Here is a 72,089-nt window from a genome sequence, read left to right on the forward strand (position 1 = left end):
TCGCACATACCGTTTGAACCTTTACCTCCAAAACCCGAACGATTCCGAATGCTATTTTCCGCACGGTCGTTTCCGAGTGATACACGCAATGAGTAAACAGTCGCTGAAAATAGCGTTTTTGTCAATATTCAAGGATGGTATCTTGCGAAAATATAAGCAACTAGTAACCATGTCATTAGAAACCCATAAGCGTATATACTACAGGTCAAATATATGTGTTTTATGCGGATTTTCTTTTGTTGATAGATCAGTGTCAGTGACCGGGGAAGAGAAAATTGAAAAACCGTTTTGTAAGTTCCACCGAACCCTAACAAGTAGTCGTTGTCTGATTGGTTAAATCCATTAGGCCGTCTCGCGTTTGATTGACGGACTCTCGGTCGCCCAAAAGGTTAGCTGACGCGACCTTCTACTGTATTGTCTAGGTTTTGTTAGACTCAATATAGCAGTGTAACGAATAATACTGCCTAAGTTTACTTAGACTGATCTTCAACGGTGCCATCTGCTGCACACCTGTCTTCAGACTACGTGTATTGTCTGACGGCTACAGCCAAGGGCCAGGCAACTGCTGCAGAGGATTGTTTAAACCTACCCATTGCTAACGTAACGATTTGTGAGTCGTGGTATGCTCGCTGTCTGTGTTCACTCTTTTACTACATTTTTTCATCTACCAACACCAAAATAAAAAGATTTTGCAATACACCAGTTCCTTAACATTGCAGTTCTTTCTTGACTGATTGGAATTTATGGAAGAATATTTGAAACCAATTTTTATGTGTTACCATATTAACTGAAGACATTTTAAAGGAGAACACATTATCGAATTAACATAACAAGTTCCTTTTCCCAGCAAACAAGGTAGCTTAAATAAATAGCGAAACACCTGAGTACAGTTAATAAAAATATTTTGAAAATGGTGTCTTAAGGGTCAATTTAATAGACACATTCCTGAAAATGGCTGTATTGATGCTGATGAATAACAGTAAGAATTTTCAGGGGATGCAGGGTGAAATTATGTTGGGTGCAATATTTGTATGTTGATAGAGGTGTCCACTGGGATTGGTCTGTGGCAACAATTACAATGAGATCAATGCGCCGTTTATCATGGTTTCCTCCATACCCATTATCATAATCTCTTACCTATGAATGATGTCTGATTCACCGATTAACTGCTCTTTTCAAAACAAGGATGAAATACCATTCTTTTTTCGCAATTATTAATTAAATAACAGCAGAAATAGGTTGAAATCACCTACTTTATGCCATTGTGAAGACCTTTCTATTATTCAATTCGAATCCATCCGTCTGTATGTATTAACTTCTAAATATTTTTTATAGACATATGGGTGTACATCCAGTTTCCTTGTATTGCATTTATGTGAGGTAACATCCATCCACTTCGTTTATAATTCATTCACCAAGTATTTATCATCAGCGGCAAATTGAATATGTACATCATTATTCATTTAATACAAATCCATATATTACCGTTTAAATGTAAATGTAACGTTTGCCATCTCTGTAAAGCATGTGACACAATCTCTGCATAAGTGAAAACATGATTCAGTCTGGGTTGCCAAGAGTTTTTTGTAGCATATTTACAGCCACATTGGACTTGGAAACAAAACATATGAGTACAGTGGCAGGGGTTTTGACCAGCATTCTGTAGAGGCCAGCTTCCTACACACCTGTGTCGTTATCTATCCAGATGGTTCAGCTCTCGAAGGTCGAGCACCGTCAGTTATACCCTGTTTTCAATTAGCCAATGTCAAATCACTTGACCATGCCAGCTAAACAGTGGTAGTTTGCTGCTGTTCCATAAACAAGGTAGCTGGCCTCCTTCCGCCATTGGGGCGGTGGGGTAGCCTAGTGGTTAAAGCGTTCAATCGTCACGCGAAATGGGTTCGATTCCCCACATGGGCACAGTATGTGAAACCCTTCCAGGTGTCCCTCGCCTTGTTATTGCTGGAATATTGCTTAGAGCGGTGTAAAGCAATGCTCACTCACTTACTCCTTACGCCATTGTCCATGTATCGGGGGTGGCCTGTGACTTGTAATTTGAAATGTATGTCAGCCACCCGAATCTTTCATGCAGCACTGAATAATGTTTCAAGGAGAACCAAAATGAAAGCATTTTGTGAGTCCCGTGTAATTTCGAAAGCTAAATATCACTAATATAGTCATGGTATATATTTTTATATACCACAAATTACAACAAGCTCTTCCGTCATTCGAAACTGCGCACCACCCACGTGTAATCCATATTTTAGCCATCCAGGTCCCACGTCCAGAGCCTCACTGAACTATAAATGTGTGTCACTTCCCGCGCTGTTGTGAAGATTGTTCTTGACATCGCGAGGTAATAGTTTGGGAGGGGACATGGAGACAAGTGCAGCTGCTGGGTCGCTGGCTTCGGAAGAAGAGTTGGACCACACTCGTCGACGATGGACAAACAAGCTGAGGTCCAGAGATTACAGGAAGAAGTTTCTATACACGGCATGCCTTTTGTTCGGCAACTTCATGGTGGTGAGTGAAGCTGTTGCACACAAGTTCAAATTACACACACAAGTTGATTTTAGAAACTTAAAACCTTTTCAATAACCCGGTATAGGCAAAATGTACGACTGCTGGTAATGCCGTGATCACATCTGACGCGAACTGGAAGGACATACCACCTAAATCTGATGTTGATGGAATCAATTAAATACTACTGCAAATCCATAAACATCCATATTGAAGAGAAAATCCAAGCTCCGATCTTTCCCTATCTTTTACGAAATATAGTAGGAAACCCAAAAGGATGTAGAGATATCTATGACATACTCATAAATGGTGAATCTAGAAAACCTTTAACATATCGAAACAAGTGGCAAAAAGAACTGAATGAGTTTATTGACGATAACATATGGGAAACGATAGAAAAAACAACCTTTAAATCGTATAATAGTGTAAAACACTCGTGGTTTCAATACAGCATACTGCATAGGTTTCTGCCAACAAATGATTTGCTAACAAAAATGAAATATAAAGATTCCAACACACGCACATTTTGCAAATCCGAGAAAGAATCAATTCTACATCTATTTTGTGACTGTAAAGACATAAAAACTATTTGGAAGAAAATAGAAGAATGGATATTCGAAAAAACAGGGTCAAATATTATCTTTTCAAAGAAAAATATTATTTTAGGATATCGTGAAAAGAGAAACCATGTTCTGAATTTGATAATAACAGTAGTGAAATATAATACATACAAAATGAAGCAAAGAGATAAAACACTAAATTTGAACTACATTATAGAAGACGTAAAGACAACATATTATGCTGAACGTTTTAATGCCTATTCAAATTATAAATATGACAGCTTCACAAAATTCTGGTCACTATGTCACAATCTGTTCTGTTAACCTAGCGCTATATATAATGTACTGCTATTATATTTTCAAGTACCTATTCATTTCCACCTGGAAGCACATTTGCCTGTAAATCGACTTAGTATATATTTGCGAATCGGGTCTATACCAACCCGTTATGTAATGAACTGTATGACCTGGATGTATGGAGAATCAAAAATAATAAATTATACAAAAATAAAATATAAATCTGATGTTGATATTTGCCGATATGACAGGGCGTTCATGTATCATAATTAAGAGGTAAATTTTACATTTTCAATTTCAAATCATGAAAATATATAAAGCTGGATACCTTAACTGGACCTTGGCTGTCTGTAATGGTCATTCTGGGTCATGGTGTACGTAGTCTCGTCATGTTTAAACGAGGCAACTGACAGTGCCTTCCGCGGCCACATGGCCCGGAGACAGTTATTGATCCACATCAGTCGTGATTGTTCAACTAGTGAAATTGTGTACATGCAAAATACTTGTATTGTTTCATGGTAAAGGAGCAATGGCCTTTTGTTATTTTGTGCTCTACATATACTCCAAAACTCGATAGACCAAGGTATGTTTAAGCATGTATTACAATTGTAATCGGTGGGACAGGAGAGATACGGCTGTAGTCTTGCAGCTTGATATATACTAGGTGAGGGAGTGAGTTAAAATTTAACTTCACGTTGGCAATATTTCAGCCATATAGTGACGAGAAAGGTTTTGCATACACAATAAATATAAGTTGTTAAATATTCAGTCATCGGAGGACTATAAAATAACTAGAGTATCACAGATGGTATGTAAAACTAGCATGGAAATCTAAACTTATTTTATTTACGAAGACAATACAACATAAAAGAAGGCTATAGGTCACCAACAACTGAAGGTAGATCACCATACTAGTGGCCATGGGAAATATACTAGGGCTCCAAGTCGGAATGCTGAAAGCTACGTAGTAATAATAGGAATTATTTTTGTTTTTTCTGCCGGTTCTGGTAAAAAACATGTCTCAATAATCAGAGGCCTGACTAATTTCAAATAGTTCTATGTTTGCCCAGGAGCAGATAATTAAAACTTACCTCATTTGTTTTAATTTTAGGGGCAATAGTCTGATGACTTCGGAATTCCAATATTGGTGTACGACATAAATACCCATCAATTTAGTCGAAGGTTCCATGGCGCTAAATGGCAATGTTTGGCAGTCATATAGGATTGAAGGTTTGGGCCATGCCTTTTTGGAGTTTGGGAATACCCTGTCAATAACATATTTTCTGAAAACATAGAAGCAAATGCATCAATATTTCGCATCACTCTCTCTCCATGCACCACACCATGAAAATGTAAACGAAATTGAAAAAAATTCTCATGTCAGCCGCCACATTCTCAGTTTTCATACACCGCGTTGCATCATGGCTTCTTGCATGGAGAAGAATGATCAGAGTTTGCTTCGTTAATGGTTTGGGAAAACGTTTTCTTCCTGATAATATGGAAGGATACCTTGCCTTGGACCATGGCGCCAAAGACTACAGTAAGCAAACATTCAATTTTGGTGAATGAGACAAGCCGTACTGTTATTTTGTGACACATTTCGGAACATTAGTTCTAGTAGTGTCCTCCGGGCACTCAATAAATGATGCGCCATTATCCCAGTACCTTTAATGGACATTTCAGTCACTGACAAGAATCATTATTATTCCAGCTTAAGGTATGGAGGACTCGAGGAAAACTCTTTCTATTAAGTGAAGCCAGACTCAGCTAGAATGCAAGTATATATGCGGCATGAACTTGAAATATCATTAAATTATTAAAAGTAGACTTATGTGCCATAGTTTAGCAGAATTAAATTCATTGGCATCATTCGTTTGAACAGGATCATAGATGAGTTTGAAGGCGAACCTGCACTCCGGTAACTGTGATCTAGCCAGAGAGTGTGAGTTAAAAGTTTAGGTCACATCGGCAATATTTCAGCCAATTCGTGACGACGGAAAGTCATCAATAAGAATAGATATATGTATACTATATAAAGCTGTCTTCGAAAGACAGTATAACTACTCGACTATTACATATAGTATTAAAACTAGTTTGAGAACATTAAAATATTTAACTATTTATTGACAAATACATGATAGAAGTGAGCTAGAGATTAGCAACTAACGTGAGGCCACCAGACTAGGGATCGTTGGGACTTTTGCTTCCAGCACGGCTACTCAGCAGGATTTATACCACCCCTTCAGTGCCTCGCGATTGCATGCAATGTTAGTCATGAATCTAAAATGTACAAATATATTACAATTAAAACGGTGATATATATGAATATTGTTTGAATGATGTGGGCTTATATGCCCTCTCAGGGGAACTATCTAGCTAGATTCTAAAGATTCATGGCCATTTTCCATTTTCTTAGTTCGCAAACGTTTACAATTTCCCAGTCACGATTAACTAACGTCATCTGATAGAGAAAATATGTTGGGTTTTTTAAAATGATGCATCAGTGACAAAAATGATGTCCAATTTAATTATTTCGTTTGACTAGTACCATACGTTCCGCAGTTTTTTAGATGAATAAACTACCAGCATTTGCATCTGTTTATGAGTGTTACAACAGGAGGGGCAAGATACGCTCACCTTGCCGCACACACCTGGTATCATCAACACGTAATAGTCATTCATAAACACATTCTCTGTCGTCAGAACTCATGTAGCTAATGAGTGGATCAACTACATTATGTATTATTTATTATTATTAATTGAACGGCGTAGCACAGCTGAAATATTGTTGAGTACGTATTTAAACAAACAAAAGCACAAGCTCATGATCTAGTCGGAATTGTGTAATCCATATCTTTTAGCAGAGATAGGTTAAAGATGTAGAAAAGATTTTATCGATCTCATTTAATTATGAAATCTTTTTCAAAACCTCGTTTACAGCAAGTTGTATGTGAAGGACATGTTACTAGACTGACCGGTGAGTTTATATCTACCTTAATGTATACGTCTGGGACACAGTTGACTATAGGGGCGGTGGGGTAGCCTAGTAGTTAAAGTGTTCGCCCGCCAGGCCAAAGACCCGGGTTCGATTCCCCACATGGGTACAATATGTGAAGCCCATTTGATATTGCTGGAATGTTGTTAAAAGTGGCGTAAAACTAAACTCACTCACAGTTGACTGTGGAAGTCTGGAAGAGATATTTTCACAATTTATCATTGTCACACGAGGTAAAAACCGAAAATAACTTTCATAACTCAAAAATTGGTCAAGTGTCGCATTGTCACTTTGTCATAAGGAATGAATGAATGAATAAATAAATGAATGAATGAACAGACTTCTGGTATTGTTAAATAAGTGCGACAACACCGATATTTCCCTCTTGGGATTCCATAGTCACTATGTCAAGTGGTGGCAGTGTGCCGGATACAGAAGGAATGCGACAGGTATCAGCTAGCAGTCAGGCTGAGTCTCATACAATGCACTCCGTTGTTACTCTTGTAAGATCAGCGTGTTGTCGGAGCAAGAGTGATATACCGGCAAGATGGTTACGTTAATTACCCTATTTCACTGTTACTGTGGAGGTCGTCGTATCTGGCCCCGTGATCATGACTCAAAAGTTACACCTTGTCTGAACTCGTGTGATTCACGTAGCTCAGTAGCGTCCATAACAACCTATACTTGGTGGCCGTAAATAACGACCACATGAGTGAGTGAGTTGGGTTTTACGCCGCTTTTAGCAATATTCCAGCAATACCATGGCGGGGGACACCAGAAATGAGCTTTGCACATTGTACCCATGTGGGGAATCGAACCCGGGACTTCGGTGTGACGAGCGAACGCTTTAACCACTAGGCTACCCCACCGCCTCTAGCGACCACATGAATGTATATTCTGATGACCTGACAGATCGTGTGACAACGTGCCATTAATCAGCGGATTGTCTGGTTCTGAGTCAATATTTATGCGCCAACAGTTTATGTGTTTAATTTACGCTTGTCTCATGTGTACAAAATTACTGAAAACAAATAAGAGAGAGAAAGACACGAAACTTTTTGAAATCCAAATCCAACAAGATGTATGTATAAATGTATATGCGTGTGTGCGTGCGTGCGTGTATTGTGAATGCCATTGTCTGTACACTCCAAAAGGACGAGGTTTACGACTTAGCAGTCCAAACTAAAATCAACATGATTCAATCCGTTCTCATTACGTATGCCTTAAATGTATTCCATCAAAAGCTTGGAAGTGAGATAATTGGTCAATTCAAATACTTATATTGATGTGTAAAGGAGACGGGAATACTATAGCTTCCATAGTTGAAAGAAGGAAACATCACTTTTTTACAGCAAAACTACATTATCATTAAATTGTAGGTGAAAATTATGAAAACATGATATACTTCGATTTAAGTAATATCCAATGGCCTCAGTTTTCTCCCTATTTGGTTTAGACTTCGACATAGAGATGAGTGAGTGAGTGAATTTAGTTTTACGCCGCACTCAGCAGTATTCCAGCTGTATTAAATAATCGAGTCTGGACCAGACAATTCAGTGATAAATAGAATGATCATCGATCTACGAAATTGGGATACGATGTGTCAACCACCCTGACCACCCGATCCCATTACTCGCCTCTTACAACAAGCATGGGTCACTGAAGATCAGTTCTAACCCGGATCTTCACGGGTTGACATAAAGATCCATATGTAGGCAAATATATTGTCTAAAACTCCATCTGGCTAACACAGAATTGCATGACTTAGCTTCTCTTTGGCAAGATTTAGTTTTTGAAATTCTCATTTGTACTGGTATTGATCCAGTATTTTGTAATTAACTCTAATATTCATATAATCAAACAGGAAAGGTGTATTTTAAAAATTGTTTAGAAAATAATTCGAAATCATATATCAGATACTGCATGGTAAAATATAGATATGAATAATTTTCAAAACATCAAAACAAAATCATCCGAGTGGTACCTCCACATGACAAATGTTCATTCATTCAGAAAAACTCATTTATGAAACTTTCATTGAACTATTTCATATTAATTTGATGAACTATACTCATTACATAGGTAGGAGATATTCGATAATAATTTCATTACAGGAATACAAACTGCACAGAATGATGTGAATACATGAATTCGAAACAGGAAAGACAAGATGTACCATGATAACCAACAGGTCATATTAACGATGAAAAGAACTAAAGCCCCTTTTAGCAATACCAACATAAGTGAGGTCTCACCGCTTGAACGGCAACAGGAAGCGGGTACGTCACAGCAGCCAGCACTCTCCTACCCAGAGCTCCATGCGGCAAGCCAGCATAGTATCTCTGCCACAGGCCAGAAAAATGTGACGATTCGTCACATCTTGCACCGTTCATTCAATATAAAGTACATATTTCTTAACGCTTTTCCTTTTGACCAGTCTACATATCTAATTAAACATCTTGGATAGAATGGTTTAGTTTCACTGAGAAAATATCCTAAAACATGTAACACTATTTCGATTTGCGTAGGTTGTACGGCTCCACGTGCTGTCATCGAAGCGGACGGAGAGCAAACGATGCAGCCAGTTTGGTATCTAAAATATGTACTGTCATAAATCTTACTGTCGCAGTTGTGGAAGAATATGCATGTAACATTGTAAAACATCTTGAAGAACGCGCCGAAAAGCTTGCATAAGGCCAGTCTCTTCTTATTATGAACATGCGCGTTTGTTTACAAACAAGAGAAAAATCCGGTCACGTGATATGCAAATTAGCCAGTGGCAGTGATGTTATGATAGTCATCACTGCGCCGGAGTGTGAGCAGCCAGTAGGGAACAGGTTCCGGTCACGTGTTGGTAGTGGACACTTCCGCATCCGGTGTAATGGTGGCGCAGAGACGAACATCCTGGTGGTGCCATTCCACGGTGTTCACATAATGGACAACGTCCAGAAATTCGGCGGTACTGAGACCCAAAAGTGACGTAATCTGAAGCTCCCACATGCCTCAGAAGGGAACATATATCCTAGATTTAATATCCGCAGTATTTCTCGTACAAGGCTCCAAGAGGGTAGATGGGTATATGGAATGAAGCTGTGTGCATCTGCGCTGGAGTTACTAGTAACCCAAGTGTGCTGGGGTCCTTATGTTCATAAGCCAAGGAGCAAACAAAAGCGTAATATATATATATATATATATATATCTACTGGCAGAATTGAGCAAAACAAAAACATTGCAAAAGGAAAAGCTGAAAAATAATCAATACCACATTAGTTTACAGGGCAAACTTATTTATGCACCAGCAACAACTAAAGACCCTGCAGACTTGGGTGAATAGCTATACGATTCAGTGAATTATCTATTTAGAATTAAAAAATAATACAAACCCAAGCGATTGCGATGAAACATTGAACACCTCCAAGCATCGCCTCTACACACGGGGAGTTCCGGCTCAGTGAAACCTAGTCAAGTCTGCAAGTTTACATGATGATTAAAGAGACGTCAAGGGACACGTGGAAAAAGAGAGTATTGCTTAACGCCGCACCATCAAGTTCATGCTCGTCGTAAGAGGCGACTAAGGGGATCGGGTGGTCAGGCTCACCGACTTAGTTGACACATGTCATCGGTTCCCAATTGCACCGATCGATGCTCATGCAGTTGATCACTAGATTGTCTGGTCCAAACTCGATTATTTACGGAACGCCGCCATATAGCTGGAATATTGCTGAGTGCGATGTAAAACTAAACTCACTCACTCACAGCTATTACCGGCGAACTTGTATCGCATCTCATATATCTCTCAAGACAAAAGACTTACTTTTGTTTGATGACTAAAATATATGCTTACTTATTTTCCCTTCATGAGTAAACGTTTTTTTCAGAATTTTTTTAACTGTGTCAGACATAGCGCTCGCATGTTATTAACATTCACACAGTCCGTGTATAAACTTAAGTATCTCGTTTCCGAATGAACATTGAAAAACGCTGGCGGAATTTGACGAAATACTTTAAAATGGATCTTGAGGTGTTTTATAGTTGGTCATATCGCCATCCTTATATCGGGATTCGTATCGTATCGCAGCTTCAGTGAACAATACTTGGGAATATATCGCCGTGTCTAAAATGTTAGTATCGCGATGTATCGTATCATCGTCGTTAGCACCACGTCAAGTTGAACATCAGTGTAAGGAAGTTACATGTATAAGGATTGATCGTATCCTCATGTGTAAAGAGAGAGAGAGAGAGAGAGAGAGAGAGAGAGAGAGAGAGAGAGAGAGAGGAGAGAGAGAAGAGAGAGAGAGAGAGAGAGAGAGAGAGAGAGAGACGAGAGAGAGAGAGAGAAGAGGAGAGAAAGAGAGAGAGAGAGAGAGAGAGAGAGAGATGAGAGAGAGAGAGAGAGAGAGAGAGAGAGAGAGAGAGAGAGAGAGAGAGAGAGAGAGAGAGAGAGAGAGAGAGAGAGAGGAGAGAGAGAGAGAGGGAGAGAGAGAGACGAGAGAGAGGGAGAGAGAAGCGAGTGAGAGAGAGAGAGAGAGAGGGAGACAAGAGAGAGAGAAGAGAGAAAGAGAGAGAGAGGAGAGAGAGAGAGAAAGAGAGAGAGAGAGAAAGAGAGAGAGAGGGAGAGAGAGGAGAGAGAGAGAGAGAGAGAGGAGAGAGAGAGAGAGAGAGAGGAGAGAGAGAGGAGAGAGACAAGAGAGAGAGAGAGAGGAGAGAGAGAGAAGAGAGAGAGAGAGAGAGAAAGAGAGAGAGAGAGAGAAGAGAGAGAGAGGAGAGAGACAAGAGAGAGAGAGAGAGAAAGAGAGAGAAGAGAGAGAGAGAGACAGAGAGAGAGAGAGGGGAGAGAGAGAGAGAGAGAAAGAGAGAGAGAGAGAAGAGAGAGAGAGGGGAGAGAGAGAGACGAGAGAGAGGGAGAGAAAGAGAGGAGAGAGAGAAAGAGAGAGAGAAGAGAGAGAGAGAGGGGAGAGAGACAAGAGAGAGAGAGGACAGTAACAACAAATATCTCGGTGTTATTTTAGATTCAAAATTTTCGTTTTCAAAACACATCGATCACATTTGAGAAAAGGCCACCATCGACCTTATTTTCTTCGCCGCTTAAGAACGTTTTCTATTAACAAAACCATATTGACCGTTTTTATCAAACCTAACCCGGATCTTCGCGGGTTGACATCTGAATAAACACAGAATTGCATGACTCAGCTTGTCGTTGGCAAGGTTTAGTTATGAAATTCGCATTTATACAAGTATTCATCCACTACTTTGCATTTAACTCGATTGTTCTTGTAAACACTGAAGTCCTACTGTCTGTGTCTGTGCTTTCTTTATTCCATCTTAATATATATGATTAATTATGAAAACATCAATTCGAAATCACCGAGTGGTACAACCACATGACAAATGTTCATTTATTCAAGAAGCTCAATTTAAAAATATCATTGAACTGTTTCATATTAATTTGATGAACTATACTCTGTACAATAGGTAGGAGATAATCGATAATAATTTCATTACAGGAATACAACCTGCACAGAATGATGTTAGTACATGAATTCGAAACAGGAAAGACAAGATGTAACATGATAACCAACAGGTCATATTGGCGATGTTGGGGAATGAGCAAGCATTTACGGTTCTTCAGTCCCCTTGACAGAGCCTTCAATAATCTTATTTGATAATCATCACGTCAGTTTCAAAAGCAAGCGGTTATATATATTTACATGCACATTCTATGATGAGTGAGTGAGGGATTTAAAGTTTAACGTCACATCGGCAATATTTCAGCCATATAGTGACGAGACACAAAAAATGGTTTAACTATATGACATACGTCACAAAAGACAGTAAAACATTAGATAGTTATCTCAATTTGAGTCTAAAAACTAACCATTTCAAATGATGAAAGACTTTATTCAACACAAAGAGTAATATTACATATAATGCCATTAAAATACGATCTATAGACCACTAGTGACCAAAAATGGACAACCATGCTGGAGATCATAGAGATTCTATTAGGAGAGATCTTAATATACATGATGTACCGTGTTATAATCACTATACGGTGTTCCGTACACTCTTAACATGGCAAGAGGCGACTAACGGGATCGCGTGGTCAGGCTCGCTGACTTGGTTGACACATGTCATCGGTTCCCAAGTGCGCCGATCGATGCTCATGCTGTTGATCACTAGATTATCTGGTCCAGACTCGATTATTTACAGACCGCCGCAATATAGCTGGAATATTGCTGAGTGCGGCGTAAAACTAAACTCACTCATTCACTCACTCTTAACATGCGTACGCCTGTGGTAGTCACCCATATTACAATCGCCATGTGATGTGTGTTCTGTGCTGACCATTTTCTATATAATCAGTACGGATTGAATCATGTGTTTTTATCATGTGTTCAGCAGAGCATGACGTGCAGAACATGCTCCATTCCTTTGCCGCAAGTTAATCTACACACATCGAACTTAATTAAGCGCCCCGATTTTCCATATTGCCATGAAATTGAGCAACCATTACCACGAGTATGTATACTGGAAAGCTTAAACGGCAATTGTTTCCTGAAAGTTGTCATTACTTATAATTCCGACTGTAAATACTCCAGTGTAAATATACTGTAGCGCTTTGAACATGCCTTAGGGCGTGGGATAGGCGCATTATAAATATATATTTATTATTAATAATAGCATATAAAGCGCAGTTGCATTTTAATTTTATTGTGAAAGCCAAAGGCATTGACGCTGATGCATTGACATGTTGCAACCATGTATTTCTTTAAATCATGTTTACGTACAGCAACGTTTATGTCGGGACAGATTAAGCTATTAGTCAACTGAATGTTTTAATTAACTTTAAGCGGTGTTCCAGTTTAGTGACCCATACTTGAGGCGACTAACGGAATCGGGTGGTCAGGCTCACTGACTTGGCTGACATATCATGGTTTCCGAATTGCGTAGAGCGATGCTCATGCTGTGGATCACGGGATTGTCTGGTCCAGATACGATTATTTAGAGACCTCCGCCATACAGCTGGAATATTGCTGAGTAAAACTAAACTCACTCACTCCAATGACAGCGGTGTTTTAGTTTAACTTAGTGAATCGTTTTGACGTATTGTCTCTGTAATCTTTCCTGCTGATTTGGTTCAAGCATTCCATGAGATGCTTCAAACTATGAGCATGCATTATTTCAGTCTAACCCTAATAGCTGGAGTCAAGGTTCATTTCTCTGTTATAATGCCGTTGAATGTATTAGTACAATGATTAGGTTTACCTTTTGATTTCAGGGTTGGGTCACTCGTGATGATACAGCTCATCGTATTCCTACGGCTCACAAGAAGCTTTACAACGATCGCAATTATGTCCATGATGATGCATTTCGTACACTGTCTAAAACCTCTTTCGATTTCAGGTTTGGACCCAGGATCAGAGACTGCTATCACTGCTTTCAGCGTTGAATCTAGGGGGCATTTGACATCACTGTAGGACCTCCAGCTCCACCACAGTACATCAGCAGAATTCTATCAGGCTTTTCAAGGCCTTGTATAAGGATGCATTTCGTACACTGTCTAAAACCTCTTCCGATTTCAGGGTTGGATCCAGGGTCAGAGAGGGCAATCATTGATGCCAATTTGATGGTGGACTCCCTTACTCATGTCCCATCAAACTATTGATCCCCTGTACAACAGGATGATCACCTGTCTTTATCACGATGTATTGCGGTTATTGTATGAACCATCTACTGATGTCAGCCCTGGACTTAGAAGCATAATAGGTATTATACTGGGACTCTCTATTATCGCGGCACGCGAAAACATCGGGAAAGCAGAAACACCACGCCCCGCATCGGCTAGTTCACATGCAAATTACGTAACATATATTCATCGCTCTTGAAAAAGTCATTTATTTCATTGGAATGTCATGTTTAATCGTAGAAATATTGAAGCATTCATCTTTTCAGCAAGTTCTAGAACATTTCGAAACTAGTATGACCCCTACTGCCATTACATCTAGCATGAATCAAAACTTACTTCGTCAAGAGTAATCCTGCGACAACTATACGGTCATTTGCATATTTTCCGTGCTAAAAATATAACAGGATGTGACGTATTATGCAACTTCACTCTACACACAGCAGCAACTTGTATGGTACGTTTTAAGGCGGAAAAACAACATTTTGTAACGTTATTGTTACCTTCTATCCAAGTGAATAGAAATTTCAGATGTTTGGGTTAAAAACATGATGATATTACTAATGTGAAAGAAATTCCTAAATATTTTTTAATGATCAAACTATTTAGATTCGTTACTTGTCTTAGTAAACGTTTCACAGTGTCATCTGCTTGTACCAGCCCACCCACAGTACATCAGCCTTTTAAAGGATCCATTTCAATCACTGTGTAAAATATCTGATTTCAGCGTTGGATTTAGGGGCATTATCACTTATTGGGCATTAGCAGATTCCTATCAGCCCTTTGAAGGATCCATTTCGATTACTGTATGAACCATCTTCTGATGTCAGAGTTGGATCTCGGGACATAGTTGGCATCACTGTAGGACCTCCAGCTCACCCCCGTACCTCAGCAGATTCCTATCAGCCTTCTGAAGGCCTTGTATAAGGATCCATTTCAATCACTGAATAAAATCTCTTCTAATTTCAGGGTTGGGTCAACGGTCAGAGAGGGCCATCACTACTGGACTTATTGATCATCACGGGGACGGACTTGTCTCAAGGCTCCGCCTTTTTCACAGCTGCTGCCACTGGATCCGTGGTTGGAGCCGTTGCTGGTGGAGCCATCTATGACCGGTTCAATAAATACCTGTCGCTGTTTATCTCGCTGGCCGGGCACGGACTGACTGTAGCTGTGATGCCACTGTGTTCACCCTACTGGCTCATGATCGCCATGTTTGTAGCACACGAGTTCTTCCTCGGCATATTTAAAACAGGTGTGTCTCCACTTATTTGGAACTTTATTACACCACTTTAGTCTGTTTTTGTCTCTGGTCAAACATATTGGTCTCCGGAAAATATGGCACAGTTATCGCAGGAAAAATAGTTCATTTGTCTGAGTATCATATGGTGTAGTGGTCTCAGGTACAGCTGGGTCAATGGGGTCGGGATCAGATGGTTTAGTTATCTCAGGATCAAACGGTTAAGTTGTAGGTACACATGGATATCACGTTGACGTAACCCTGTTGCCTGAATACTGGTTTCGGGATCAGATGGTTCAGTGGTCTCAGGATCAGGTGGTTAAGTAGTTTCGGGATCAGATGGATAAGTAGTTTCGGGATCAGATAGTTATGTGGTCCCAGGATCAGATGGTCAAGGTGAGGTGAAATTGGGTTCAACGTCGTACTTGAGAATATTTCGCTCATATGACGACAGGAAAGTTCAGTGGTCTCAGGATCAGACGCTTAAGAGGTTTCATGATCAGATGGTTCAGTGGTCTCATGATCAGGTGGTTCGGTGGTGTAGGGATAAGGTGCTTTACTGGTGTCGGGATCAGGTGTTTCAGTGGTCTCATGATCAGGTGGTTCGGTGGTGTAGGGATAAGGTGCTTTACTGGTGTCGGGATCAGGTGTTTCAGTGGTCTCATGATCAGGTGGTTCGGTGGTGTAGGGATAAGGTGCTTTACTGGTCTCATGATCAGATGGTTAAGTGGTTTTCTATCAGGTGGTTCAGTGGTTTCAGGTTAAATGTGTTCTTTGCATTTCTACGAATACTTTTACCTATGTCCTAGCCGATTGTTTCACTTTTGGTAGAACTTCGTTTAGTCCTCTTCATTGAGTTGGTTTCTCGTGGGATATCAATCTCCAGCACCGTATATATCATAGTGTCAACCAACGAATAGACACAATGTGTGCAATTATTGTATTCAATGTTGCATATATTTGGATTTATTGTACTTTTTAAAAGTATATTTGATTTGATGGCGGTATTTAGTAGTGAACAATGACTACAATTCCTTATTTTCTCTTGATTATAACACATTTATAAAATGCAGATATCTACTATACGCAAAGACTTAATTAAACACCTCCTGTATTTTTGCAATGACAGGTTTTCAACACGAACATAAAACTTCTCATGGTGACCACGATGGAAAAACATGGGTTCTTCTGACCCCTATGATCCCTTGACTCATAAAAAACACCAAAATAATTGATATGTCTGTACAAGTATGATCCTGGAATGTTTAATGTTGATGTTTTTGGTGAATCTGAGCATTCAAAATGTGATTTTGCTGGTCTTACACCTTCTTACACCGAGGGCAACCTTCATGTTACTGTATGACAGTCAGCACTCTCCTCCTCATACCCCTGTCTGCATGCCTCCTGATCCTCTGAAGGGGCGGTCTACGCCATTCCTCGTGTAAAGCAGCTTCCAGTTCGGCTAGGTTCTGTACAGGAGGACCCCTTTTTTGCACACGACGACCAATCATGTCCCAGATATCCTCTAAAGGGTTAAGATCCGGGCTCATTCAACCGTGAGATATGTCAAGGGGTGCTTAACTAAGTTCTTTGTGTGTATAGATAAATATATACATGCATTAATACATATAAACTTATGTTTGCAGGCTGTAATGTGGAACTTGTTCGTGTGTGGGGAGTGGAGAGCAAACCTTACATGCAGGCTTTACATTTCTCATTCTCGTTAGGGGGAATTATCTCCCCTTTTGTCCTTGAACCGTTTTTAGCCGTCAGAAAATATGACGATAATAACGCAACACGGTCTTCTGTCATGGAAAGCCAAAACAGTTCATACGAGGTACAGGAGTACGTAAATGCATCATCGGAGCATCATCTACAGACAAGAATCATTTGGCCATTTTTGATGACTGGGCTGTTAACCATACTGTCGTCTTTACCGTTCTTAATAGTGTTTCTATTTGCAAGACAGGAAAAGCATAAGGACGCTACTAAGGCTTTAGAAGGAAAGAGACAGGGTAAAATGTTGTCCCGGAAATTACTCGTCCTAACACTTGGCCTTCTAGGTATATTCTATTTCTTCATGGACGAGGTTGATGACTCTTCGGTGTCTTTCCTGACATCATATGTGGTCAAGCAGTTCAAATGGACAAAGGTCACGGGAGCCAGAATCACATCAGCGTTTTGGGCAGCATTCGCCTTTGGTCGTCTAGCTGCCATCGTCTTCATCGGCTATGTATCGCATGTAAAGATCTGTGGTGTGTTCTTTTTCCTTACTAATCCTCGCTCAGGTTGGAATGATATTTGCTGGAATGTACCTATCAAAGGTATTCATGTGGATCACAGCTTGTGCTGTGGGCTTTTCAATATCGATTAGCTTTCCTGCGATGCTGACCTGGATTGAGAAGGACTTTGTGCAACTCTCGGGTAAAATCATGTCCGTCATCTTTATAGCTGTAGGTCTGGGTGGAATGGTCAATCCTCAGATCATTGGTCACCTGATGCAAGTATCCAGTCCTCTCTGGTACAATTATATCCTGACCATTGAGAGTGTTCTGTTGTTCCTCAGTTTCCTAATGTTGGTGTGGCTTGTGAAGAAAGTCCTGAGCAAGCATCACTCATCGTACACAGTCGAGGGAGATCCAACGGTAGAATTAGAAGAACCTCTAAACGAAAAGCCAAGTACACTTTCATAATAAATTATTGATCATAGTTGTGTTTATTTGCAAGTAAATTCCACTTGTATTGTGTTTCTCTTCTGCAAATTTGTTTGAAATAAGATTAGAAAGTAAAATAATATTTGAGCGTGTCTTTGACACATTCGACATGTTTAGAGTGAGTGAGTGAGCTTAGTTTTACGCCGCACTCAGCAATATGGCGGCGGTCTGTAAATAATCGTGTCTGGACCAGACAATTCAGTGATCAACAGCATGAACATCGATCTGCGCAATTGGGAAACTATGACATGTGTCAACCAAGCCACCGAGCCTGACCACCCGATCCCGTTAGTCGCCTCTTACGACAAGCATGAGTTACTGAAGGCTCATTATAACCCGGACCTTCACGGGCGTCAAATAAAGTATAACAAATATCTAAAACATACTATTACAGAAAAGTATATATTTCAGCTATATTGATTATTTACAGACCGCCGCCATATAGGTGGTATACTGCTGAGTGCAGCGTTACACAACAACCAACCAACCTTTATCTGACACTAGGCATGGCAGAAGAGGCAGGATCAGTCAATGTCCTTGAAGGAGGAGTCGTTCACCATCCCGGCATGACTATATAAGGGGAACAAAATGGGCAAATACAAATGTAGGCTTAAGAACATCTGGAGTCCAGATCCTTGAATACTCTGCTTTTGTTGATTGTCCAAAACATAACATTCAATATATTGACTCCTTTGCTGAAGAATCAATTCAGACAAAAGATCCCATCACCCATTAAATTTGGAAGTTGTAATTTGATCAACGTGGAACCTCTAAGTCTTTATGACCAAATTTCACTGTGCACTCTGCAGAATCGATACTTGGCCTGAAAAGAAAAAAAGCAATGCAGAAGGCTTCTTGTTTGCTGCTAAGACCTAGTCACTTCACCCTAGAAACAACAAATCTGTGATTCTGCATCCAAATGTATTTGTTTGTTGTTTTAAGGCCACATCGAACAACATTCCAGCTATATGGCGGTGATCTGTAAATAATCGAGTCTGGACCAGACATGCCAAAATGTAAAATGAACATGAAATGTAGATTAAACAAATACATTATCTTTAACAACATCATGGCATGGCTCGATCATTTTATTACCGTTTTTGTCTTGCATGTGGTTTAAACTCAGAATGATAGACTCTGAAAATGATATTTATGTAATTCTTTGGATTTATAAAAATACAGCCTTACAATAAGTACGTATCTAGGCCAACAAGCCTGACCTTGACCTTTTTGTTAAGTTCAATGAACTCATTAATTTGTCAAAGTTAAAACCAGGTTAAAGCACAGGTGTAAACACATTCCTGAAAGTCTGGTGTTTAAGTGAGTGAATGAGTTAAACTTCACCTCGGCGATTTCATAGTGACGAGAAGAGTTATGTTAAACATATGATGTACATGTATCTGTAAAGACATCACAATATTAGCAAGATATCAGAATTTATATCTAGTAACCATTCCAAATATTACAATATTCTATTTAACACAAATATTACATGTTACAGTTAACACCATTAAAATAGGGGCTGTAGACCACCGGCAACTGAAGGTAGGTCATCATTCAATGGAACATGGGGACATACAGTTCTTTTGCTACCTGCATGAACCCAAGGTGAGTTTGCGCCATCCTTTTATCCGATGGCGATAGTGCTCAATTAAAATCACACAAATACTTCGGTAATGCTGAGCTGCAAAGGTGATTTTGACAGAGAGACTTGAATTTCAGAGGAAGAAATCGTTATGTTACAAGCTGTGTCATGCAAAATCCTTTTGGTCATCAATCATAAAAATATGTTACTACAACTAGTAAGTAGTTTTGATTTTTTAACTTCCGTGAAGTGATATGAACACAAGTAAGATATCGTTCCAGGCTTCCACAACGCTCGCTTCGCAAACACAAACCATTTAGCACGAACTGCGGGGTTCGGTGGAAATCTGTGCATGGTTACACATCACCCGACCCCTGGGAGTAATTGAAGGCAACGCAACGATGAGACGTCGAGAAATCAGCAAAATGACGAGCTTGTTACACATTTTATATACAGCTAACTGAAAATCCTTCCTCACATAACGTCACTTCCGATTCGCAGCAGTGCTCTGGCGACAGAGTTACGTAACCTTTGTGGTTTCTTTGGTGGGCGAGAGTGAAGCAGGCGACATTTTGGCAACTTTTAATCGCTCGGTATTAATTAACCACTAGTTTTTTAAGAATGAATTTGGTGTTCCGTTTAAGACTAACTACACGTCTTTCATGGTTAAAAGAGTACAAAAAACAAAGGTATATTCGTTCATTAAAAAGCACTAAACTACACAAACACACTGTAAAAGGAATGGACACCTAGCTTGTTACTGGTTACTGCACCTACATGTCACAATCAACAGAAATAAATACACTGTCAAAGAGACTCGTTCCATTTGCACAGCAGTCATCCAAATAAAAGTTCAAATAAGTGAAATTTAACTCAAGTATATTTCAACAGACTGAATTCAGCACCATTTTGGTGCACCTGATTGTATAGCCTGTTCCATTGTCTTCTTCAAGTATGCATTACAAAAATATGAATATAAATTTCTGTTGTAGGTTTTCCGGCAAAGTTATTGAATCATTTACCTGTGCTGTGCTGTCTCCATCCTTTCTCGCAAACCTGGCTGTTCCTCTCTTTGCAGCTCTCCCTCGTTACAAATAGTGAACTGAGTCAAAATTTTAACGAGAGTTTGTTAAACAACTTTTTTAATTTTAGGACATAAATTCTGCAAAAAAAATCACGAAGTTGGTCTGATGTTTGGATTATGATCAGTGTTTCATTGAGCATATATGTTTAGTACTTTTCGAGTTAGATTGCAATTCATCGGTCCGATTGAGCCAAACGGACTATACACACCAACGTTTCCGAAACGTTATTGAAACATTTCCCTAAAGTTTGAAACCAAATCACAACCTGGTAAAATTGTTATTGAAACATTTTGAGGCAAACATTTCCTTATAAGCATGTCTCCGTTCACTGCACGAATGCATATTAACTTGTAAATAGTGGTTATGCAATTTAACCTGCACATAGATATTTGTGAGAATTATAAGTTTTTGAAAACTGTTCTCAACGTTCTGCTAAGTGGAATGATGTGTCATGTGTCTCATTACAATGACTGATTTTTGTACTGTACTATTTACTTTAGATCCAACATTTTATTGTAATCACCCATTTACTGCTGTGCATTTAAGTTCAGTCTTCTCTGCGTGGACAACTTGCTGTCTCTTGTATGGGTGTCAACTCTCAGGAATTTTCCCAGATACTTTATAAATCAGGTCAGAGCAGGAAACCGTGCATTTATAATCGGACTCTGTACATAGCAGGCGGGAAGTTCCACTACATGTAGATATAGAGGACTGTCAATTTTATTCTTGTGACAAGATTGCAGTTTTGTCAAAGGAGGTATGTATATTCACATTATTGTTGTAAAAACGTAAATTTGTACAGTCAAATTGATACATCATCACTTAGAATTTTGAGTTAAATTCTATATCTTGCTTTGTGAACGTTCATTCTTTGTTTGTAACAGTACGTATTCCAATGATGTTTTCTCAACATATGTGTGATATATAGAACTTGTGACATAAAGTCATTGTGCCAATTAGTATAAACTTACTCCTAGTGTTAGAATGTGTGTTTTTGTTTACTACATGAGCATCAATGTTCACAAGATCTAAATTAATAGTATAAGCAAATGAGAAAACCCGGTTTTTAAGGTTTGCAGAGTGGTAAATAAGTAAATGCACATTCATATCCAAACTATGTTACAGTATGTCTGTGTTTGCAAATAATATAATGTAGAGTCATGGTGATATCAATTAAATTGCAAACAAACGTCGACTATTAGCTTAACTATGATATACCATTTATAAAATGACCAAAATGTAGACGTGTTTTCAAATGTAGGGATTTTCCCTGTTTCCTCTGTTCCGTATCCAATCTGCCGACACAGATTTAGTTACGTAGACACTTCTTGCGGTGTACAGGAAATCAGGGGAATAATATTACATTCGAGTCTGTGAATCCAGTTCGTTATTTTATAGCGTAAACAATACGTCACTTCCCTAACAACCATGCTATGACACCTCATAAGTAAATATAGTATGCGACTTTTAAACAAGAAATGAAGATGCGTCATGAAGAAATACTTTTACATAAAAGTTTATCCTGCCATGAAAAGGCAACTAATTATTTATAACTTGGGTCAACTGTAACAAATACAGAATATTCAGCCCCGTAAAACTATTGCGGGTAACAAGTTTCTTCTGTAAATGGCGCCCGTATTTTGGGAAAGTATCATATAATATAACCAGATGCACAATTTGACAAATTGGTTGCTAATAAATTTCTTTTGTATAAGATTAATGGTCTAGATTGATTGAACTGTACTTATTTTGTTAGTTTTCGATAAATACTGTTGTGAATTTGTACTCTTCAACATAGTTTCATGACACAGAAACATTATTTAGCAGTAATTTAGCATCATCAAGAGTGAAGGGACAGTAAATATTTATAGAATATATATATATGTTTTTTTTTTCAGAAGCTAACACAGACGTAAGAAAAGCCTGATGAGAAAGATGACTGATTATTTCCCATGTGTATTGATGAAATGAAGTATTCTTTAAAACATAGCATTGTTTTGTTTTCATTTTTACTAAATAATAACGGATAACTTGATTAACAAATTTATTTAGGTGTATGTATTTATTGGTCGAGATTTAAAACACTTCCTGTTGGTAAACTAGCCTTGCAACGATATCAGAAGATGACATTGTTTCTGATATCTCTACAATCGCAAGAAGGTTCAACCCAAACGTTTCTGAAACGTTTTGGAAAACCCCTGAAAAAACGTTTTCAAGGTCCCTTATGTTTCTCGCCAACGTTTCATCAAAGCGTTTCTAAAACATAAAACAAATCCACAAAAAAAGGTTTTAAAAAATAATATTTGAACGTTTTTGAAACGATACGGAAAAGTTTTAAAAACGTTTTCAAAACGTTTCTGTGTTAGCTGGGTAGACCAGACCAAGCGCACAACAATGCTTGGCAGTCACAGGTGTTGACAGTCGTAATAGTTGGCTAATTTTGGGATGGCTAGATTGGGATTATCGGTTCCTTATTATCAACTGACAAACATGAGACCATTCGAAAAGGTGTGAAACGTTGTTTGTCACCGGAAGTACAAAGGTCTCGCAAAGTGCCGTGACCTACTTCCGGGCCCAATCAGTTAACGACTGGGTGACTAAGTGAGTAAGTCCTAGTCAGTTGGATTGATCCACTGTCGCACTCGTCTTCCCATGAATATTTATTAGGTTCAGTCAGGTTCAATTGGGAACGGGAAAGCGAGTCCATGGCATCAACATGGTACTTCTGATTCAGAAATCAGTATACATATATGTATTTCAAAATAGGTAGAAATTTGGATAGTTGTGTCTTCGATTGTGTACTGGACTCTCAGAAGGGCAGATGGACGACCGATAATCTTAGGACCTTAAGTGGGTTGATAACATTGCTTGGTTAAAAAGGGATGAAGTGGCACCACCTAATCCCATATCTTTGGAACTTAACTTGGCTTGGTGAAAAGGTGAGCGTTAAGATTAAGATTTTATGTCACATCGGCAGGATTTCAGCCATATCGTGTGTAAAACAAGTTATAGATTCCTAATACGTAAACTTAAATTATAAAAACCTGTCAACGAAAGACAGTAAAAACAACTAAAATATCACAGATATTAATGTAATACTAGTATGAAAAGCTAAAACATTTTAACCATGGAAGACAATGCAAAATATAAAAACAGACTATAGATTGCTAACAACTAAGGGTAGATCACCATGCTTGGGACCATACTTTTGCTACGGGCATGGACCCTATCTGGACTTACAGCTAATTTTTTTGACAAATCTAGACATTAATTAAAACGAAGATATATTCTACGATTATATCGTTAGATTAATTATACTTTGAAAGACGTGGTCTTACTTACCCTCTCAGGGGGACAACAATTTTACAATGCCTTAATCCCCTTTGAGGATTTCTTTGATGGGCATTTTAGTAGTTGAGTTGATGAAGAATGGTGACAATTTTTATGGATATACAACTTCTTTTATTGTGAAAGGCGACGTTTTGACGTAGATTCTAATGTCATTGTCATTGACAAAGAAAACATAAATATTTTATTCATTAAATTGACTCGGTTTACAAATCAGTTCACGTTAATGCAAGGAGGTGAGGTGAGGTGAAATTGGGTTTAACGTCGTGCTTGAGAATATTTCGCTCATATGACGACGTGCATGCGTGTGTATGGGTATGTGCGGCTGCTTGTACTAGCCCAGACTGAAGCTGGTTTTATAGTGCTAGCCCACTGAGAAACCATGCCGCAGTGAAGCATGAATACCTCACTCAGACAAACTATACTGACTCCGAGCCGACCAGTCCTTGTTGTACCCATTAATGCCGAGCGCCAGGCAGGGACGAACAAGTACCATATTTTAACGTCTTTTGGCATGACGCGGTCGGTGATCGAACCCGCGACCTTCCGCTCACTGGGCGGACGCTCTAACCACTACACCACAGAGGCTGCCGTAAATGCAAGGAACTAATGGTAGTAAAGCCAAATAGTGTAAGTGCAGAATTCAATACTAGTACAATCACGAACAGTGAGCGAGTAAGTGTAGTCTTACACCGCACTCGGCAATATTCTTGCTATATGGCGGCGGTCTGTAAACTGGACCAGACAATCCAGTGATCGATAGCATGAGCAGTGATCTACGCAAGTGCGACAAGGTGACATGTGTCAACCAACCGATCCCATTAGTCGCCTCTTACAACAATCATTCGTTGCTGAAGACCAAATTTTTAAAACTGATCTTCACGACTCTAATCACGAACAGATTAGCAGTGCCAATAAAATAATGTCGGTAGTAACCATATGTTATTTAGCAGCAGCAACAACGATCAAACTACTAGTGCAGACCACACAGCCTCTGCTCGTGTTGTATTATGAGCAGATAGAGGCAAGCACAAGCTCTGATGTAGTGGTCTAAATTCTTACCAGAAAAGACAAAACAGTTCTGGGTTAGTCTATGCTGTTCTAGAATACTCCTTACCCCAAATGTATTCTTATCTGGTAACTTCCATGCCACTGCTCACATTAAAAGGTAACACAATCCTGACATCTCATTATCGTGGCAATTTAGAAGTTGCAAAATATAATATTGACAAACTTTATGTATAACAACTGTCAAGCAAAACAACGGTTCAAGAATATGTAACGAAAGGTCGCACTCACGAAATACAACCAGTGGTTTTCCATAAAGTTCGCCAGTAATGCATTCCTGACAAGAACCTTCTTAAAACACAACTATTTTTGAGATTCTACTGAATTGTAACAGAAACAATGCAAAACAATTACCCAATATAGATAAATCACATTTCCACATAGTGCAAAGTAATCCACTAATTTAGCTGAACAACCCTGACTCCCCTCACTGATCAGATACCTACAGATGATAAACTACTTGCACCCTGCTAATCCTGTGATAAACTCACCGAATTTCCATATGAAACGCTGTATAATGTGGATTCACAAATATCTGTCGTAAACGTTTATAAAGGAAAGACAAAACCCCATATAAAAAAAAGGACCAAAAAAGACACCGGGAAAAAGTATAATTAATTTTCATTTTGGCAAGGGGTGTAGGAAAACTGTAGAAACTGGTGGAATACATACAGGCTAATGATCAGACCACTCCCTTGACAACACTTAGAGTAATCTTTAAATGGTCAAGGGTTACTTTTCTGTTTAAGTAAATGTGGAGAAGAGTAACAAAATGCAAGGGATGTTCCTGTGCAATTAATGTCAGCTGCGATAAAACAATTTCAAAAAGACCTATAACAAATTAAATCTAAATTATTATGAAGCTTGGGTTATATCCTCATCCAGAGGTTCCTCCATTTCTTCCGCTGTGTCTGTTGTGTCAGTGTAGGATAAGTGATGCTTGCTCAGGACTTTCTTCACAAGCCACACCAACATTAGGAAACTGAGGAACAACAGAACACTCTCGATGGTCAGGACATAATTGTACCAGAGAGGACTGTATACTTGCATCAGATGACCAATGATCTGAGGATTGACCATTCCACCCAGACCTACAGCTATAAAGATGACGGACATGATTTTACCCGAGAGTTCCACAAAGTCCTTCTCAATCCAGGTCAGCATCGCAGGAAAGCTGATAGACATTGAAAAGCCCACAGCACAAGCTGTGATCCACATGAATACTGTTGACCGCTACATTCCAGCAAATATATATATATATATGCGTCATAGCATTCATTCATCTGATAAAGAAGTTAGTATATACTCCGAAACGTTGTATTTCTCATAACATAAGTTGACATCCATATTATTCTAACTATGGATATATTTATGCCATCAGAATAACTTGTCGGGCATTAGAAAGTACACACTTGAGATTAAACAAGAAAACACATTTACTGGGCTGTACTATTTACAGTTGTCATGCATTTAATTTGGCCTATAATACCCGTATGAAATGCGTCACCATCGAATGTCTTTTTCTAATATCTATTTTAGCCACTTTCAAACCCTGGTGCACAGTTTATATATATGGCATAAATATGTGCAAAATTCATCCTATGCTGCGGATAGGGGCCTCATGCCATAAAGTTCCGTTTTTTTCTAAATTAGTGGGGTGGTGGGGTAGCCTAGTTGTTAAAGCGATGGCTCGTTACGCCGAAAACCTGGGTTCGATCCCCCACATGGGTACAATATGTGAAGCCCATTTCTGGTGTCCCCAGCCGTGATGTTGCTGAAGTATTGCTATAAGCAGCATAAAACTCTAAATAAATGAAGACACACACACGCCTGTTTTAAATATGCCGAGGAAGAACTCGTGTACTGCAAACATGGTGATCATGAGCCAGTAGGGTGAACACAGTGGAATCACAGCTACAGTCAGTCCGTGCCCGGCCATCGAGATGAACAGCGACAGGTATTTATTGAACCGGTCATAGATGGCTCCACCAGCAACGGCTCCAACCACAGATCCAGTGGCAGCAGCTGTGAAAAAGGCGGAGCCTTGAGACAAGTCCGTCCCCGTGATGATCTGTAAGTCCAGTAGGGACGGCCCTCTCTGACCGTTGACCCAACCCTGAAATCAGAAGAGGTTTTATACAATGATCGAAATGGATCCATAACAAAGCAAGTTCGCATGGACAAAATCCAGAAATTAAATGCTAATCATGTGTAATAATATCGACAACTCCTTCATAGATTCAGATTGAAGTACAAGTTGTAGTACAAACATGAGGAACACATACGAGAAGAGTTGAGGAGAGTGAGTGAGTGAGTATAGTTTAACGCCGCTTTTAGCAATATTCCAGCAAATATCACTGGCTTAGTTTGGTTTTACGCCGCTTTTAGCAATATTCAGCAATATCATAATGGAGCAGACTGACTGACTGACTGACTTAGTTTGGTTTTAAGCTGCTTTTAGCAATATTCCAGCAACATCACGGCGGGGGACACCAGAAATGGGATTCACACATTGTACCCATGTGGGGATTCGAACTCGGGTCTTCGGCGTGACGAGCCAACGCTTTACCACTAGGCTACCCCACCGCCCCAGAGTGGAGCAGAGAGCACGCGATAGAGCACAGAAATAGCAGAAAAACTTTACGATTACTCAGTTAAGAGTAGTGAGTGAGTATGATTTTACGCCGCTTTTAGCAATATTCCAGCAATATCACGGCGGGGTACACCAGAAATGAGCTTCACACATTGTGCCCATGTGGGGAATCGAACCCGGGTCTTCGGCGTGACGAGCCAACGCTTTAACTATTAGGCTACCCGACCGCCCCTCAGTGAAGAGTAAAACTTTTCGATTTTTTGGATGTTTTGTTGAATCTCATGTGAGAATTTATAGTGTAGATGGGAATCTACATGGGGAACTAAACGTGGTTGTTTTAGAATACAGAAAATACTAAATTACTTCCAATGTAGGATAGGTAGGTGTAGTAGCAAGTACACATTTCAGTTATAGTCTGGCAGAAAACATTTCGTGACGGTGTTCAGTCGCTTTACTCAAAAACTACAAGTACAATCGTTTTATAATTTGGCATGATGCATTATAATTGTTTTACCATTTTGAATTTCATGAATTGATTTAATAATTAAAAAAATGTTAAACAACATTCTGTGCTTATAAACCCGCAGGAAACCTGTCTTCATGTTTTGTGACCGTAACGAAAAGTCACCTCCGTTCCTCAATGCCTACTATTATTCCTAAACAGGAAGCCTCTTCAAAACAGCGATATAATACAGTCAAAACATTGTGAAGTTACACAATCACGATCTTGTTAAAAGAATAGACTAGGCATCCCAATACAGAAATGAGGCAACGTGATTGTCACAACAAAGAAGGTGCGTCACGAGAGCACGATCAAATCTTCATCTGTCCACTTCAAAGACACACTGGCACCCTTGAAGAGCAACCTCCTCATGGTGGGTGCTGGGTAACGCTAATAACTCTTTCTCCCGGGTGTACCCGGGGGCATACTAGGTCCACCGCACCCCATTGCTGGTCGTAAAACCGAATTGGGCAAGCTGTTTGCTGTGGGTTGCCCCCTGTGTCGGTGGAGGACGTGAGTCTGGTGGTTGAGGACACAGGAGCCAGGACCAGGTGTTCCTGTTGCCCAACACACCACTTCGCCCCTTACTTCACCTAGACGGGTGGTAGAATTGGCCCGGTTCAGGCCGTGCCCTGCGCATGGAAAATATTCCTGTTACAAGTATTTTGAATATATTTGATTATTAATGACTGTCAGTCATGGAAATTGTCATGTATAAATTGCCTATGTCCTATGCCATAAGGCGGTAGCTGATGGGTCAATCTGGTAATAATAGACCTCTGAAATCTGTGATTCTTGGGAATGATGTCTAAGGCCGAACCAGGCTATTCTTTTAGTTTCTCATAGCTTTTCATGTTTGTATCTCTGGAGTATAACACCCCTGTTATCAGCATCTCGGAGATCCGGTGCAACATGACACCGTCCTTGTTGATATTCCGTGGTAGATGGGGAGCAGGGATGCTGAAACTATTTACATTTATTATGGATCCCAAAACATCTGGTTCATCTAGAAACGAATAGAAAAGACGTTTCATAAATGTCGTAGATACTTCAAGAAATGTTTCATCAAATGATGCTTCCTGGGCTCGTTTCTGGTGACTGAGGCTACTGATTCACATTCAATAAAATTAAACCATTTTGCCATTTCCAAGGCCGTTGCTGGTATTTGTGGGGAAGTATCAAATGTTACCCGTCTTTATGGTGGCTCGCTTCTTGTCGACTATGGACGGAGACAGCAATCTCTAAATCTTTGTCAATTAAATGTCATTTAAAGAATGTCAAGTAAAACAGTTGCAAATACATTGTATTGAGGTTGCTGTGTCTGTGCACAGAACATTAAATTCCTGTCGTGTCATTGTTCGAGACAAAGCTCGTTGTTTGATAGACATGTCTGAAGAAGATATTGCTACAGAATTAAAGGAATCAGTAAAACGTTTTACTGTCAAGAGAGATGGTGTCACCACTACAACGAACACCTATCTCTTGACGTTTGCTCGTTCAACAATTCCACAATCAATTCAAGCGGCTATTTCAATATCAGAGTGGAGGTGTACGTCCCCAGTCCATTCAAATGTCAGAAGTACGGCCACGGCTCACAATCTTGCCGTAACTCTGTGGTGTGTCACCGTTGTGGAGACCACCACGAGGGCACTGACTGTGAAAACGATCTGAAATGTGCAATTGGGATGGCCCACATCCAGCGTCATCTAAATCCTGCCCTGTATGGCAAGACATGTACTACTCTGGGTGTGGATGTTGCTGTAAGTGTGTGTGTGGGTGTGGGTGTGGGTGTGGGTGTTGGTGTGGATGTGGATGTTGGTGTAAGTGTGAGTGTGGGTGTTGGTGTGAGTGTGGGTATGGGTGTGATAGTGGTTGTGGGTGTGGGTGTGGATGTTGGTGTGTTGGTGTGGATGACAGCTATCATGAAGCTCAAATGTGAAAAAAACCCATTTCATACTTCGATGCTAAAATACTGTTCCACAATCAGACCTCAGCTCCAATAAAAAATCACATATTCTGCTCTGGGCACTCGTTCTGTGGCAACGTCCTCTTTCAGCTGCTCCGCGAAAGTCCCCAGTTACTGAACCCATGTCCCCAGTCACACCGTCTACTTCTGCTTCTCAGACTAAGTATCAGCCTGTGATACAGTCAAAAAAAGTTATCAAACAGCCCACCTCAGTCAGTTCATCACAAACAAAAGGAAAAAAAGCCAGGAAACAGCCATCATCTGTCCATTTACCTTCAGAGGTTCTTCTCACGAACCCCTTTGGACCTCTTGACATGGAGGTTACTCTGTCCTCAGAAGACAATCGGAGGAATACCTCCTCCTCCTCCTCACACTCACGAGAGAGATCGCCACCATGACTCAATTGCCGACTTTAATGCAATGGAATTGCAGAGGACTTAAAATAACTTCAATGACATCCAATTAGTAATACAGCATTTTCAGCCGTCAGCATTATGTCTGGAAGATACCTATCTAAAAACTACTCACAACTTAATCTAACACAATACAGTGATTATCATTCTTTTCCTCTTGCAGGAGATAAAACAACTGGAGGTGCTTCTATTTTGGTACGGCAGGATATCACACATAGTCCTGTTCCTCTTAACATCAATCTCCCAACTGTAGCTGTTCGTCTGACTCTGCACATTGCGTTGACGCTGTGCAGTTTATATGTCTCTCCATCTTCTGATATCCGATCTTCAAAATCTCTGTGAATAGCTCCCAAAGCCATGTATTATCATGGGCGATCTAAACGGACACAACCCACTTTGTGGAAGTGACCATACTAACAATAAAGGTAAAAACCTCGAGGAATTCTTTTCGGATAATAATCTCTGTACTTTCAATCATGATTCAACCACCTATTTACATCTAACTACGGAATATACTCTTCCCTGGATCTATCACTTGCTGACTCCAGTTTATATATTGAATTTGAATGGAAGATCCATGATGACCTATGTGGGAGTGATCACTTCCCCACCATTCTCAAAACAATCGCCCCTGGTGATGATCCACCTTTATCAAGTAGGAATTCCGATAGGGGTGATTGGTCATTATAATAAAACACTATGTACTGAACACTTACACACTGAACACACTGAACATGGTGTTTTTGTGAACAGCGAAGATCCTGTACACTTGTTTTCAGATATGCTCAATGGCATTGCTGGCCAAACTATACCCAAGTCCTCTGCAATTCCAACATATTCGTCAACCATGGTTGTAATACTGAATGTAAACAGGCCAGAAATCCAACATCCTACCATCCATAATTTAGACAAAGTCCAAATTTCAAATGCCAAGGTTCGACGCGCTTATAAACAGAATAAGCGTCAGTCTTGGAAAAATTATGTTCCTAAAATCAATTCCTGTACACCTATGTCAAAGGTGTGGAACATATAGTATGACCAGAAATTATTGAGAATTTTTTTGGGAATATGTTTAATTGGATATCTAGTATAAACAACCTTGACCAGCTACCAAGGGCTTGGTTTCATTCAAGAGAGACAACTCCGTTCATCCTTTTTCATTAGTTTGTGAAGAGTTGTCCCCCTTTGTTTACTTGCTATCAGACGACAATTTCAGTGATCGTCAGTATGGATAATTTAGAGAAGGTGAAGTTGATTTTAGAGTATTATAACAAGGACATCAGATCAGCTAAAGTGATTTCAAGTAGAACAGGCATCCCTTTGTCCACTGTTTATCGTGTTCTGAAAAATATTGCAAATGGATATGGCATTGAGCACCAGGGAGGCGCAGGTAGGCCCAGAAAATTGACTGTCGGTGACAGGAGGCGGCTTGGTATTCTTGTTTCTAAAAAGACCCAAAGGAGTTTAGAAAACTTAAGGCTAGATATGATTGATAGAGGAACTGTGGCTGTCTGTAAGGAGACAATTAGAACTGAGCTGCATGCAATGGGTTGGCAGAAAAGTCGAGGAATTCCATCACCAATCATGAAACCTAAACGAAAGGAGCGAAGGTTGAACTGGTGCTTACAGCATAGAAATTTTAATTAGGACAATGTGATTTTCTCAGATGAAAGTTTTGTGTGGCTGTTTCCTAATGCACTGAAATTCTGGACCAGACAAACTGAAAAACCTTTGTATCAGCGCCCAAAGTACAGTCCGAAATTTAACGTGTGGGGTGGCATATCTGTGTTAGGGGCAATGCCCCTCTGTGTATTTGAAGGGAATATGAACAGTGAGCGGTATACAAATATTCTCGAGGGACATTTACTTCCATCTGTTCACGTGTTCTATGGAAATGTTTGGATTTTCCAGCAGGACAACGACCCAAAACATCGTTCAAAGCATTCACAGGCCTGGTTTCGGACCCAAAATATGACATTATTAGATTGGCCAAGCTATAGCCCTGACCTAAATCCAATAGAAAATGTTTGGGGATTTATGAAGGAAAGTGTCAGTAAGAAAAATCTGACAAATATTGCTGAAATGAAAGAAGAGGTGGTCCGATATTGGGACAGCATGGACCACGACTTTCTAACTTCTTTGATCAGTAGTATGCCCCGCCGCATTGAAGCCTACATTGCTGCCCATGGTGACTTGACAATATACTAACTGTTCACCTGTCTTTGAATCTGGAGTTATGTTCTGCTAATATTCACATTTAGTACGTGAGTAATGAGTGAATTTTTTTTTCAAAAATTACAATCTTAAATTCTCAATAAATTCTGGTTGTACTGTAAAAGGCAAAGGTTAAAAAATCTACTGGTAACCCTCTGAAGGACGGTGATAATTTATTAACTAATAAAACAGACATTGCCAATAAACTTGATGAAACACTTGCCAAACATTCTTCATCATCCAATTATGTCCCTGAGTTTTTGAAACAACAGGAGAACAAATAAATAAATTTTAACTCAGACGAATTATTTTCGTAACATGAGCTCCATACCTCTTGAGCAAGCTCATGATACGGCGACAGGGGCTGATGATATCCACTATCAGCTCCTGAAGCATTTGCCTGATTCATGTCTGGAAACTCTTCTAGATATATTTGATAAAATATGGACATCAGGGAATTTTCCACCTTCGTGGCGTATGGCCATTGTGGTCCCTATATCAAAACCTATCCAGGATCATAGCGATCCTTCAAATTACAGACCAGTTGCTTTGATGAGTTGTGTCTGTAAAACCATGGAAACGAATGGTAAACAATAGGTTAATTTGGTATTTGGAAACCAATAAACTAATTTAGTACCATTGGAATCCTATGTTAAGAATACAATTGCAACTTAACAACGCATAGTATCAATTTTCCTTTGATTTGAAGAAAGCATACGACAACTACTTGGAAGCACGACATTCTCAAGGATTTCCATGATTTTGGTTTCAGGGGTCGTTTACCTCTTTTTATCTCATAATTTTTAACAGACAGGCAGTTTCAAGTCCGAGTGTGTTCAACCCTGTCTGATCATTACAATCAGGATCAGGGTGTCCCACAAGGCACCAATTTATCTGTCACACTATTTAGTATTAAAATAAACAGCCTTTTAAGGGTTTTAAATTATTCAGTTGCTGGATTACTTTTCGTGGATGACTTCAATGTTTCTTGTCGTGATAAAAATATGACTACAATAGAGAGAGGCAATTACAACTGTGTCAAATTCTTGGGACCTATTTTTGACTCACATCTCACTTTCTTACCACATATCAAGTACTTAGAAAATAAATGCCTGAAGACACTTGACTTGTTGAAAGTCGTGTCTAATTCAAAGTGGGGAGGGGATCAAGCTACACTCCTACACCTATACTTGATTATGGCCCCATCGTATATGTGGAGCCTGCGAAAGCAACCTTAAAATTCTTGATTCTGTCCACCACCAAGGTCTAAGACTTTGTCCTGGATCCTTTAGAACTTCTCCTGTTAACAGTCTTTACGTCGAGGAAGCTGAACCATCTCTTACACAACGCTGTATAAAAATCATCTTTACAATATATATATATATATATATATAATATATTCTAACAAATCTAACCCTGCATGTAACTGTGTCTTTAATCCTCTTTATGAGGATTTGTACGACAAAAAGTCTTCTTGTTCCACCTCTTGGGCTGAGAGTTAAACAATTCATGTCTGCTGCCTGCATTGAGCTGGAAAATGTATCTCCTCGTCTTCTTTCTTCTCATCCTTGGCAATTAGTGAGGCCACAAATCGACGTAACATTAACCGCATTTAAAAAATCAGAACTAATGAATTACAATTTAGACAAGAAATTCATCAATTAAAAAATAAATATAATGAATACACATCCTAATTTACATATGGGTCCAATGATGGTGGAGCAGTTGCTTGTGCCACTGTCGTTGGATCCAGAACCATATCTTCTAGAATACCAGATAACAGCTCTACTTTCACAGCAGAAACAAACGCCGTATTAACAGCGTTAAAATATATTAATGAACATCCCAAATATAAACAGTATATAATCTTTTCAGAGTTTCTTTCGTGCCTTCGGGCTAATAAAAATACATCTTGTAAACATCCACTTTTAATTGAAATTATTGAATTATATAATGATTTTGCAACTGGCCAATGTGACATCGTCTTTTGTTGGTTACCCAGCCACGCTGGCATTTCTGGGAACACAATGGCCAATCTTGCTGCTGAGGCAGCACTCAACAAATCTGTGGCACCACTTCTCATTCAATATTCCGATTACAAAGTCATTAGATCGTACATCCGTGATCTGATGCAATAGACGCGGGACACCCAAGTAGGTATCAATAAATAACATGCTATAAAACCCTATATTGGTTACACCTACTTGGGTTGCCAGTCCACATTTGAAGAGGTCATCATGCGACGATTTCGTATTGGCCATACAGGATATAATCATGAATACCTGTTAAAGGTGAGGATCCTCCGTTTTGTATCCCGTTTGATGAAAGAATCGCGGTCAACCATGTCCTGCTTGACTGTATTGAGTTTTCCATCACAAGGGATAAATATTTCAATGTCAAAACAGTGAAAGATATTTTTAATAAAAAAATGATTGTCCCCCTGAGAGGATAAGTAAGTCGCCAAACTTTCAAAGTAAATATGAACTTAACAGGACTTTAAGGTAGTATTTTTGTAATTTTGATTTAAACTAATATGTCCTGCACTCGCCAGCGGCAGAAGGGATGGTGTAAATCCAACGAGGGTCAAGCAGGTAGCAAAGGCATTGTAAGTCCCCTTGGTCCCTAGTATGGTGATCAACCTTCAGTTGTTGGCGATCTATAGCCTGCTTTTGATATTGTATCGTCTTCTACAGTTAAAGGTTTTTAGATTTAGTTATTTAATTACTAGTTATTTTTATATCTGTGATAGTCTAGTTTTACTGTCCTTCGTTGACAGGTGTTTAGAATTTATTCGCCTCTAATAGTTTGTGCTCCTTTGTGCACCGATAACAGATTTTAAATCATTATTAATTCGACTCGGGAAAGTTTGTGCTGATTTGTGCACCTATGAAAGGTTCCAGTCGTAAGATCATTTTCAATTCGCTTCAGGCAAGTTTAGTACTTCTTATTGTTTTTTCCCATTCGGAAAATATACCCTATCGCTGTTGAGTGCTGTTTTCGTTGATGCACTCAAGAGTTCATTAGCAATAGGATCAGGTTTTGTTTGTTTGTTGTTAAAAGGTCACATGCAACCAAAAACCAAACATAATTAAAACACAATTATCACTTATTCATGACATATAACATACATTGCTGATTATGAAAAGAAAAATAAACAAAATTATAAGCGTACAATCGCAAATCAAATGGGCAATATTTTGTACTTGGATTTACTTCCCTCGAAACGAAGCAGCCGGGATACCGAACCCAGACTAGTATAACGAAGTCTTTCATTGGCTGGTTCATTTGCCGATACACTCTTTGTGTGTGTATAGAGATGTTGGGCTTTGTAAATACATGCTCATTTTTTTGTGTATAACATTTTGCAGTCAACAGATACCATAACATGTCTTGTGTACAAGTATCATACCTGCCTGTCTGTGTAATTACATAATGTGACAGAGACCGAACTCGGGTGCACGAGCCATAAATCAATGCATTTTGTCTATGGTTTATATCCTGATACATGTTAAGTTCAAATTGCATGTGGTCAGTGATCGAAGTTGTGTATTGCATATTGTCATTAGCAGACAGGCAGGCAGACAATTTTTCACTGCGCATGCGCCATGAGTGCAGTGCAGCGCAGCGAAGCACAGCTGTTTAACCACTTTTCACCCCAGCTAGGGTGAATGTAGTGAATCGTTTAAACTCCGATTTCGTGTGTGTGTGTGTGTGTGTGTGTGTGTGTGTGTGTGTGTGTGTGTGTGTGTGTGTGTGTGTTGTTCGTAGCGTTATTTTACAACTATATAAGTTGAATTTGCATTTGTGATCATTTGTTACTGTAAGTCCATACCGAAAGGTATCAGAATCTGCAAAGTTGTGTTTTACGTTGCATGTCACCTTTTACACTGCACTTGGCCATATTCCAGTATGTAAATTATCGAGACTCTCGACCAGAGAATCCAGTGGTCAACAGTCCAAACGTCGACAGCAATTGGGATGAGATGAAATGTGTCAACGAAGTCAGCGAGCCTAACCAAACCATCCCGTCAGTCACCTAGGTTGGTTATACGATCGACAATCCATTCAGTAAACACTTGTATTGCTGCACATATCGTTTCTTCTAGAGAACACAAGATAGCGTATTGGTCGGTTATTTAAACATTAAAAGGGATAAGTAATAAATATGATATAAAATTTGTTTCCCTTTCTTATCAAGTTTGTGTTATTCGTTGAGTAATTGTACTTTGTACCAAGTTTTAGCAAATGTATTCCACTCAGGCCATGATGTAAACGGGGACCTCGTTTTTTATCCTTTCAATATGTCTGACACCGGTAAGGTTACTTCAGACAGAGACGATAAAGCCTTTTCTACCTGGGTCACTAAAATAATTCACGATCCCAGTGTGCGATCAAGCACATATTGCCACAAACATATTTATGTATTTTATTATTTATAGGCACAATGTCACACATTTTCGACAATATTTTGGTCTATGTCATATATATTGGGGCATATGCACTCACTTTATCTTCCTGGTGATACAATAAAAGACTTATTAGTCATCAGCCAACATGACCTAAAATCATTCAAACAGGTAAAGTTCATTAGGCATTCATCCCTCACTGGTTTTATAGGAATGGGATGGCTTATTTCTGGACTAGTCCATTATTGACAACAGGAGGGCTGAATTATAAGAATCAACCGAGCTCAAATATTCATATTGAGATCTAGATAAATGTCACATATAGATGGAACACATATGTATAATTTATCATGATATCACACTTTCATGACAGATCATATCAAAGTCACATTGTTCATCTTCACTCAGTTGTTCACTGTTCCCAAACACCAAGTAAGTGGGATACTGAGTCTGTGTACTCCAGGACAGTGATGGTGCCAGTGAGTAGCCTGGTCTTGGCTCAACTGCTACATAGCGACGTCTCCTTGCTGCTTCCCATGAGTGACCTCTCTGCTGTGTCAGTCTTTCTTCAGTCCTGGAGCTCCTTTCACGAAGCAACCTTTACTAAGGTGAACCTTAACTCCCATTCTTTAACATTGCACTAAGGTTACCTTAGTGACTTACGTTCACCTTAATGTTTTGTGAAAGGAGGCCCAGGAGTGCTCAAGCTTGATCAGCTTCACAAGTCAAATAGGTTAGGGTGACACTTGGACAACGAGGGGAGCCTGTAATGCCATCGTCCTACGTGGTTGTTCGTTCTGTGACCATCATTTCCGAAGTGGTTCCATTCTTCTTTTGTCCAGGACGTACCCTCCACCCAAGCTGTCATATACTGTAGTCCATGAACAGAGTTACTTCTGCTCCTTGGGGACTATCGGGATTGCATCCACCCACACATTCTGAACTTCCCCAAGCGGAACAAGAGGTAGAGCCTTGGTACGAGCTGCTAGTCTATGGAAGTCAGGGTCTTTCTTGTACAGTGAAACAAGTCCAAAAGTCTGAATTCTTCTCCAAACAGCTTGAGCATAGTGAAAGAAACACCCACGAAGCTTCACCTTCCTGAACACAGCAGTAACAACATTAGCAGTAGACTTCTCAAAGTCCATTAAATGTTTTCACAGTAGACAACTCTCATTACTTAATCAACAGAGTGACGCCCGGCTACTGATCAGTGGCCACTCCCACTCATCCTTCACGCCCTAATTACCTCATTAATTATGTTATGTGGGTAGACATTAATTAGGTTAAGTGCGTGTTTTTTTCAGGTATGAATTATAGTCCAGGTGAGCTGTAAACCGATTTATTATCCCTTACGACGTGCCTGATAAGGTAACTAAAACTTCGAGGCGAACAGCTTCCAAACAGAAAACCCTTGCCATATATGGCATGTAAACAAGTTGTGCGTAGGATATTCGGAAAGATCGTTCCAAGGGACATAACTCTATGGCGTTCGCTTGAAATATGTTCGGCCGGTAAAGGGCGCGAGAGTCGATTAAATGCAACGTTGCATTAATTCATTCGAACTTTGTAATTTAATATTGTAATCTAACTACAATATTCCCCGAGGGCTGATAGTTAGTATTATTGAGAGAAATGCATTATTTGTTTTTGGAGAATTGTGGTGTGATATAGTGCCTTTAAAAACTTTATCAGTTAAATTATTTTATAGGGAGACGTGGAAAACATTGCTTCTAACCCCAGCCAACAATCAGTCTCGAATGACAGACACCTTTAAAACATAATTCAACGGTTGGCTGAAGTATATGATGAGACTTGGGAACATTCAGAATTACGTTATGGGTGCAGCCGGCGACTGAACAAATGGCTTTTGATAATCATATATGAGTGGTGACGAGAGCATTTGAAATTGTGAATGACAACCCGCCTGTTGTTGTAGAATGTACAATACCTTATAATCCACCTGTCGTTATAGAGTGTACTATACCTTACAATACACCTCCCACTGTAGAGTGCACTATACCTTACGCTATAACATGCCTGCCTAAAGGACACAAGGATAGGTCATATCTTAAAAACTGGCGACCAATCACCCTTTTAAATTGTCTGTACAAGATTATTAGCACATGTATCACTAAGAGAATGAAGACTGTTTTGGATCTTTTGATACACGAAAATCAAACAGGATTTATTCCAGGGAGATCTTTAGCAGACAATATAAGATTTTGTACGACATCATCCTGGAAACAAAACTTAAGAATAAGAAAGGTATGCTACCTTCTATAGACTTTGAAAAAAGCCTTTGATTCTGTGTCAGAAATAGCTGTACTTAAAGTTTTGGAAAGGTTTGGCTTTGGTCCTCAGATGATAAAGTGGGTACACATTTTGATAAGCAATGCAACCTCTTGTGCCATACAAAATGGCCATCTCTCTTCATTTTTTGACAATGGTAGAGGCTGCAGACAGGGGGACCCAATCTACCCATATTTATTTCTTTTTGTAGCCGAAATACTGGCCACTATGATTAGAGACAATGATACGATTAAAGGCATTTATTTCATAAACATAGAGCATGTATTAGGGCAATATGCTGACGATACACAGCTTTTTGGGGACGGCTCAGAAGAAAGCATAAGAGCTGCCATTAACACTTTGGAAAATGTTTACTATTATTCAGGATTAAGAATGAATTCAGATAAAACTAAGGCAATATGGCTTGGGTCAATGATTGGAAAGAATATTAAAGTGTGCGAAGATGTTAATCTAGATTGGGTTCATGGTGACTTTGAAGTTCTTGGTATTCAACTAAACACAAGTTGTTAGTAATCTCCCTAAAGAATGGATAAGGGTGACAGACAATTCTAAACCTATATGTGTCTACGATCTTAGGATGAATAACTTTCTCATGGAATGGACTAAACCATCAAAGGGATCTCGGAAGATATATGATATACTTGTGCAAAATAATTATCTCCCTATTTATTTGTAGTAAATGGCAACAAATGTTCTTACCTGACTTAAACTGGAAGGAAATATTTAGTCTTCCTAAACAATGCTGTAGAGATGTCAAGCTACAGGATTTCCAATAGAGATTTTTGCATCGCATTATATACACCAAAAAGGAATTATTTAACATGAAGTTGATCGACAATAGTATTTGAATGTCCACAGGTTAGTCATTTTTGGTACAATCTGGAACAATTTTTGAGACAACATCTGTGTCTGAGATTCAGCTTAATCTTAAATCCATCCTCTTTGGTATCCAGGGGACTGCAAACTTCAAACTGGTGAACCACATTCTTTTGGCCGGAAAAAAAATATATATATATTATATATACGTTGTATTAGAAATGAATCTCTATCTTTCAAATCTTTTATTGCTACCTTGAAAGATATTTTTCAAGTTGAGAGATATGTTGTTAGAATAAGAAACCAAATAAATGAATGTATGAGCAAATGGCTACCACTACTTACAATATGGACTGATGTGTCATGACTTTTCAACATGCTTGAAGTAGAATTTTGAGATAGTGAATTACAATATGTGTCGATTCACGGATGGAAAAAGACATAAATATTTATATCCATAAGCTGTATTAGAAATTTAAAAATCCCCCATCCCCCTTAGAATCCCCCATCGCTTCTTTGAAAGATATGTTGCCAGAATGAAAAAACAGCCAGACGAATGTGGAGTAAACGGGCACCCATTACACAACATGGTCTGATGTGTTATGACTCTTCAATGTATACAATCTATGATCTTTGTGCAGTAATACTTGAATGTATATACTCATGTTTGAAGACTGATGTGTTGTGAACTGTCAACATGTACAAGCTTGTATTAGGCATGACATCTGTATAATAATGTATGAATGTTTCTACCTCTTGGTTACCCAGAATGATATGATGCTATTATGAAAACAAACCAAATGAACCCATGAACAAACAAGTAATAGCACCCATAGCACCGACTTACCTAGTTGCTCAAGCTTAGACGATCCGCAATTATACAACTTTGATTGTATGACTTTGGTATAAAACGATTGAAACTAGAAATGTCACCTGTCAATGTGTATGATTATTGTATAAAATGAATGTACCTACTGATGTGAATAAGAAAATGTGAAAAAAGCAAACAAACATTGCTTCCACCCCCAGCCAACAATCAGTCTCGAATGCCTGAAACCTTTATCAAACATAATTCAAAGGTTGACTGAAGTGTATGAAGACGCTGTTACCTTGGTGACTGAATAACAAGTGAGACTAGGGAACATTCAGAATGACGTTATGGGTGCAGGCGGCGACTGAACAAATGGCTTTTGATAATCGTATATGAGTGGTGACGAGAGCATTTGCAGTTATGAACGACAATCCGCCTGTTGTTGTAGAGTGTACTATACGTTACAATCCACCTGGCGTTATAGAGTGTACTATACCGTACAATACACCTCCCACTGTAGAGTGTACTATACCTTACAATCCACCTGCGCTGTAGAGTACTATACCTTACAATCCACCTGCCACTGTAGAGCGTACTATACTTTACACTCCACCTGCCACTGCAGAGTGTACGATACCTTACAATCCACCTGTCACTGTAGAGCGTATAGAGCGTACTGTCGTTATAGAGTGTACTATATCTTTCAATCCACCTGCACTGTAGAGCGTACTATACCTTACAATCCACCTGTCGTTATAGAGTGTAATATACCTTACAATCCACCTGCGGCACCCATGAAGGGCCACCTCCTCGTGGTGGGTGCTGGGTCACGCTAAGCGCCCTTCAACCCCCCGTTGTGGACCCGTGGGAATATTAGGTCCACCAACCTGTTTGCCGTGGGTTGCGCCCCTGTGTCGGTGGAGGACGGGAGGCTGGTGGTTGAGGGCACTGGGAGCCTGGAACCGTGTTCCTTTTGCCCAATACACCACTTCGCCCCTTACTTCACCTAGACGGGTGGTAGAACTGGCCCGGTTCTATCAATCGGCTGGTCACGCCATGCCCTGTGCATAGACCTATTTTTGCACATTTAATTTATTGGGTATTGGTTACTTTGATATGTAGGTTACAAATTATATTCCAATTATTCATGATCTTATCTTGCCTAGAGTCCTATGCCAGAAGGCGGTGGCTCATGGGCCAATCTGGTAATGTCGCCCTCTGAATTCCGTATGTCTCCAATTACCTGTTATGGGCCGAACCAGCCTGGCAGTGTTTTTTTGGTAGGCAAATATGGCTATTCACGTTGTATTTACTGGAGTATAACACCCTTGTAGCCCTGGTGTTGTAGATGGTTACCTCTGCACCACCGTCCATGTTGACACTCGATGGCGGGTGGGGATCGAGGGTGTTGAATACTATTCGTACGCCATGTCTCAAAACCCAAACCCTGGTTCTTCAAAACAACGAAACGTCGCCACGTAGAATCTTTGTCTTCTGATGAAGAAGTTTCTCCAGATGTTGCAAAATCTTGGCCAAAGTTTATCGTTCTATCTTCTGCTGATGGAAATCCATTGAAAATCAATCCTTTCGCTGTATCCAAGGGCATACAAAGTGTCTGCGGGGAAGTGAAGAATGTAACTCGTCTTCGCAGTGGTTCATTGCTTGTTGAATGTGCTCGAAAACAGCAATCTGTTAACCTGCTGGGTCTCCAGGAGTTTGTTAACACTAAGGTTGTTGTCTCGGTACACAAATCACTGAATTCATGTAGAGGGATAGTTCGGGACAGAGCTAAATGTCTGTCTGATATGACAGAAGATGAAATTTCTGCTTCTTTAACAAATCAAGGCGTTACCTCTGTGAAACGCTTCACCAGAAAAACAGGACAACAATATTATCAAAACAAATACTTACCTGTTCACCTTTGCCCTCTCCACTCTTCCGAAATCAATAAAGGCTGGTTACTTTAATATCGGTGTGGACGTCTATATTCCAAGCCCACTACGATGTTTTCATTGCCAAAAATTTGGTCATGGTGCCAGGACTTGCAATCATGTTTCTATCTGTGTCCGTTGCAGTGGGGCTCATGAGAGCTCAGAGTGCACAAATGAAATCAAGTGTGCCAACTGTGCTGGACAGCATTTAGCATCATCCAAATCTTGCCCCAGTTTTGAACATCAGTCTAAAATACTCAAACTAAAGTATACCAACAACATCTCTTTGCAGAAGCCCAAAAATTAGTTCCAATACCGACACAAACAACTGTTTCCTCTTATTCTGCAGCCGTATCTTCATCTTGTCCTGTTAAAGTTTCACAGCAATCTGTTTCCTGTCAGACAGAGATATCTTGGGTGACAGATACACAGGTCACATTTGATAAATCTGTCTCATCGGAACTGTCAAAACCTCATCAGCTTCTCAGACGGAGGAACAATCAGAACCACTAACTGTGCCAACATCTGACCAGGAAATTGGGACAATTCAACTGTCAAAACATCAACGAAAACAGTTAAAGAAAAAGGGTAAAACTCTAAAGCATTTAGAGGTCCCCTCTTTGGATGCTCATGTAACGGTTCACAATCCATTTGAACCGCTTCATATGGATGTCACTCCATCGCTTCCAATACATGAGAGTGGTCATTCCATACATTCTAGACCCCCAATTGAGCCTCCATGAATGGCTCCAAAACTCTGATCCAGTGGAATTGCAGAGGTCTTAGGAGGAATTTAAATGAGATACAGTTATTAGTACAAGATTTTCGACCATCAGCACTGTGTCTCCAAGAGACTTATCTTAAAACCGACTGATCAATTTGATTTGAGACAGTACAACTGTTATCATTCGTTTTCTCCACCTGGAGATAAGGCTTCAGGCGGATCTTCGATTTTCATACGACAAGGAGTTATTTCCAGCCCTGTTGCCCTTAATACCAATCTTCAAGTTGTTGCCGTCCGCATAACTTTACACATTGTATTTACTCTGTGTTCATTGTACATACCTCCATCTACTACACTCCGACAATCTGAGCTTCAACAACTATACGATCAGCTCCCTCAGCCATGCATAATCATGGGTGATCTGAATGGACACAACCCTCTATGGGGAAGTATAAATACAAATAATAAAGGGAAAGTCCTTGAGGAATTCATAAATGACAATAACTTATGCATATTTAATGATGATTCAAACACCTATTTACATCCTGCCACTGGGACCTATTCAGCCCTTGACCTTTCTCTCACAGATGCAAACTTATTAAAAGAATTTGAATGGTCAGTTCATGATGACCTTTGTGGTAGTGATCACTTTCCCACTGTACTAAAAGCCATGACCCCAACTGCTGACTCATCGTCATCTCGGTGGCAGTTTAAAAATGCAAACTGGCAAATGTATGAGTTATTGTGTACTTCAAACCTTACACCTGATCGTTTTGATAATACTGAAGATCCAATTAAGATATTTTCAGATCAGCTCACTGACATAGCTGATCAAACCATACCTCAGTCCTCTGCAAATCCTCACATTCGCAAACCATGGTTTAATACCGAGTGTAAACAGGCCAGGAAGTGTAGGGAAAAAGCCGAAAAATATTTTCGACGACATCCTACAGTTCACAATTTAGATAAAGTTAAAATTTTACATGCCAAGGCTCGACGCGCATTTAAACAAAATAAGCGTCAGTCTTGGCGAAACTATGTTTCCAAAATACATTCGCGCACACCGATGTCAAAGGTGTGGAACATGATACAAAGAATAAAGGGAAAAGGTTCCAAATCTACCGTTCATCATTTGAAGGACGGTGATAATTTATTAACTGATAAGGCTGACATTGCCAATAAGCTTGGTGAAACACTCGCCAAACATTCGTCTTCATCCAACTATGTTCCTGAGTTTCAGAAACATCAGAAACAACAAGAGAAGAAAAGAATTAATTTCAACTCAGACAATGGAGAAGACTACAATGAATTATTTTCACTACATGAGCTCCGTACCGCCCTTGATCAAGCTCATGATACAGCCACAGGGGCTGATAATATACACTATCAGCTCTTGAAGCATTTACCTGAATCATGTTTGGAAACACTTTTGAATATTTTTGATACAATATGGACTACAGGGAATTTCCCAACTTCGTGGCGTAATGCCATTGTAGTTCCCATACCAAAGCCTGGCCGGGATCATACTGATCCGTCTAATTACAGACCAATCTCTTTAACGAGTTGTGTCTGTAAAACCATGGAACGAATGGTAAATAATAGATTAACTTGGTATCTTGAAACCAATCAACTTATAACAAATATTCAATGTGGTTTCAGGAAAAACCGTAGTACCATTGATCATTTGGTACGTTTGGAATCCTTTGTCAAAAATGCTATAGTAAATAAACAACATGCAGTATCGATATTCTTTGATCTCGAGAAAGCATACGATACCACCTGGAAGCATGGCATTTTAAAGGATTTACATGATTTTGGCTTAAGGGGTCGTTTACCTCTTTTATTTCACAGTTTTTAACCGACAGGCAATTTCAAGTCTGAGTGGGTTCAACCCTGTCTGACCATTATAATCAGGATCAGGGTGTCCCACAAGGGAGTATTTTGTCTGTAACATTGTTTAGTATTAAGATTAATAGTTTATCAAAGGTTTTAAACGATTCAATTGATGGATCACTTTTTGTGGATGATTTTAACATTTCTTGTCGCGGTAAAAATATGCATACTATAGAACGGCAACTACAGTTGTGTTTAAATAAAATACATAAATGGTGTCTTGAAAACGGCTTTAAATTTTCTAAATCAAAAACTAATTGCATACATTTCTGCCGTAAATATAAACCACATAAAGACCCAGAACTGTTTTTAAATGGCACTCCCATCAAGGTTGTAAAAGAGGCCAAGTTCTTAGGTCTGATTTTCGACTCTCATTTAACCTTTCTTCCGCATATTAAATCCCTAAAAACTAAATGCCTGAAGGCACTCGATTTATTGAAAGTCGTGTCTAATTCAAGGTGGGGAGGGGATCAAGCTACGCTCCTACACCTTTACAGATCACTTGTCCGCTCGAAGCTTGATTACGGCTCTATCGTATATGGTGGAGCCTGTAAAAGCAACCTAAAACTACTTGATTCTATCCATCACCAGGGTCTAAGACTTTGTCTTGGGTCTTTCAGAACCTCTCCCATTGACAGTCTCTACGTTGAGGCCGATGAGCCATCTTTAAAACTTCGCCGTATCAAATTGTCCCTACAATATGTTACAAAGTTATATTCTAATGAATCCAATCCTGCTCACACTTGCGTTTTTAATCCTCTTTATGAGGATTTGTATAATAAAAAACCTTCACTTGTCCCACCTCTTGGGATAAGAATCCAACAATATATTTCTGCTGCTGGCATTGAGTTGGAGAATATATCGCCTTCCCGTCTTCTTTCTTCTCCTCCTTGGCAATTGGTTAGGCCACAAGTCGACCTAACACTCACTAAATTTAAAAAATCAGAAACTAATGACTTACAATATAAACAAGAATATAATCAATTAAAAAGTAAATATAATACATATAAATCCTTATTTACAGATGGGTCCAAGGATGGTGGCGCAGTGGCTTGTGCCACTGTCATTGGGTCCAAAACAATATCTTCCAGATTACCCAATGACAGTTCAATTTTCACAGCAGAAGCAAACGCAATACTAACAGCTCTTAAATATATAAATAGACACCCTAAATATAAACAATATATAATATTTTCAGACTCTCTTTCTTGCCTTCAGGCTATTAAAAATATTTCTTGTAAACATCCACTTTTAATAGAAATTATAGAATTATATAATGATCTTGCAACTGGCCAATACGACATCGTACTCTGTTGGTTACCCAGCCACGTTGGCATTTCTGGGAATACAATGGCCGATGTTGCTGCCAAAGCAGCACTCAACAAATCTGTGACACCACTTCTTATTCCTTACTCTGACTACAAAGCTAGCATTAGAACTTACATCCGTGATCTGATGCAAAAGAAGTGGGACACCCAAGTAGGTATCAATAAATTACATGAAATAAAACCCTATATCGGTTACACTTACTTGGGTTGTCAGTCCAGATTTGAAGAGGTCATTCTACGACGATGTCGTATTGGCCACACAAGATATACTCATGAGTACCTATTGAAAGGTGAGGATCCTCCGTTTTGTATCCCTTGTGATGAAAGAATCACGATCAAGCATGTCCTGCTTGACTGTGTTGAATATTCCGTCACAAGGGATAAGTATTTTAATGTCAAAACATTGAAGGATCTTTTTAACAATGTAAATTATCATTTAATAGTTGAATTTTTAAAAGAATTGGATTTGTTGACTGATCTGTAAATAGCTAAATATTTTATTGTTGGTAGTTTATATTAGTAACTGAGATTGTTAGTGGCTGTACCCTCAAAGGGGGTTGAAGTAGCGTAAAATTATTGTCCTCCTGAGAGGGTACGTAAGTCCCAAAACTTCGAAAGTCAATTTAAACTTACCAGGATTTTTAATCGTAGCATTTTTGTCATTTTAATTGTAGCTAACATTTCTTACAATCGCCAGCAGCTGAAGGGATGGTGTAAATCCAACTAGGGTCCATGCAGGTAGCCAAGGTACTGTAAGTCCCCATGGTCCCTAGTATGGTGATCGACCTTCAGTTGTTGGCGATCTATAGCCTGTTTTTATCTTGTATTGTCCTAATAGTGCTATTAGTTTTAACCTTCCACACTAGTTTTAAATCTAATTGTGATATTCTAGTTGTTTTACTGTCCTTCGATGACAGGTTTTATAATATATACATATTCCATTACAATGTAAAATGTTCTCGTCACAATATGGCTGAAATATTGCCGATGTGACGTTAAATATAAACTCACTCACTCACTACAATCCACCTGCCGCTGTAAAGTGTACTATACCTTACAATCCACCTGCCGCTGTAGAGCGTACTATCCCTTACAATCCACCTGCCACTGTAGAGTGTACTATACCTTACAATCCAACTGCCACTGTAGAGTGTACTATACCTTACAATCAACCTGTCGTTATAGAATGTACTATACCTTACAATCCACCTGTCGTTATAGAGTGTACTAGACCTTACAATCCACCTGCCACTGTAGAGTGTACTATACCTTACAATCCACCTGTCGTGATAGAGTGTACTATACCTTACAATCCACCTGCCGCTGTAGAGTGTACTATACCTTACAATCCAACTGCCGTTGTAGAGAGTACTATACCTGACAATCCACCTGCCACTGTAGAGTGTACTATCCCTTACAATCCAACTGCCACTGTAGAGTGTACTATACCTTACAATCAACCTGTCGTTATAGAATGTACTATACCTTACAATCCACCTGCCGTTATAGAGTGTACTAGACCTTACAATCCACCTGCCACTGTAGATTGTACTATACCTTACAATCCACCTGCCACTGTAGAGTGTACTATACCTTACAATCCACCTGCCATTGTAGAGTGTACTAGACCTTACAATCCACCTGCCACTGTAGATTGTACTATACCTTACAATCCACCTGCCGCTGTGGAGTGTACTATACCTTACAATCCACCTGCCATTGTAGAGTGTACTAGACCTTACAATCCACCTGCCGCTGTAGAGCGTACTACAACTAACAATCCACCTGTCGTTATAGAGTGTACTATACCTTACAATCCACCTGCCCTGTAGAGTGTACTAGAGCTTACAATCCACCTGCCGCTGTAGAGCGTACTATACCTTACAATCCACCTGTCGTTATAGAGTGTACTAGACCTTACAATCCACCTGTCACTCTAGAGTGTACTAGACCTTACAATCCACCTGCCACAGTAGAGTGTACTATACCTTTTAATCCACCTACCACTCTAGAGGGAACTAGACCTTACAATCCACCTGCCACTGTAGAATGTACTGTACCTTACAATCAACCTGTCGTTATAGAGTGTACTATAGCTTACAATCCACCTGCCACTGTAGAGTGTACTATACCTTACAATCCACCTGCCACTGTAGAGTGTACTAGACCTTAAAATCCAATATGGCTGCAGTCTCATATATTCTGTGTAGGACGCATTTAGTTTGCAGAGATTTCATTGAATATCATCATTTCATATGTTTCTCACAACTCTCACTGTGAAGCATGATGGAGTTTGTTGAAGCCACCAAATGTTGTGTGCAACCGTTAATTTCTCTGGACACACTCACAGTATGACAGCAAAGTGACGACAGTCTATACAATCAGATCCTTATTTACATAACGAACAACGGCGCACATTGACACTCAGTCAGTCACATCATTGTAGTGGTCGTCTGTCCCGTTGGTCGTCATGACAACCGTGTGTGGGTTGCTAGGTACCTGTTTTAACCCAATTTCAAATCTAGTGAGGTTAAAACAGGGGTCCAGGTGTTCGACGCGCCGCGGAATTTCAACGTGGGGACCCAGTCTACCGTGCAGGGTGTGTTTTTTTAATCCAATTACATGTCTTTTTTTCTTTCCCATTAAATTTTTTTCTCCCGTTTGAATACCGTGCCCCCAATTTATGCCTCAGAGGTAATATATTCCTCATTTCTAACAACATCAAAGATGTCAGGATTGAACATTGGTGGTGATATTTAAGAAGACAGGAAATCTCACAGGGAGCATCTCATGAGACAGAACTAACTGGCGAGATTTGTTCAAATTCACTGCACTGAATGACTTAAGAGTTAAGTCAGGTCGGCAATATTTCAGCCATATCGTGACTAAAAATAATAAATTCTGAATGAATCATTTGAAATTATAAAACCCTGTCAGCGAAGGACAGTAAAACAACGAGGATGGCAGATATACAATATAACTTGTATGGAAAAACCTTTTAACCATAGAAGGCAATACAATATAAAACAGGCTATAGGTTGCCTAGACACACTGTGCTGAATGAATGCTACACACACGTATGCCAATACGTGAGTAACAAATTAACAGTAACATAACTACATTAAATAAGCCAGATAAATGGATACATTATGCGAACTGAACAATTTAGAAAAAAGGTTTTAAAGATAATCTAATGGGTCAGTGGCATGTGTCATTTCATTTAAGAACACCAGTAGTTGCGTGAAGATAATGTTTTCACCCCGGATGTCCAGCTTAGGAATATATTCTGAGATTGGCAACTGTTGCTAGTGGGTGTATAGTATTATAACTGACTTTAATACCACTGCCAGAAGATGACATAAGTGGTGCACTTGTGCCCAGTTCCTGTTTGCTTTAGGACAATAAATATGTTTAAATCAAAAACAGCACTGCTATAGTATCTCAAACAACCATTGCAATTGTAGTGCTTTTGCCTTTTGTAATTTCCATTCTCTAATGTACTTCCATTCTCTAGTATACTTCTCTAGTGTACTGTCATTGTAATTATTTGGCGGTAATGTTTATGAATTTGTAACTTTAGAATACAATGGTTAATTGTATAACGTTTCTTTGTTGTTGATTGGTTGTTTTCGAGCTGAATTTGGCAGAGATAACTACACAGTGTTCCAATTTGAAAACAATGTATTTGCATCGAAAGGCCTGGATGAGACTCCGTGTGGTAGATGGAACACAATAGTGATAATGTTTCACACTTGACATGTGTTTGAGCTGAAAGAATATTTCCTTAGTTTTTGTCTATTACTTTAACCTCAAAATGTAATATAAACATGTCACTTTTAATCAAAATACGTTCGCAAATAAGAAATGCATGATAAACATCTATTATTTTTTCTGTATTCTATACAGTGTTGTCGAGTGGTTTGAAGACGCACTGTTCCTGCAAAGTGGACTTTGAATCATGTGAACTTGAAATATGAAATAAATGTTTGTGTCGTTAATCTTCCCTACATGATTGGAAGTATCCCTTGACCAGGTGTTGGACAACTAGGAAGTCACTCTATATTGGCGCATGGTCATGTGCTCAAAAGCTCAGGTCACAAATCGGTGAAGTTAAGCAGCGTCGAGCTCGGAGAGTCCTTGGATGGGTGACCGTGTTTGCCAGCTTGACTCCTGAGAGTTTCTAGGACTTGAGTCATGCCCCACAACGAAGCACATGTGACACATTGTGGTCTCACCCTAGGCAAGTGAGTTTGAAAATGGGTACCCGGTTGAAAAAGGTCATATGACTATAACCTTCTGGCGCCTAACAGGCAGCTTTGGTTATCCGGGGTAATAATGTGCTGTGCCTTGATTGTAAGCGCTATGAGCATACCTAGTGTGGAGTTTTATTTTTATTATTATTGCATAGGGACTTAGTCAAACAGGTGTCATTGAATCTGCGTGTTTGTTTGACTGTTGTTCAGGTACAGACAGCTTCTCTGTCACCCACCACCGGCTACACAAACATCATTTAAATTGTGGGTGGTTAGTTTCATTTTATCTCGTGTGCAACAGCTTCACTCACCGACATGAAGTTGCCGAACAAAAGGCATGCCGTGTATAGAAACTTCTTCCTGTAATCTCTGGACCTCATCTTGTTTGCCCATCGTGTGGTCCAACTCTTCTTCCGAAGCCAACGACCCAACAGTTGCACTTGTCTCCATGTCCCCGGCCAAACTATTACCTCGCGATGTCAAGAACACGCTTCACAACAACGGGGCAAATAACACACATGTATAGTTCAGTGAGGCTCCAGATGTGGGAGCTACAGGACAGTTATAATATGTATTAAACTTGGGTATGGAAGAGTTACGGAACTGAGTACGTTATTTACGGTATTCTAAATATATAACTAACCTGTGTTTATATTTTTTAGCTTCCTTAACCGGTGACAAATGAAACATTTCAGCGTTGATTATTGTAACTGTTTTATTTGTAGATATAAGTCGAAAATATATCTAGTAGTAAGTAAATGCATGCATTAAATATATTGCCAGTGGCACAGTAACATGCATGCTATAGTTGTTTAAACACTCGAGCATGGGGATTTATTACCGTAATGCAGTGTAATTGACCATTGCCTATAGTCAAAGTATTGTTTTACTTACTGCCGCCATATCAAACATGCTGATTTAACACACACTTTTTACACTTACCGATGGCCAAATGAAGATGTGTATATACGTATTAATGATGAGCTGAACATGACCAATGTATGATTCTTACTTGACCAATGGCAAGTTGATCCTGATCTCAAGCTCATTCCAAAAAGTCTTGGTTTCCTTACAATTCCAGTATACATGACAGATTGTTTCCTGTAGGTCATTACAAAAACTGCACATGTCAGAATCTACTAGTTTCATTTTCAAGAGGCTCCCTTTTGGAATATATTACTCCAGGTAAGAATTTAAACTGAAAATCAAGAAGTTTAACATGTTTTAAACAATATCTATAAATACTGAAAATCTTAAGCCATTCAAAGTCACAATTAAAAGGTTTTTTCCCATTTCGAACATATCTAAGTTTACTGTCATCTGATATGTCTTTCATAGAAAAGTCTTGATCCTTTTGAGACTGTAATGAGGCTTTTGTTACAAATGGTAATGTTCATATTGTTGATAGGTATCATCCTGTTATTTCTAATAGTTTGTTTCCAGGATATAGGCAAGACGTGTATAACATAATTGTAGTCCAACATTGTTCCTTTATATCACACATATGTTTTAGTGTTACCAAAGGCATTAATTCAGGTTTATCACATACATCTTTAATAGTTAAGATTCCTTTATCAGCCCAGTATTTTATGAAGTGATGAGTATGCTTTTAATCTGTGATTAAACCAAAAAGGCTGTGCAAAGATTATATCATCAATGTTACCTTCATCAACTTCAGTCTTTTACAATATTTAGTCCATGCTTTTAGAACATCAATCGAATAAGGGTTTGGGATATCACATTTTTTTAAGCATTAGCCCCAAACTTGAATATATCATTGAAGGATTCTGCATCAAAGTTGGTCTCATGTTTGCATTATGATCAGCATTTCATTGAATATTATATGTTTATTAGTTTTCGGGTTAGATTGCAATTCACCGGTCTGCTTTTGAGCCAAGCGGACTATAATGTCGACATCGTGAGGGTCAGTGAGTGAATAGGGTATTACGCCGCTTTTAGCAATATTTCAGCAGCATCATGGCAACTGACACCCGAATTGGGCTTCATACACTGTATCCATATGTGGAATCGAACCTGGTTCTTCGATGTAACGCTTTAACCACAAATGCTACCCTACCGCCCCGGTACATCGTGAGAAGTTATAAGTAACCACTGAGTTGAATACTGTGATGAACCGCCTCATCATTCAGTTGTCAATGCATATAAAGAGGAAACTAGGTATGGTGACACCTCCAGTACAGAGCCTCACAATTTTCATGCACAGATTTCATAGACACAACATTCACGTTTTCATGGCCTCATTTACAATTATGTATATTTCCTCCTTTCAGTCTGATAACACCAATTTCCACATAAAATGGTGGACAATGTGTTCAGGTGTTAATTCCTTTTGAGCCAACCAACGATGCTTCCTCGGGTTGGTTTTGACATTGACTGTTGGCAAATCAGTCAACTGCGTTGTGTTTTTGTTATGAACTCTTTGTTGAAACAATCCAGACTGATTTCACCTGGACCACACCGTGGTCCGGTCTAGCTAAGATATATTTGGCGGTCGCGCAATTTGGAACCAGAACTGTACTTATTAAACACTCCAATTCTATCTTGGGATAGGTCTGGTATTGCCTCGTGTACATAAAGAGAAAATATTTACACGTGAAACTTGGGAGCGAAAAACTTTTATGGAATTCAGAATTCCAAAACTACAAAAGACTGTCGAAATTATATGCATATCTTTGTAATGCATATTTGAAGAAGACAAAGGAACAGGCGATACAATCTAATGCAGCAAAAATTGTGCTGAATTCAGTCTGTTGAAATATACTAAAGTTAAGTTTCACTTATTTGAACTTTCATTTGGATGACTGCTGTCCAAATGGAACGAGTCTCTTTGACAGTGTATTTATTTCGTTTGATTATGACGCGTTGATGCAATAACCAGTAACAGGTGTATATGCAGCAAGATGTATTTCAAAGACTCTTAGATTTGATCACATCACACCTGCTCTCAAAACCTTGCACTGGCATCACGTCTCCTCTAGTAGTATCTTCAAGATGCAAGCGGTACCCATGACTGTCTCAACAATAATTACCCTGTATATCTTAAAGACTTCATGTATACTCCAGATCTTGCACTACCTCAGTGCAGCCCTACTTAAGCAGCTTCTGTCTACTTCGATGTCTGACAGCATTACCCAACTACTTGTGTGATTTTAATCATGACTAAATGTGAGCACAATTTAAAGGTTCATGCAGGTAGCAAAAGAACTGTAAGTCCCCATGGTCCATAGAATGAGGACCTACCTTCAGTTGCCGGCGGTCTACAGCGCCTATTTTAATGGTGCTAACTGTAATATGTAATCTTTGTGTTAAATAGAATATTGTAATATTTGGAATGGTTACTGGATATAAATTCTGATATCTTGCTAATATTGCGATGTCTTTACAGATACATGTACATCATATATTTAACATAACTCTCCTCGTCACTATGAAATGGCCGAGGTGAAGTTTAACTCATTCACTCACTTAAGCACCAGACTTTCAGGAATGTGTTTACACGTGTGCTTTAACCTGGTTTTAACTTTGACAATTTAATGAGTTCATTGAACTTAACAAAACTGTCATGGTCATGCGTTTGTTGGCCTAGATACGTCTCTATTGTAAGGTTGTATTTTAAAATTCCAAAGAATTACATAAATATCATTTTCAGAGTCTATCATTCTGAGTTTAAACCACATGCAAGACAAAAACGGTAATAAAATGATCGAGCCATGCCATGATGTTGTTTAAGATAATGTATTTGTTTAATCTACATTTCATGTTCATTTTACATTTTGGCATGTCTGGTCCAGGACTCGGTTATTTACAGATCACCGCCATATAGCTGGATTGTTGTTCGATGTGGCTTTTAAAAACAAACAAATACATTTGGATGCAGAATTACAGATTTGTTGTTTCTAGGGTGAAGTGACTCAAGTCTTAGCAGCAAACAAGAAGCTTTCTGCATTGCTTTTTTCTTATCAGGCCAAGTATCGATTCTGCACAATGCACAGTGAAATTCAGTCATAAAAGACTTAGATTTTCCACCTTGATCAAAATACAACTTCCAAATTTAATGGGTGATGGGATCTTTTGTCTGAATTAATTCTTCAGCAAAGGTGTCAATACATTGAATGTTATGTTTTGGACAATCATCAAAAGCAGAGTATTCAGGATCTGGACTCCAGATGTTCTTAAAGGAGAATCCGAACGAAAAACGAAACTTTGGATATATTGTAAAGGATATTTTAAAAGTCACCTTCCGTGATTAAAACTGAACAAAAAGTTTGTAAAATAGCAATAAAAACACAAAACACGTACTCGTTGTTCCGCCTTTTACGGAAACACCCGACTGTTAATGAGCAGAGGGGGGCATGAAGTGACATGACGACATATGTGCCTGTTGCTGATGGCTGCCTCTTTGATTTTACTTCACAACTTAACAGTGTCCGTGGATTCTGAAGCAGTAAAAGGTGTTCCTGATATCATTTCTGAAATGGATGTTAGACCGTATCAATACAATCCGATTTTACATGTTAAAAAGACAATATTCCAGTAAAGATGAAGAAGAAGAATCAAGCGAAATCGAGGCACCGCTTGAGTTCAAAAATAAATTCAAAAATATACCATATCATTTAACAAGAATACTCATTTGACAGCAAAATGTGATACAGTTCTAACCAGCAAACCCAGCCCTATAAGTATATGACCAGTCCCTAAGAATTATATTTTTGCAATGTGAGCAGTTCTTTGTCTCAAATGGGTGACTGTAGGGTGTCTGGGATTTAAAAACACAATATTATGCTTCAGACGGGGAAAAATAGAAATTATCTGCTTCAAAAATTACACCGGAGTTATTTTGTTGAAAAAAAAATAGGATCCTAGTTCTCATTAATAACGTAGCAAGTCTCCACACAAAATCCAAGCCTGGTCGAGCAGAGATAATATTCGCGACGCAGATAAGTTATTCCCCGAAAACTGGTGAATCATATAATACTTGTCAGGAAAATGTATGTTTCCCCAGTGTTTGGTTATGGAAATAGTACTCGGCCATAGCCTTTAGAATGGCATCTTGTCAGCCAATGTGAACACAGAACAACTTTCACGGCACACACTACTGACACATAGCTAGTCTGATGCCGACGTGCGTAATTGGACAATATGGAAAACAATGAAAGCAACAAGTACTTCATGATGTGCCGTTGTATTCGGCAACGTTTCGGGTAGTCTGCGCTACATTTAGGGCTCCAAATCGAATAGAACGTCATAGCGAAACATTTTCAAGCTCATGTGAAATCTCTTACTGATTTTGATATCTATCTCGTAAGTACCAGTGGAACTGCCCCAGCTACAAAATGGCCCAGCAAATTTGGTCAATCATTCTAATTCTGTCAAATTTATTTAAAAATGATTAATATATGTTGTTTATGCAGATAGTTTTTGTCAACTTTGATATTATGTTCTTCATATAAAAGCATAAAAAGTAAGATTTCTGATAAATGTTCCATCAGTAAACTCCATAACTATGTATATACTTTTATATGAAGAACATAACATCAAGGTTGACAAAACTATGCATTTATGGCCTATATTTAATCATTTTAAATAAATTGGGCATTTTAACTACCCCTGGGGCAATTTGACCAAACTCCGGGGCAATTTGGACCAAATTTGCTGGGGCAATTTGCAGCGGGGGCAATTCGACTGGCAATCGTAACTTGATATAAATTATGTTAAAAATACTACTGACAGTATAAGCTGTAACAGGGTATGATGGAGTATAAAATGAATCTGGTGGGTAATTCTTCTTTCTTCAGCCTAGCTTTGGAATTTGTATGCCCATGTGTGTGCTGTCTCTTTCTTCATATGCGTCCCACTCGGAATGATCGGACCATTTCTCCTGCCTAAGTCTCTCCCTTTACTTGGAAAACGGAAGAAATTGTGGCTTTCCATTGTTCGACGATTCCGTGCATCCCAAGGCAACGCAATACACCATTGTACCATTTACAAAACGACAGAAACAACACGATTTGTACTACTGTAGCGCTTGGTCTTTGGCAATATGGTTGAATCCAGGCACATTTGACGTCACGAGCGGTGTTGGGTCACGTGGGTTCCAGCGAAATATGTATAATGGCCAGAAGCTGAGATTTTACAGAAACTGCTTTTCGCGATTAAAACATAATTATACATGTTTTTAATTGAAAATTTGGGAATATCTTTCTGATGACTTTCATCCATCAAATTGCACATTCACTCGTATTCTCCTTTAAGCCTACATTTGTATTTTGCCCGTTTTGTTCCCCTTATATGAATCATGCCGGATAGTCAAAGACTCCTCATTCAAGGACATTGATTGGTCCTGCCTCTTCTGCCATGCCTAGTGTCAGGTAAAGGTTGGTTGGTTGTTGCTTAACGCTGCACTCAGCGGTATACCACCTATATGGCGGCGGTCTGTAAATAATCAATATAGCTGAAATATATGCGTTTTCTCTAATAGTATGTTTTAGATATTCTGTTATACTTGTTTGACGCCCGTGAAGGTCCGGTTATAATGAACCTCTGCAGTGACATGCTTGTCGCATGAGGCGACTCAACGGATCTGCGTCAGGCCTGGTGGCTTGGTTGACACATGTCATCGGTCCCCAATTGCGCAGATCGATGCTCATGCTGTTGATCACTGGATTTGTCTGGTCCTAGATTGATTATTTACAGACCGCCGCCGCCTATATATTGAATATTGTTGAGTGCAGCGTAAAACTAAGCTCACTCATACCAAGCATGTCCGAAACGCATCGGAAGTATTGTTTTGCTGCAATCTTGTTTCCGAAAATTGCGGAAGAGCACAGTACCGATGGAATTTTATTGGCAAATGGCTTGCAGCTATGATCGGCCAATTTGTTGTGACGGCGGCTTTCGTTTGGGGTTATACTGACTGCGTTTGGATCGCCATAGGCTGGGATGAGTGATGGCATCGGGACTTCAATGCAAGTACACCCGGCGTCAGAGGCGAGGAACGGGGCATATCGATGATGAGGATGGTGGCGCCGTCGGGTGTTCTGTGTTATTCTAATGTTGATTGACGCTCGCTCGTCAACGATATCGAAGATTCAAACGAAAAACCAGTATTCATAATGAAACCGATGATCATGAATTATTACCCCAACAATAAATTCAGCCGGTGATGTTTCTCTTCTTGGTACAATAGACCAGTAAATAATATTTGATGTTTGTTTGTGTTTGAGGTAATTGATGGTGCGCTCAACAATATTCAGCTTGTATGGCGATTAACTCGTCGAACACCAATCAATCGATCAACAGTAATCTCAAACCATGATATCAACCAACTGGCGGGATACTGAAGACCGGACTGCGAGCGTCAATCAAGCCGTAACATATCTAAAACCATTAAGAAAGAAAAGGCGCTATATTTCAGCTATGAACCGCCTCTCCGTCGATACTGCTGGTCGCGTTAAGCTGTTTCAACACTGACATGACATCGAGCAGGGGCAGTCCATCGGCCTCGCTGATCTTCCCCGATATATCAGGGCAATCGCCAAACGAGCCGAAAATCTGGCCAACTGAAAAGATATTCCCAAATTCGGTAAAACATCAATAATCGATCGCAACCTGTATCGCATTTCTTCACGTGATATTCATAATTCTACATATTACTGAAATTCAACTACAATATTTTAATCGTCGTTTTGTAAAATGCAATGATTGCGTGCCCGGTCACGGAATCGTCGAACAATGAAGCCTGTGAATTCAACTCGTTTTAAGTAAAGAGAAGAACAGAACGGAATGGTCGATCATCGGTGGACGTTTATGGTTTCAATACATGGTGCCAATTCCAAAGCAGGCTGGTACCGCAGATGCGACTACCACGCTGCTATCGTGTATTTTAACATGTTATCAGCTCCGCGATACCGTCGAATTGCCCGCTGCCAAATTGCTGGTGGGTCAGGTGGCGGATTTGTTCGAAGTACCCCGAAGAACCGGTAAAATGCTTGATTTGTTGAAATGATTGAAATATGGGCCGCCAAATCCATAATTTTGTCGGCAACGATTATTATGTTTTCGTATGAAAGGTATACATATGATTATGGTTACTGATAGGCATTTATCGAAATCTTGCTGGCGAAAATATCCAAGGATTGATAAAAACGTAAACGGCATCTTATATTGTCATTTTAAGCTGGGGTGACAGATAAATGATTAACTTAATTGCTGTAAACCATTGTATGAACGGTTGAATGATCCAAATCGTGAAGGTGACTGTCTATATGACGTTCAGGCTGTGCCCGATAACGGCACGTCGTATTTCGTGTTACCACGCCAATCGATTACGCGTCGTATGTTGATCGGTATTGAACTACGCGACCAACTGATATTCTGTTATTCCCTTATTCACCGATTTCGAGGAGCTCTTGGAATGCGCACTGCAACTCGTGCAACTTTGATTTTATTGATGAACTTATTAATGAACTAAGGATCTATTTTTCGGCAAAACTATTCGACCAGTGACAGATATTCTGACACTTTCCGTCTGTATAATATTGATGCCGTCGAACTTCTGATCACCCATTTGAACGTATGGTGGGGAACTGATCATATATACGGGGCTGAATTTGCTGGTTGAACGGCAAATGCATTTGGCACAGTCAAATGTGTTAACGACCGAATGTTATGTTATGATGCAGTTTGTTATCGTTTGATTCTTCTTCTTCGTCTTTGCTGGAATATTGTCTTTTTAATGGCAAAATATCGGATTGTATTGTTGCGGTCTGACGTCCGTTTCAAAATGATATCGGAACGCGACGGTAAAATCGAACGTGATACAACAGTACATATCCCCTCATGTTTCCGTGAACTGTTCGGTCGCGAACTTTTTGAGCCAATAAACAACTATCCGGATTTTCGTTTCGTTCAGTTATCGCCAGAAACATCACGGAATCAATCTTGATAACTGATTGTCTAACATAACGTTGTTTGCGAAAAGATGATTCGGTAGATCGATGCCGGAATTAATCTGAAGTCTTCGCTTGTTTCAATTCGCGCGTGTCCGAATCGTACTGACGATGGAAAAATGCGAAAGCGCCTGGAACGGTCATACCGAACAACGGAAATCTGCTTCTTCAATTCTGCGTCTATGTTTGTTTGTTGTTTTAAGCGTCGGTGGCAATCATATGGCGATCTTATAGTAACGGGGATGCGGGCGGTATGCTGAAGTAATGAATGGTGAATAACCAGATTAAATGAAGCTCGTCCATCAGCAAACAACATCGGCATCAACTCGATCATTTGTCACCGTTTTTGATATTGCGTATGGTTAGATGATGAACAATGATGTTGTAATTATTTGGGTGTAATATTTATTGAACGTATCTGGGCAACACCGACATGATGATTCAATGAATCGATAAATGATCGGGTAAAACCGAGGTTAAAAGCTGCGTCAATATAGTCTGATGCTAATGATTGGTCTGCACTCGACGACGGTATGTTAGGCTATAGTGTTGCATCATGAACGTAGCAAAGATATCGAAGATTGCTATCATTCAATACAATATTCTATTTAAAGATACATGTTAACACCGATAAAACCAGGCGGCGTATACGACTGAAAGATAGTCTCGGACCGTGGTTTATTCAGCACGCTACTGCGTGAATGATATCAATCGCTTTCACATTGGCGCGTCACGCAACTCTTCGATCATTTCATCGTAACGCAATACTAATGAAGACTCACGACGATGGAAGTATACGAAGTCTTTAAGGTATACGAAGCCGGTATTGTTGAAATTTAATACTACCCCAGAGGAAGACGGGATGGAATACTGTGATAACCAGAATCGTCTTTGGCTCCATCTTTGCTGCATATACCTGTTGTTTACGTCGAAACTGCTCGCTTGTCGAACTAGTTCCGCGATCATCAAATGAAAGGTTCAATAAATTAATGAATATTTCAGCAGACTATTTTATTTTGCTGCGTCCGTTAAATGATAAGCCTGTTCACTATTTCTTCAAATATGCGTACAGATAATATATATTCGACGGTCTTATGGACTGGAATTCTAATTCCATAAAGTTTTCGCTCCCGAAGACTCGCGTCGTAATATAACTTTATCTTTTTGCAGTATCTGAACCAGGTAGTGTTTGTTGATTCTGATTTGTTCATCAATCCTGTATTGTACGATCTGAAGTTCATAACAACAACACTGATTGACTGATTTGTAACGGTGGAAACAACCCGGCATCGTTGGTGGCGCAGGGTAACACCCGTGTCCTGCGACATATTGACGTTATCGAAGGAAATTGTAAATGAACGTAATGAATGTTATGATATGAATCTGTGCTGTGGCGTATGATGGCACTGGAGATTGATCGCCGTACTGGACTCTCTTTATGTCGTTACGACAACTTTGTCGATGAACGTTCATCACGGTATTCAACTCGGTCGGTGCCTATACTACCGGTACGACAGGGTAACATTTATTGATTGAAAATCAGTGGAATTCCACGCTATGGTACGTGTATGGTAATTCTGCGAGTCGGTTATATGATGCTGGCATAACGGCGTATACGAACCTATTTCAGCAATAAACGCTATAATATTCGGCGAAATAGCGATCGTAAACATGAACCAACTGATGCAATCCTTCAACTGTTTCTGTCCAGTTTACGAACTAATGAAATGTGATCTAGACTTATTCGATTGATGTTCAAAACGGGCAATATTAATAAAGACTGATGAAAACCAGCGTCGATGATGTAATCTTGCGTATACGGTCTGCGAACAAAGCATGCTCGTCACTTCATGAATAACGATAAAAGATCTTAACGGTAAAGATATTTATTAATGAACAAACTACGGTGTAGCATTTTGTTAAAACTGTATGATGACTGAACAATGTTATACGCGTCTTATGTCACGAACACAAACTTATTAAATAACGATATGTTTGATACAAACTACTCGTCGAAAGGATCGGGTGAACGACGTGAAGCAGATGAGGAAAAAAACTTTGGTGGCTTTGAATATTAGGCGCAAATTTTAGATGACCGTTTGAAGCGCTAACGGGTTACTGGGATTTGAACGCATGGTGTATGTTCGAGGCCTAACGAAATGAACTTGAATTGCAGTTTTATTGATGACTACGAAGCTTTGTGTGCATGGCGCTACTGTGGCTGGGCTGGCAATCAGGATCGCTTGCCGTATTCAATGCCATTGAATAATGTTCGGCACCAGCGTATACACATCTTTCGACTGACCGTCGTGAATGGCTAGCGACGATCGGCGTGATGTTGGCGACAATAGCGCTGACGCCAGGCGTGATTACGCTGCGTCACATTCATTAACTATGGCATGCATGTTGCTTTACTGTTATGTTGTCAAATGCGTTGCATATCTACAGTAAAGGCGGTTGTCAACGCTGAAAATGTTTCATTTGTCACCGGTTAAAGAAACTGAAACTGCAGGTGCAGTAAATAACGTGCTCGACCAGCGGCTTACCCGGTTATGCATGATAAGCCGGCTTTCGAACATACTTTTGTACCACGTATTGTTGCCCGTTGTCGGCGTGTTCTTGACATCGTAATGGTGGCGGCAACTGTTAGTCGTTGGCCAGCCGCACGATGAACAGCTAGATAGTCAGCTGCGTACCACGACTAAACGGCATCGTCGACGATGGCTTTGCCTGCGAGTAAATGAGCAACCGCCCACAGCTAAGCTGATGTTTGACCAGCCATTGATTGTTAATGCTGCAACTGTCAAGTAAACACGCAGGTAACGACCTGTTTGACTTCGTCCCTATGCAGCTAATAAAAATAACTCCCACGCCAGGCAGCATAACAGCGCTTCAGGCACTACCGGATGATGAAACGCCGAAGGTATAATCGCCGCAGACGCACCAACCGGTACCCTTTTCAAACTCACTTGCAGGAACGAAGACAAGTAACTGGATGTTTTGAATAAGAAATACTTCGAGGTACGATGCGCCCATCAAACTTCTCCAGCAACTTCACCGTTTGTGACCTGGCACGGCATGTTTTCGTATAGCAATATAGAGTGACTTCGTTGTCTTTACCTGATCGGGCTACTTTCAATCATGTGAAGCGTCCTATTTTCAGTTCACGTAATTCAAAATTTTAAGGCTGTCGTCTTCAACAACACTGTATAGAGAACTGCAGAAATAATAGTGTTTATCATGCGACTAATATTTTGATCAAAAGTGACATGTTTATATTACATTTTTGATTAAAATGAACAGGAAATATTCTTTCGCTCAAACTTGTCAGTGTGGCTGTATCATATTGTGTTCCATCTTACCGCGCGATCTCGAAATTTCTGGCGTGATTTTTCAAGTGGAGACTTGCCCTGTGTGGTCCATCTTCGCTCGCTGTTTCAATCAGCGGCTGAAAGCGTTATACAATTAACCGATGACATTCTAAAGTTACAGATTCGCCAAACGTGCCGCGAAGCAATGACGTACATGAAGAAGTATGCTGAAGATGGTGCGTTGGAAAATGCTGGTAAAGAAGCACTACATTACGTATTGTTGTGTTGGCTGACATTATGCTAAAACGAAGCGAAGGCTTGAACTTGACCGCTTGCCATGTCATGCCCGGCGATTATTCGTCAGAGATCGGTGCCGCCCATGCCAATCTCATTATTCTGGCTGGTGTCGGGTAATATTCACGCGGCACCTGGTGTAAATGAAATGACTTTGACTTCCGTTATCTTTAAACTGCTTTTTCTAAGCCAGACTAAATTCATAATCCCATTTATCTGGCTTGACTAATGGTCATGTTACTGTATTCTGACCTCGCATCGATTGACATGCGTGACCAACAACTTCATTCGGCACGGTATTCTGAGCGACCGCCAGCCTGGGCGCACGACAGCATTTCATCGGTTTTTCCATGCAAGGGTCATGTTGTATCTGCCAAATGTCGTTGTTTTGTCGCTTCTTGTTTATCATTTCGAAATGTTCATTCAGGCCCGGTGAAAACCGCCGTTCGACACTTTCTTGATCGTTCGGTGCGTTGGTGGCTCGTGATAACTTCGCAATGAAGTTCCTGATGTTCAAATATCTTATATCGAATGACATCTTTGATGTTGTTAAAGTGATTATAATTGAGTACGGCGAAAAAAGATGAAATGAAGAAAAAGGCGTAACGGTAGGCACGCCGCGACGGACTCGAATACCCCGTTAATTCGCGATCTATACGGACTGTTTTTATCGCTGGCGTCGGAGTTAAAGCGCACAACATTTGATACGAACCGGCGGGGACGAACGTTTTAAATATTCAATGACTGACTGATAATCAATAAACCGTAAGTTGACCATGAACTGTCGTCACTGCTGTCATTGCGAAGAAATTGGCGCGGTTACTTCTTTGGTGATCAACAAACTTCCGCATCAATGCTGCGGTTATTGACTATAGCGGATGATGATGATATCTCTGCAAATATCCTACGAAGGCTATGGACTGCAATATATTGAATTTTAGATTCAATACGCTCTACGGTAGGAATGATTTAAACCGGGTATCTGCGGTAACGATGAACCAATAGCTGTTTTGTTTGGGTTAATGGTACGGTACGTGAGTGAATTGAGTCTGGTTCCCTCGGGTGAACATGTTTGGTCGTACGCTCTGGAATTGAACAATTACGCTGCGGGTTGGTGGCGGGTATGGTACGCTCTGCGATTAATGAAATACAATTTTCTACGGTGGTGAATTATCCCGGAACCATAATTACTCACTAACGGCGAATAATTGACCAGACAGCAATGCATACTACGCTCAATCAACACTACGGCGATGAACCAGTACTCCACGGCGGCGATGAATGCGGTATCAGTATATTCTGCCGGTAGTGGTGTAAGATCTGACCACTCCACAATGGCGGAAGTAATTGTAAGGTATAATTACGCTTTCCACGGCTGTCGAATTGTAGTGATACAATCTACGATGACGCGAGACGAACTAACCGGGTCTGGCCTCTACGGTAACGGTATATTCTGCGGAGTTGATTTAACCAGGTATAATTCTACGATGACGTTGGTGAGGAATTACATACAGTAATGATATCTCTCTACAACAACATTGAACAACCAGGTATTGCTGGCACGCTGGAAATGAACAGGCATCAGGCACACTCTATGCATTTTAAAATGAGTAGTATATCTACGATGACATTATTACACTCTGGCACGAATGATTCCTGGAATTGCCTGCAGTGGTATACACTCTACGGTGTTAACGAGACAGTACGCTCTACGGCGATATCAGATATTTACGGCAGTTGTTAACGTCATCGTACCAACTCAACCAGCGCTCAACCGAACGGCACGACCACATTAATGGAAGAATATATTGCGCTATTATGAAAACACTGTCGTCGACAATGAAGCTGACTTTGAAATATCTGGTGGGTAAAGAGCTTGAATTATTGAAGGTTAAAACAATAACGCTATTGGGGTGTACGAAAATAAAACGGGCTATAGTATGGCACGAGGGTCGATCACCATGCCCCAGGGGCCGTGGTTTACGAACAGTTGGTTTCATCCTTCGCTAACGATATGGTAACGAAATGTTAATTAAAATGACGAAATCGTTAAAATCATGTTGGTTGGAAGTCGACTTTCGAGGACGGGACACGTACCTGGAAGGACAATAATGTTACGTACTTCAACTACATACGACTTTAATCTCGGTTTTAATATGAGCTGCCGACGCAATAAGTGTATTTTCAGATCGATCAGTAAATCAATTCTTTAAAATTCAACTGATAAATATTCAATTTGATTATATTTCAATCGAGCGATTATATATCATGACGGGCGGATGATCAACGGTGGCAAGGACAATGCTGATCATTGTTCAACTTCGTCACAAAGGATACTGCCGGATCACCTTTCAATAATTGCTCATGTTATGTTTGATGATACGGTGACGTGGAATGGTGGGGATAATCTGGACGGCAGTAGTGTGACGATGGGGCGCGACTCGTAACCATTTGTCCAGATGCCTGCGCTTGATTAATCGCTTCTTTGCGTCGATCGCGGAATCGGATACTGACCTTCGGCTTTATGGAATAGGAAGCCGAAGATGAAATCGATCTTTGAATTTAACGCGGCGACATCGACCGTTATCGATTCACGAGTGACGCGAATATTGACGAATGCGATGATAATGACGCCCGTTGGTCGTCCAGCAATTCTGCTCCAGTTTCGATGAGATGATCGTTTACGAAATGTTTTGACGGTGAAAGAAGGTCTGAAAATATTCATTGTTGCTGTTGAGTCTATTGTTTAAGGCGTTCAACGTCGACCGACTCTGGAGATATTGTTTCGGACTTGACCATAATAAAGTTTATGTACCATTATTGCGCAATTGATTATGATATTGTTTTATGACCAACCGAGTCGATGATTCTGATTTTAAATTTGAATTGATTAAGGTCGACAATGACTAACCAATAGCGGAAGAACGGGCGATATTCTCCAAACTCAATATTGACGTCAATATATTGTTGATTCTTATCCCCGGAGATGAACAAACGAAGGTTTTTATATGCAAATCTCATAAAGGATGCGTACGGTGTAGAATAAACTTTGTGACGACTTGGTAACAAATCGACATAACGATGATCGTCGGGAGAGGTTCTGGAACTATCTTCGAATACGGTGAATCGGATAAAGGAATCAATCTCGATTTTAATTTGAATACCGACTGGAAATCAAACTTTCGTATCGATCTTAACAAAGGTCGGGGCGTTATTACCGGTGCGACTTCGATAAAATCGATTAACCTTTCGGTACGAAGGTATATTAACGGAAGGTTAAATGAGTCGAAAATCGAACAGAGCTGGCCTTCGGTGTTTCGATAAAACGTTCGGTCTTTATGGTTTATATCGACGAAAATAATGATTTAAGCAAGCAGATTTCAAACACCATTATGTTTTCATTACAACTTCGAAGATACTATTCTCAATGTCGCATATTTTACCGCATTCAAAATGTTAAAATCATCCACAAAGATATCAGTGGAACGCTGCTGATAAACAACCAATCTTAATACTAAACAATGTTACTGATGAAGCGCTCTCGCTTGATGGTTACCCTGATCTGATTATTGGGCCCTTGCTGTCATTACTGTGAAAAAGGGTAAACGACGCTGGAAATAAATAATGAAACCACAAGTAAATAACGTATCATGCTTTCTCGAATCAGAAATATCGGCTACTACCTGTTATTTATTTACTGCCAACATTTTGACTGGTGAAACGTACCAAATGATCAATGGTACTACGTTTTCCTGAAACCGCATTGATATTTGTTATGAGGGCCGATTGATTTCAAATGCCAATTATCTGTCTTACCGATGCGTTCCATGTTTTACGGGCGCAACTCGTTAAGATGATGCTGTATTAAACGGATGATAGCGGCAAACTTTATTTAAGGAACTACAATGTTGAGACGAAATTCCAGCAATTCCATATTGTATCAGCTATTCAGCTCCAAACATGATTGAGTAAACGCTTTCAAGCTTGATGGTGTATATTAGCTCGCTGTATCATGACGATCGAAATTTCTCATGTAGTGAAAATAATTCGTGTAATCTTCTCATTGTCTGGTTGAAATATTCTTTCTTCTGCTTGTTGTTCTGATGTTTGGCTCGGCATTTTATGGTGGATGAGCGGCATGTTTCAAGCACCGATATCAGGGCAATAGAGCGAATCTTTCAAATGATGGCGAAGACGAACTTTTCACATTCAATAAATGTTGCAACATCATTCATAATACTGAAGACTGACGGCTTTGTTGCCGCTCGGCAAAGTACGGCAGGGCTGGTGGCAAATACACTTCACGGCCTGTTGTGGTTTTGCGGAATGATTTTGCGGAGGACTTGAGGGTATGACGATATCTGAAAACATATTGGTGATGTTCGGTATTATCGAAACGATCGAGGTGTGGGACGCGATACGCAATAACTCATACGTTGCCGGTATTTTAACTTTGCCGAAGACCGAACATTGATCGGCGATTGGTGTCATATTTTATGATCGCTTTACGCGAATAATCAAATGGTGACCATTCAAATTCTTTTATTGGTTTGCGTCTGTGAAGATGGTGAATAGGCTCGGTGAAATGAACGGAAATCGTCGTGTAATGAAGTCGTCGTTCGCCGAGTTTTCCTTTATTGTTATGCTGCAGAGGGTGATGTTCATTCGATGCTTGTGTTCATGCGTGACGATATAGCGGTCGTTGACGGCATTGACAGATGGTATGCTGTGAACGCAGGTATGGCTGATATTGCGGACGACTGGCAGGCCAGCAATCCAACTTAAACGTGGTATTGAAATCGAGACACCGAGCTGCATCGGAAGAGCGAATGAACGGTTGACAACGATAACCGATCGGTGATATCGGTCGGTTTGGAACGGTGGCGATGATCATCTTGGCTTCGGCGCGATATTTCCAGAACCTGCTGATTCACTGGATCGAGACTACTGAACCGTTCATCGGAAGACTCGCTTTCTCATGTTGATGGTATCCGCTGACTTCGGTTCGAAGTTGACGAACATGTCGAAGAGCTTCTGGCTGGCAGGTTGCCGCAACTTTGACTTTGGAACTGGGCCGATGACGGTGTTTATTTCTGATTAAGTGTTGACGCGGTTAATGGTTGTTGTTCACTAAGATCTTGACGATGACGATGATTCCGAGATTAACGAACATCGATAATGAACATATATGGAGCGAGCAACGGTGAACTTTGGCGAGGACGAAGTGATTGCGACTGGAGAACGACGTTTATTGTTCATCGACGGAACTTCGGCGGCTCTGCAAAGAAGATATTTGTTATTTTTCGGATTTATTGTCGTTAACTGGGGAGCGATGCCAAAATACTGATCACGACACGACTTTCTCGTAACCCATAACGGTTACCAGATAAACATGATTGAAGTCACTATTTCCTTAAATTACGGCTTTAATGGCGCATGATGGCTGAGTGGGCGTCCGCACCAGTAAAAATGACCAGCTATTGAAGAAATAGTATTGTTTTGATATTATTGTCTGTTTTTCTGTTGAAGCGTTTCGTAACTGCTGATGAAAGCAGAAATTTCAATCTTTCACGAACGAACATTGCTCTGTCGGAAACTTTATCCCTACCTTCGGTGTTGTGTGCCGAATACCAACATCAGTGTAAACTCTGGAAATTATTGATTCTTTAATTATCGGCATTCAACAACAATGTTTCTGCGGCAGTTACGATACTGAACACTTTATGCCCTTATGCAGCGAAAGATGATTTTCAATAGTTTTCCATCGGCAGAAAGGTAGAACGATAGCGGCAGATACTGACATCTGAAGGCTAACTTCGTAATTCTACGTGAAGCGACTTGTTTCGACCGATTTTGCAGGGGATTTTGAGCTTTGGTATGGCGTGCAATAACACCACTCGTCTACCGCCATCGATTAACCATCTACAACACCGAAGACTTTAAGGTACCTTCCAGTAAATACAACGTGGTAACTACATATTTGCTACTGCCGAAACTTCAATTCATCGCGGTATTGGGGAAGGGCGACGTAGACCGGCCCATGGTACCTTCTGGCATTCTGAAACGAATAGATCGTGAATGAACATATTTGTATTACATCAGCCAACAATACCCAATAAATTAAATGATGCGTCAGGTCACGGAGACGACCAGAACGGGCTACCGTCTGGTAGTGTTAAACGATTGGCAGAACTTGCGGTTCCAGTAACTCGACACCGACTAAAATCTCCTGGGCTGCGGAATCGACGAAACGGAGTTGATGAATATTGCGGGTCCTGGCTGAAGATTGAAGGCGCTTGCGTAAATTGCCTGTCGAACATTGTGAACATATTGCGCTCTGCTCAACATTTTGGTGAACAGACATGGTACGCTATACGGTAACGGAAACAGATGAAAGATATGGTACGCTACAACGACGGTTGCCTTTCATACGCTCTGCTGATGAATTATCAGATATCACGCTCTGCGGTGTTGAATGAGTAACGCTCTACGGTGACGGTGGTAGTACGGAATGAATTTAACCAGGTATGTTGCTTTCTGCGGTCGGGAGGATTGCGCATTATTACGATGTACGCTTTCTATAACGCCGGGTGGACGTATATACTCCTGACTGGCTGGCAGGCAACGATACTGTTTCTCGTCGCCACTCGTATACGTCAGCGTTTGTTCGATTAGCCGCCTGCGCCACGCTAACGCACTATACCAATTCTCGCTTGTTATTCGATAAGCCGGAACAGCGGCGTCGGCCTGTACGCTCGTCGGTATGTTTGATAAAGGGATGATTGAGCGATGTTTGTTTCGCTTTCGCATTTTCTTGTTATCGGTAGTGCATTCGTTTATGCAACAATCATACGCATTGTTTGAGTGTTTCATTTGGCGTTTTTATACCAATCGCCAATCAAGTTGGCGGATCGTCTGGCGAGCAACGACTGGTCGGTGCTGTAATTAACTGACCACTGGTTTGTTTTCTCAACCAACATCATGTCGTTACTTGAACAAGGCCAGAAACATTCATACGATATTATACGAATGTCATGCTAATGCAACGTACGCTGTTGACGGTTCACAATCGGTCTTCAATATGTTATATACATTCAATACTGCGCAAATAGACCGATGAAGTCGGCTCTGAACCGTATTTGGCAATGAACGTTTCCGCGTTCGTCTCGATGTTTTCTGCTGGCTCTTCGAAGGCGATCGAGACCACAGAGATGAGGATTTTAGGCTACAAACATGGATATAAATGTTTATCGATGTTTTTTCGTCGTTTGCATGTTGTATTCGCTTTATCTCGAGTTGCTTCGAAGCGTGGTGAAGTCGTAGACGCGTCGGTCATGACCCGGCAGTCGTTGTTTGGTTTCTTTATTCTGGCAACGCTGTCTCTCGGCGGCTCGGGCAATAAGACTGGAAATAAGGATTCGTTTCTAATACGACGTATATAATAATATGTCTTTTCGATGATGATTCCTGGTTGGTTGCGTCTGGAACAGTTGGAGTAAGCTGAATCGAACACGAATGTTGATGCTCAATTACGATTATTGCCAAATGACGACTAATGTTGAAGCCCGATCGATCGACTTCATCGTTAGTGATTCGCTTTTGGTTGTGTCGTTAGCAAAATCTCTGATGATCACCAATGACGAACATTATCTTCGACTGTTCATCTTCGCGATTTTGCCATTTTATGGGGAATATTGGTACCGCGCAATTATATCTGTATTTCCGGTCCTTGCGATGATTTGGTCCGTTCGTAATGATCATCTGAATCGTCGGGTACATGGGTTAAGAACGATCGTCGCCCTTTATCCATTAACCCCGGAATTACTAACGTTCGGGCTGCCAGGCTTCGAGAATACCGTGAGCAATCTGGGCAATCTTCGCGCTTTATTCTTTCAATCGTGTTGACCATGTTACTTTATCGTTCTTAATCTGATAATATTCCAAAGTGTTAATAACATCTTTATATGGCTTCTGAGCCGTCTAAAAAAGCGATGATATCTCATGCTCTGAAATAAATAACAATCTTATCGTGTCTCTAATCATAATTAACCAATATTCGACTTGCAAAAAGAATAAATATCAGATCCCCTATCGTCGATAAAAAATGAAGAAGATGAAAATTGCGTGTATCAAAGTATTATTACTGAATAAATATCAAGCGTATTTCTGACGGAAGCTTTCAAAGTCTATGAAGCATACCTTCAACAGTTTTGTTTCCGGACTGATGATAAACCACTAATCTTGCTGTTATCTTCAAGA

The 72,089-nt window shown here is 39.9% G+C and overlaps 2 protein-coding genes across 2 annotated transcripts; one reads left to right on the forward strand and one right to left on the reverse strand.

Moving 5' to 3' along the window:
- The first annotated feature begins 2,338 nt into the window (after nucleotides 1–2,338).
- LOC124275096 (sodium-dependent glucose transporter 1A-like) lies at nucleotides 2,339–18,035 on the forward strand. Its single transcript, XM_046710584.1, is given in 4 exon segments — nucleotides 2,339–2,523; nucleotides 15,026–15,311; nucleotides 16,943–17,665; nucleotides 17,667–18,035. Coding segments are annotated over 4 exon segments (1,479 nt in total). The 5' UTR covers nucleotides 2,339–2,376; the 3' UTR covers nucleotides 17,990–18,035.
- Nucleotides 18,036–25,951: 7,916 nt separating this feature from the next.
- LOC124275097 (sodium-dependent glucose transporter 1-like) lies at nucleotides 25,952–51,645 on the reverse strand. Its single transcript, XM_046710585.1, has 3 exons — nucleotides 51,568–51,645; nucleotides 26,923–27,212; nucleotides 25,952–26,270 (listed from the first exon to the last, which is right to left on the reverse strand). The coding sequence occupies exons 1-3, from the start codon at nucleotides 51,634–51,636 to the stop codon at nucleotides 25,952–25,954; spliced, it is 678 nt and encodes a 225-aa protein (XP_046566541.1). The 5' UTR covers nucleotides 51,637–51,645.
- Nucleotides 51,646–72,089: the final 20,444 nt, after the last annotated feature.

This window comes from Haliotis rubra, unplaced genomic scaffold (genome assembly GCF_003918875.1).
Source record: "Haliotis rubra isolate DU_JTF1 unplaced genomic scaffold, ASM391887v1 Scf1981, whole genome shotgun sequence".
NCBI classification, from domain to species: domain Eukaryota; kingdom Metazoa; phylum Mollusca; class Gastropoda; order Lepetellida; family Haliotidae; genus Haliotis; species Haliotis rubra.

What these genes read in the sequence shown, in the direction of transcription:
- LOC124275097 (XM_046710585.1), bottom strand. Translation starts at nt 51,636, where the DNA reads ATGAGGTCCAGAGATTACAGGAAGAAGTTTCTATACACGGCATGCCTT. An exon ending in TGTTCGGCAACTTCATGTCG is followed by an intron (nt 27,213 to 51,567) that starts GTGAGTGAAGCT and finishes TTCTGATTTCAG; the next exon opens with GGTTGGGTCAACGGTCAGAG. An exon ending in GGCATATTTAAAACAGGCGT is followed by an intron (nt 26,271 to 26,922) that starts GTGTGTGTCTTC and finishes AATGTCTATCAG; the next exon opens with CTTTCCTGCGATGCTGACCT.